This window comes from Bombina bombina, chromosome 6, assembly GCF_027579735.1.
Source record: "Bombina bombina isolate aBomBom1 chromosome 6, aBomBom1.pri, whole genome shotgun sequence".
Taxonomy (NCBI): domain Eukaryota; kingdom Metazoa; phylum Chordata; class Amphibia; order Anura; family Bombinatoridae; genus Bombina; species Bombina bombina.
In genome coordinates, this window is record NC_069504.1 from 592,234,393 (window position 1) to 592,306,481 (window position 72,089).

The window sequence follows — 72,089 nt, forward strand, 5'->3', positions numbered from 1 at the left end:
TAGCTTGATGAAATTGTACTAAGGCACTGAGAAACATGTTGCTTTAGCAACAATTGTTTCAATATAATGCTTTTATCTTCACCTCTGCTACCGTGTATCCACTGTGTTCTTGGAAGTGGCCTATTCGCCTACCAGTTGAACTTTTGGAGTTTGAGTCTGAGTTGAGAGTCGGCTTTTGCATCTTGTGACTTGGAGTGTTGGAGGAGGGTGTATCTCTCATCAACAGAGGAGAATCTCCCGGGTGATAAAGAGGATCCGGCTTGCCTGATATGCACATTATAGTGCTTCCTCAAATGTGAGTTTAATTACCATCTTTTTAGTACATTTTTCTAGCGGTGTTTGTCTACACTATGAGTTACCTGCTTTCATTCATTATACAAATAATTTATTTTCCTAATGTCTAGTCGCACTAGGCTAGATTTAGGTATGGTTGCAGGGTACCTGCTGTGTGTTGTTCTTCCCTCCTGAGAGCTTTTTTGAGTTGTTGTCAGCCCAAAAGCACACCTTTTTAGTTTTACTTTTTCCTGTGGCCACACAAACTATGGCAGACTTTGTTAGTTCTGTTTTTCCTGGGGGTGCAAAGCCTTTAAGCTACTAATTGACCATCCTTGAAAACATCCCGGACTCATTCTGGAATGATTGACAAGTCTTACTCGCAAATTGGATGCTGCACCACTGGCCATGAAAATTGGCAGAGGTTACCTGCTGTGAAATGGGGAACTAAGACTCTACCAAGTGTAAATTGCTAAATGATTTAAAAAAAAAATCATACGTTTTAGATTGACACCACACATAACAAAAAACATTCAATATTTGATGCTACTGTTGGGTGAGGCTGCAACAGGAGCCACCGGGGGAGTGAGACCCAGCACAGGAGAGTCTGCATTAATTAACCTTTTTGGGGCAGGGAGAGATTTTGGCCATAAGATACATCCCACAGAATAAACTGTGTCAATTTATTCAGTGCTTAGCCTCCCCAAGGTATAAGGGGTAAAAGGCATCAGAGAGTGATGGGTGGTCAGCCTGATATCTATCCTTGGCCTTTTCACTTTGAAGTGACAGAAGAAGCTAATTCTGCTTATGCAACACTTCAATCTCCCCTAAACCGAATAAATCCTGAAGTACAGGTCAAGCTAACCAGCAAAAGTAGGCTTGGCAACACCAGAGGCCACCTCATCATCCTTGTGACTTTTCTTAGAGAAGAAAGTTCACCACAACAGTCTGTTGTGGGCAGGTAAAAGCCACATAAGCAAAGTGTCTTTCCTTTTTTCTGTTTACCTGTACTCCTTACTAAAGCTGCATTGTTTTAAGTCCTTTTCTCTTACGAATGTTACTTTGCCTATTACTATATACGGGATATTATCTCAATTTAATAAGTAAAGATTTACCACTATGGAACAGAGGATCTCTGAGGTAGAGGACAATCAGTATGTCATTGGAGAAAAACAAGATGTTATAACACAAAATAAAGCTGTTAGTAATAGGATTGAAGGGCTAGAAAATCTCCAAGATATAGTAATTTGTGCTTAATTAGTCTTACTGAAAGAAAAATTAATATTTGTAAAAATAAAAAAAAAAACTTTATCCCAGCTTGTTTGCCTTCAGCCTAATATAAGATGTTATGAATTAGAATGTGCCAGATTGGTCCAGACAAATCAAAGGAGGATTCAGAGGTTAGACAGAATTCAAGAAAACTAATATAAAATATTTGAATTTCCAAGCCAAGATTGATATATTAAAGTGAAAGTAAATTTTCAGCATCTACATTAATGTCATCCGTTTATGTTTATGAGCTAACTATAGTCGCTAATTTTTTTTTAAAATATTATTATGTATGTTATTTCTAACCTAAACTGCATACCTGTTTCTGTTTTTACTCCGCCCACCCGATCACTTCCATATTTCTCTCCATTACACGTAAGACCGGTCCCACATGCTCTTACATGTACATTCATGCTCGTTCTCGTTCGTCTTCGTATATCGCACATGCACATAAAACCTTGCAGCTTGGATACATACACGCGCATATGATGTGGGCGCAAAATTCAGGAGACACGCATTCGTATTTCAACTAGTGGGCATTAATGTTGTCTGTTGGGATGCCAGTGGGGGACCAATAGAAACGGTCTAAAGGCTATTCATCATCCAAAAACAAAAAAACAAAAAAAATAGACAGGCAGAGTTCCGACTGTTGAGTCATAGGCACAGGGAAAAATATTGAATTTCTTATCATTATAGGCACAGGGAAAAATATTACTGATCTCAGCGGTGCCTCCAACATGTTATATATTTTAGAATACACTATTAATTATGACTATCTCCGCAGTAACCTCCAACATGTTATATATTTTATATAAGGTTACAGATATTATTAAAACTATCTCAGCGGTAACCTCCAAAATATTTGTATTAGTTTTAGTAGTTCTAATCATGCAATATCTTTTTAAACATGGCAAATTATTTTTGTGGAGTAAAGAGGATTCAGTTTGGAAAAATATATGCAGATTTATTAAACATTAAACAAGCTACTAACAAACAATATATCATTTAATTATACAAAAAACAAACTCTCTGATACAATATGAAATAAAATATGCTACTACACTTTGCTTTGATCCTATGGGTATAAATCTAACAGTGAAGTCTATAACAAGGTCAAATTAAATCAGCATGAACCAATTATGCAATATGTGTTTTAATGCAATTTAATACAATTTAATACAATCTTAGCCAATATTATCATTAAAATTATGTTTTGGTAACTTAATAATACAATGCAATCAGTCAGATTCAGAATGTATATCTACAGCCAAAGAAACGCATAAAAACCTCTCTAATGCCTCAAACGAGTCTCAACCTTAAAGAATACAATACCACTAAAATTAAATATATTAAATTATAATACCCAGAGATTTCCTTATCATAAGCTGAATTAAATGAACACTATCTATAACAAAATGTATTGTATTGTTAGGTGAATTAGATTCCTAGACAATATAAATTAGACTATAGGGATAAGTACATATAAAAATTGGGCCTATAATCATCTAATACAAATCTTAATAAGGATCTTAAATGCAACAACTGCTTTTATACTGTATAATTAAATACTTTTGATACTTCCCCAAATGAAGTAGTTATCACTAGTCAAGCTGTGTTTTTTTTCTCTGCATTTGGTCCCACAAAATCTCTTAATCCACAGGTAAAAAAAGGCAAAAAGTTCCAAGGATATAAAAAATATTAGATGGGTACAACAAGGATTCAAGATTCTATTGCAGGGGGAAATTTGGACAGCGTATCCACCCTTCTTTCATGCAACCCAGAGTGTCTGTGAATGTCCTGTGTCACAATTTATCCTGAACTATAACTCCGCCCTAGTCTCTAGCAGCCATTCACATATGTGTGAGGATCTGTAGTGCTGTGATTGGATGGATGCTAATTAACTTTTGGGAATAATTCACCCAATGTTAATTATAGCAGGTTGTACTTTTACTAATTCACCACAAGATGGCGATGGTGAGTTGTGCTATAAAAGTGAACTTGTGTAACTTTCTCATATTTATTCTTCTTAGGACTCATTTTTTCATATATCATACACAGACATATATATATATATATATATATATATATATATATATATATATATATATATATATATATATATATATATTCATATATACATATGCATAGTACATATACAATATATATATATATATATATATATATACATATGCACATATACATCCATGTCTACTTACAAGCATGCAAATATATTTCATTTAAAAAAAAAATGTTTGTTTAACAAACATGTACCAGTTTAAAATTAAATCCGTATGACTTAGATAGACACTTATTTATACCTCTTATTTATACATAAGGCATATACATAAATAGAATTTCCTTATGTGGGCATCTCATATATAAGTGTATGTTGCAGATGAGGCATAATTAATTATATAGTATTTTACAATAGTTTCTCACTATATGTATATCTTAATCTGTCATGACTCCTCAATGCATTGTGATACCTGGACGTTTAATCTGGTCAGGTAATCAGCTCCCGGAGTAGTGGCACAACCACCTAAGCCCAGAGACAGCCAAGACACTTTGGCCTACCAACCCACTCAGCCAAATCTAGAGCAGAAGACCCCGTCAAACCTAAGCACCCGATACTGGCTACAAGATCTCCATGCTATAAGAATGAGATATGCCGGACAGCTATTAGACAACATTCTACAGGAGTCATTGTTAAGCCACATATTCTCAATTGCACACATGACTGTGGTACACCTTATATGCAGCGTTATGAAATACATCTATCTCTTAGTCAGACAGCTGAACATCACAAAGGCTATAACTACCAACACCCTAGACATTATTACTCACTATAAGTCATACTGGTTGTTATGTTGAGATTTCCTGTTCGTTGTGTTTGTTTAACTATATTTACTCTTGGTTCATGAAAAATATGTATACCTATAGAATTAAGCATATCCTCTATATATGTTATAAATGTTACTGGCATTTATTTAAATCAAATTATATCAACCCTCTCTAACACGATCCATTTATAAGTGAGCTAGCCACTATGTGAGTATTTCTGTTATATGCTCCAATACACCCCTCCACAACAGCTCCCTTGATAACCTCACTGTTATGCAGCATTCATATAGACAGTTATAAAAGACCCCTTCAATTATCCAAATCTGAGTAACGTTTGGGCTCTGTTTACCTCACACTTCTCCCTGATATTATAATGTCCTTTATAAAAGATAATCCACAAATATTGCATAAATCTGAATTTTATGACTTGTGTAGGATATTTTCTTTTAAAAATGTATATCATTCACTATTAAACAATCTTTTAAATAAGGAGATGTTAAAAATATAGTAAAGTCTAAATTAGACTTTCATGATTTAGATAGGGCATGTAATTTTAAACAACTTTATAATTTACTTTTATCATCAAATTTGCTTTGTTTTCTTGGTATTCTTAGTTGAAAGCTAAACCTAGGTAGGCTCATATGCTAATTTCTAAACCCTTAAAGGTTGCCTCTTATCTGAATGCATTTGACAGTTTTTCACAGTTAGAGGGCGTTAGTTCATGTGTTTCATATAAATAACATTGCGCACACACACGTTGAGTTATTTAAGAGTCAGCACTAATTGCATGAAATGCAAGTCTGTCAAAAGCACTGAAGTAAGGGGGCAGTCTGCAGAAGCTTAGATACAAGGTAATTACAGAGGTAAAAATAATATTTCTATAACAGTGTTGGTTATGCAAAACTGAGGAATGATAAATAAAGGGATTATCTATCTTTTTAATGAGTAACATTTTTTTGGTGTTTACTATTTATTAATTTAAATTATTCCTTAAAGTGGACAAAGACTTTAAAAACAGAGGTACTTAAGGAAAAGATGATCTATAGCTTGAATGTGGGTACAAATAGTTTTGTTTCTAATTCCAGGGAATCACAGGCAAGAATTATAAATCAAGACTTCCTGATTCATAAAAGATTAATTAAATGGAAAGCAGAGATTGAAAATAATTGCCCAAAATGTTTCTTGGGGAATCAAGACTTCTCTCATTACTTGTGGGATTGCCCAAATATACAAATATATTGTTCTCTGACAACCTGAATTATGGGACATATAAAAAAAAGTTTATTATTACTGCAATATTATTAGCAAGGAAATGCATTTTTAGAATTTGGATTACAAAGAAAATTCCAACTATTAACATTTTAAAACAAGATCTCTTACACCAAAATATGACATGCAAGGGGGATATAGAAAATAGATGTTGCAAATTGTGGGGGGAAAATGGAAATATATATATTTGTTCTCCTATTTTTGTATTCCTATATTGTGTCAATGCTCACATAATATGTATTTGTACCTCTTTACACATTGTGATTAATTTGGCCAATATTATTAATGTTTCAATATATCATGGGCCAGACTACAAGTGGTTATATTTTTTTTTTTGCTTGCATGCAGACATAGATTAAAGTAAACTTTTAATGCGGGTGAGAGAGAGAGACATCCATCCAAAACGTGTACTCTCACTTTAAAATCCAACTCGGGGGTGCTTGAGAAATAAAAAGTATCCAATGATTGTGAACAAATAAAGTGAAGGTTGGAGTGAGTATTGAGCCTTCTTTAGTTATTATTATATATATATATATATATATATATATATATATATATATATATATATATATATATATATATATATAAAACACAGAAGCGGACTGCACTCTCATATCGGACCGGGTACACATCCCATGACCCTGCAACATGCTCAGCCCTGGGTGCTCACTGGCACTCACAGGAAGCTATGCTGTCCCCAGAGTCACAGGTAGTTAACCCCAGACAGGTCTGGGTGCAAGAACCATAGGGAAAATTACAAAACAAGCACCCAGTGCTGAGCATGTTGCAGGGTCATGGGATGTGAACCCGGTCCTATATGAGAGTGCAGTCCCCTTCCGTGTTTTGTATATGTCTGGGGTGATTGCATAAGTCTGTGCACCCTTTACTTGTTCCCAGTTTGTTGGATTGAGAGCTAGCATTGTGTGGCTGTTTTAGGGTCCTAGGTTTTTGGAAGGGACTTTGTCGTGGTACCTGGAATTTTCTCATTTGGCCAAATGCGGTAACTAACCCTTCCATTTTTGCTTTTAATCTTAGCTGAAAGCTTGTAATTGAGTGCTGGACTTTTTCTGTGTGGTATATATACATACACACACATTATAGGCATTTCCAGTCAATTACCTTGTCATATACCATATACCTTTTAACCCTTACAAAATATTTTTTCTCAATATTTATATGAATATTTCTTTATCTGCCACTTTATATATCAGGGTAACACTTCTTTTAAATGTATTTATATTGTGTGTTGTGCACATTTTCTTTTACCCCTTACACTTTACACTTGGGGGACGATTTATCAAATGTCTGTCCGACATGATCCGCTTAGAGGATCATGTCGGACAGTCATCTCTGAATGCCAACAGCATATGCTGTCTGCATTTAACATTGCACAATCAGTTCTGCCCACTGCAGATTTTCAGCCGCTAGTAGGGGGTGAAATCAGCCCGATCATGCATGATCGGGCGGATTGATGTCCGCAGCCTCAGAGGAGGCATATGAGTTAAGAGTCAGCGGTCTTAAGCGGTCTAACAGGGCAATTAGGGGCCATACGGCCTTTTTTAAATCAGCCCCTAGATCTTCAGTTGCGCTAACCAGACAAGTGCAAATTATGTTTGTGTTCAAGTGCATCCGTTTACTTTTAACTTGTAATACGTGCACAAGTTAGTGTGGTCGCAATATTGCATATCACGGCCCACGCTAACTTTAGTGTGCCACTTGTAATATAGCCCTATATCAATTTAATTTAGTTTATTCATTGCATAATCAATAAATAAAGGGAGTTTTTTTTATCCATCTACCATTCAAACACAAAAAATAAATAAATGAAACATAAGCTCATGTATAAACTCAATAGATGGATGTAGCATGGGGAGTTTGCTGCATCTAAACAGCCCCCCCCCCCCCATCTCTCAGGACTGATTTGTCCTGAATGAAAAGCTTGCTTTCTGTTTACGTGAGAGAAGGGAGAGAGGCTGCACAAGCAGAGGATGCCTCACATGCCCAAACCAGGGAATCTGTCTGCCCTGTTCTTGTTAAATGGGTTTAAAGGGACATTAAACACTTTGAGATGGTAATATAAAATGATAAATTGTATATATAAAACAGCTCTGCAATATACTTTTATTATTTATTTTGTCCCTTTTCCTGTAATTCCATTGTGAAATAGTGAGGTTTTCAGTTCCTATTAGAAATGGAAGTGCAGAACACTGTTATATTCCACATAGCCATTGGCTGCACACTCTAGTGACTTATTATAACTGTCTCTAATTGTCCCCAGTAGATAAGGTAACCTAAGTTACAACATGGTGCTCCTATTGATTTATAGGCCTCTAGCTATCAATGTCTATGGACCTGATCCGACAGTGCGGATCAGGTCTGACAGATATCGCTGAATACGGCGAGCAATACGCTCGCCGTATTCAGCATTACACCAGCAGCTCACAAGAGCTGCTGGTGCAACGCCGCCCCCTGCAGACTCACGGTCAATCGGCCGCCAGCAGGGGGTGTCAATCAACCCGATCGTACTCGATCGGGTTGAATTGTGGCGGTGTCTGTCCGCCTGCTCAGAGCAGGGGGACAGGTTATGGAGCCGCAGTCTTTTTGACCGCTGCTTCATAACTGCTGTTTCTGGCGAGCCTGCAGGATCGCCAGAAACACGGGGCATCAAGCTCCATTCGGAGCTTGATACATATGCCCCATAGACACTAAAACTTTACACTTATTTTATCAATATTTAAACAGCTAATGAAACTTTATATAATACACATACATGTTATTTTCAGACTAATATTTTTTTTAAATCCACCATTCTATCTAACATTTATTTAGTGTTTAATGTCCCTTTAAATATCTCTTCTTATACACGTTTCTGTAATTTGCCCTTTTAAAATGTAAACTAAAAGGATAGTCTAATACTACCTGAAAAAAACATTCTCTAGAATATTATTAAAAAAATAACAGATTATTTCTTGCATCTAACAATCTATTTATACAAATACGTCTTAGTACAGAAAAAGAAAATACCTGCTGAGTGCTAAGCATTTCAGCATTCAGTTCACTTGCTCAGGAAATTTAAAAAAATGAATATCTTCATTTAACTACACCTTATGTGAACTTCAAGAAATAAAAGCAGATTATGTCTTAAAGGGACAGTCTAGTAAAAATTAAACTTTCATGATTTAGCTAGGGCATGCAAATTTAAACAACTTTTGAATGTATTTTTTATCATCAAATTTTCCTTGTTCTCTTGGTAGTTTATGCTAATTTCTAAGAAGGCTTCTTTCTTGATGGCTGCCTCTTATGTAAATGCATTTTGACAGTTTTTCACAGATAGAGGGCGTTAGTTCATGCGTGCCATATAGATAACATTGTGCTCACGCACGCAGAGTTACCTATGAGTCAGCACTTATTGGCTACAATGCATGTCTGTCAAAAGAACTGAAATAAGGGGGCAGTCAGCAGAGGCTTAGAAACAAGGTAATCACAGAGGTAAAAAGTATATTAATATAGTCGTGTTAGTTATGAAAAACTAGGGAATGGTAATAAAGGGATTATCTATATTTTTTCTTTTTTTTTCTTTATTGAGGTGCTGAATAAGGCATACATGAAATATGATAAACAAAATGAAACAATAATAAGATACAGGTATTTTATAGCACATTTCTGCATAGAAACATAATGCGTATCTGAAAGGAAAATTCAAAGAAATGGTATGGAAGTGTAATGCCTAATATTCTGTATGCTCCCTAGATGGTAAAATAGGCCACTCTTGGACCTCAGCCATAGATACATAATCATATATAGGGGGCTATTTCAAATATAAAAGACCACTCTTGAGTCTTTGAATGAGAACCTCTTTTTTAGAAATTTAGTAAAATCTCGTATAATGCTATAATAAAGCCTTCTAATGATCGTGAGGGGTCACTATTGGGCCCTATCTAGGGTTGAATACCTGCAAAGAAGGCACATGAAATGAGAAAGAAGAGTGCATATATATTTGTATTTGTAGTAGAAAACCTTTGGAACTCCAAGACCAAAATGTACTAGGAAGAGATAAATGAACTGCACAACAATAAAGCTAAAACTAACCTACTCACATAAACAGGCCCAAACCTAAAATCAGGATACCATTGGAAGCTCAAATAAGTTACAAAATAAAGGAGGTTACCACTACTGTTCTCAAGCTTAATGCTATCATTCATAGAGGTAATCATAAAGGTATAGTTTCTTGAACAGGCTATGTTGGGGAGATATCCAGATAATTCTTGTCCTAAGCTTAAGGTGTAAAAGAATAACTTGATAATAAACAATTCCAACACTTGCATCATTATAGGTGCCTACTGCTATTAATCCCACCATGGCAACATTTCCAGATTTACTGTTTGAGCGTATATAGAATAAGCAATAATATGCAGATATAATTAATTTGCACAGCAATAAATTGAACACTTTCCTTAATAAAGGTCTATACTGGAAAAAAAAAAATGTTGTTAGAGGTTAACATGTAGCTTGCTCAATATTACCATGGAAAAGCCAACACACAGATTTCACACAATGTAAGTTGTCTATCCATGCTTGGGACATAGAAGGATGTGTTAGAACATTCTGAAAATATTCCAGTCAAAAGTAAGGTTTAGCCTCTCAAATAGGGGTGGAGACATGGGTATCGAAGGGGTCAAGGAGGTTTGTGTGGCATAGAAATATCTCTCTTACTAGTTAGGGCATGAGCATAAAGCCATACAATAGATGTACACAAAGCATAAGGAGTCAACAATAGACATTCAATGGCAATAGTATATGTATGAGTCATTACTGAAAGTGGAATACAACCTATCTTAACAAATATGAACACCCTAGATTAATACATAAAACTATTAAACCTGTATGCTAGTGAGGGTTTAAAGTAATGCAAGATCTTGAGATCATGGGATTAACTAGTGAGGTGCCAGCTAAGACTTCCGCCTCGGCCGCTGGCAGAAACAAAGCAACAACTCACATGCAATAGTAACATGATCTCAGATGTGTGCGGAGTACATGTGATTATCTATCAGTAGTTGGACTTAATGGTAATAACTCCTTAAACCATTTCAACCATCTGGAAATATATACATTTAGCCATATTCTCTCACTAACATTGGCAACAAGTATGGTATAACCTAGGTTAGGAGAAAATATAATTCAAGCTAATCCTAAACACCAAGGGAATTCCAACAAACAGTATTATTAATTTAAACTCATAAAAATATTATGAACTGGCTATGGGGATAATATATACCAACAAAACTCAGGGTAACATTTGTTAATATCAACATGTCCACAGCATTGGTCAGACTGGATATGCAATATCAGTTCGTGGAGGAAGCATTGTTTACCCCACTCCAGACTTCACCTCAGCGATGTAACACTTAGTGTAATTGCAACCGGCCAGGGCCTTACAAGCTGAACTCACTGCACGCCTCCACCGCGTCGTGCCAGCAATCAGTGCCGGGATCAAGAGTGTGACCACCGCAAAGTGGCATCCAGACTGTGGGGGGTCAAATCTCAGCGAGGCAGTTAGTTGCGATGATGTGCCGCAAAAGTTCTCAAAGGAGGCTCCGGCAAGGGTGTCTGCGGCTTTAGACAGCGTGAGGTCTTTAGACAGTGTGGTAAGGAAACGATCCGCATCTGCATTATTTCTTGCGCCTGTTAAGGGCACACAAAGTCCTGTACCAGTTATCACCTCTTCAATCGCTACTCCGCCATAGCCTATCATCGAGTCCTCTGAGCCAACACCATAAGCTATCAAGGGTTTGCTGCAGGCTTATGATGGGCGCTCGGGCCCCGAAGCGCCCCCACCTCGTTCGTGATATTTGGGTAACTTTGTTGTAGTAGGTGGTTCTGCAGCACGGTCCCCTTTACTAATAAAGTCTCTATGTAGTGTTGTGTCCAAAGTGATTAGGTATCCCTCTAGCAGGATCTGTAGGTCTTCCAGAATGGCCTTAGCGGCCTCCATAGTGAGCATTTACAAGCCACGATAAGGCAGCAGTGTTGTGCAGTCCGAGGTATCAAGAGGTCTTGGAGTGCATCAGATCTCAAATGTATTTAGTTGCATATACTCACTTTGCTTACTAACGACAGGAGCTGAATAGCCTCCTGCCGGGGGTATTTCTCGCGGTTGATGGTATTGGCCACCTCTTCAAAGTAGCTCCGGGCTCCGAAGCCAGCAGCAATCCTGACAAAAAAGGACTTGTTGGATAAGGGTTTGTTAGTAGGTTAAAGATATATCCATCTTAACTCTGGATGCTTCATTTAGAAAAAGATATCTGCTAAATAGTGCTGGAAAGCTGGAGCAGCTTGCAGAGGTGCGACCAGTCATGGCCGCCGCCCGGAAGTTCCCCCGGATTATCTATATTTTTAAACAATAACAATTCTGGAGTAGACTGCCCCTTTAATATTAAGTTAAAGGGACAGTCTAGTCAAAATTAAACTTTCATTATTCAGATAGGACTTGTAATTTTAATCAACTTTCCAATTTACTTTTAGCATCAAATTTACTTTTTTCTCTTGGTATTTTTAGTTGAAACTAAACCTAGACAGACTCATATGCTAATTTCTAAGCCATTGAGGGCTGCCTCTTATCACATGCTTTTTAAATTGCTTTTTAACACAAAGAGACAGAAAGTACACGTGGGCCATATAGATAACACTGTGTTCAGGCACAGGGTGTTATTAAAAATTTAGCACAAAAAAAGCTAAATGCAAGTCAATCCTATATAATAAAAGGCCAAGCGTGTTTGTCCGAAGCTGTCATGCGCAGTAGAGACTGCGCGCAAAGACAAACACACCTGGCCTTCCAACGGACTTCTTCCTGGCATCTGGCGTTGCGTGTGGTGGAGTGGACATGGCTGACTGGGTGCGGCATGGTAATGGCCGGTCACATCATGGGTGTGGTCGGGTGTGGCATGGGCGGGGCCTGATGTGACACTGGCGTGGCCGGGCGGGGCCAGATGAGGCCAGATGCAGACTGCAGTCAGTGAATGAGACTGAGAGCTCTTAAAAGGGGGGATAGAGAGAGCAGCAGAAGGGGGATAACGAGAGGGAGAGAGACAGCAAAAGTGAGGGGGAGAGAGCCAAAAAGAGAGGGGGGAGAGAGCACAAAAGAGAGGGGGAGAGAGCACAAAAGAGAGGGGGAGAGAGCACAAAAGAGAGGGGGGAGAGAGCACAAAAGAGAGGGGGAGAGAGCACAAAAGAGAGGGGGAGAGAGCACAAAAGAGAGGGGGAGAGAGCACAAAAGAGAGGGGGGAGAGAGCACAAAAGAGAGGGGGGAGAGCACAAAAGAGAGGGGGGAGAGACCACAAAAGAGAGGGGGGAGAGAGAACAAAAGAGAGGGGGAGAGAGCACAAAAGAGAGGGGGAGAGAGCACAAAAGAGAGGGGGGACAGCACAAAAGAGAGGGGGGAGAGAGCACAAAAGAGAGGGGGAGAGAGCACAAAAGAGAGGGGGAGAGAGCACAAAAGAGAGGGGGAGAGAGCACAAAAGAGAGGGGAGAGAGCACAAAAGAGAGGGAGAGAGAGCACAAAAGAGAGGGGGAGAGAGCACAAAAGAGAGGGGGAGAGAGCACAAAAGAGAGGGGGAGAGAGCACAAAAGAGAGGGGGAGAGAGCACAAAAGAGAGGGGGGAGAGAGCACAAAAGAGAGGGGGGAGAGAGCACAAAAGAGAGGGGGGAAAGAGCACAAAAGAGAGGGGGAGAGAGCACAAAATGAGGGGGAGAGAGCACAAAAGAGAGGGGGAGAGCACAAACAAGAGGGAGGGGGAGAGAGAACAAAAGAGAGGGGGAGAGAGCACAAAAGAGAGGAAAGAGAGCACAAAAGAGTGGGGGAGAGAGCACAAAAGAGGGGGGGAGAGAGCACAAAAGAGAGGGGGGAGAGCACAAAAGAGAGGGGGGAGAGAGCACAAAAGAGAAGGGGGAGAGAGCACAAAAGAGATGGGGAGAGAGCACAAAAGAGAGGGGGAGAGAGCACAAAAGAGAGGGGGAGAGAGCACAAAAGAGAGGGGGGAGAGAGCACAAAAGAGAGGGGGAGAGAGCACACGAGAGAGGTAGGAGAGAGCACAAGAGAGAGGGGGAAGAGAGCACAAAAGAGAGGGGGAGAGTGCGCAAAAGAGAGGGAGAGAGACAGCAAATGAGAGGAGAGAGAGAGCAAACAAGAGGAGAGAGCAAACAAGAGGAGAGAGAGAGGAAACAAGAGGAGAGAGGGAGCAATCAAGAGGAGAGAGAGAGAGAGAGCAAACAAGAGGAGAGAGAGAGCAAACGAGAGGAGAGAGAGCAAAAGAGGGAGAGAGAGAGCAAAAGAGAGGGGGCAGAGAGAGAGCAAAAGAGAGGGGAGAGAGAGAGAGCAAAAGAGAGGGGAGAAAGAGAGAGCAAAAGAGAGGGGAGAAAGAGAGAGAAAAAGAGAGGGGGGATAGAGAGAGAGCAAGGGGTGGGACCGCTGTACTGCAAAAAATGGCCCGTGTACACAGGCTTTAACTAGTAGATAATAAACAGTCACAGTCATGTGATCAGGGGACTGGAAGAAGTTTCTTAGATACAAGGTAATCACAGAGGTAAAACGCATATTAATATAACAGTGTTGTTTATGCAAAACTGGGGAATGGGTAATAAAGGGATTATCTATCTTTGAAAAAAAATAAAAATTCTATTGTAGACTGTCCCTTTAATTCAAAAACAGATCTTCACCTTCATCCTTTCACAACAACATTCTAAATACAAGGAACATGTCTTTTCAGATTTTACTAGTAAAACTGCAAAACCGAGGATATTTTAACGCTCATATATTTAACTTTTATTGTCAAATAATTATGAACTGATATTATCTTCATTCCAAGGTGAAAAAATAGTCCTCCTGTCTTCAGCTAATAGAAAAAAATAGCTATTGGTAAATATCATTACAGAGCAGGCTGCAGAGTGATAAATCTTAATCTAGCAGCTAAATGGAAAAGGGGGAAAAGAAGATGATGTTAAGAGTAAAGGCTGGAGTCAAACGTGCAGCTCAGGCTGCTGTCTGATGTGACTGCTAAAGTGAGATGTTGTCAAGAGGAGAGAAGATAGAAATATCAGGGGAAATCATCTAGACTCATGGTTTATAGCTCCACAGTTTAGGGATTCCCTCAAGACACTTTATACACAAAATACAACTATTCATAATCAACTGTACCCCCCTGTGATATGAAATTAGCCTTTCTCAGATATATCAAATGCTATCATTCTTAATGGGAACACCAGGAACATAGAAATAAAATGTGTATTTCCTACCTTTTGCTGATAGCAATTTAAATGCATTGTCAGACAACTGCAGACAAAATGATTATGACTGTGAGTTTTGTTTTGTTTTGTTTCCTAGGAAGGTCAGATGTCTCTTCAGAAGCATTATCACAAACAAAAATGTGCAGTGATTCAAATAATGAAATGCATATATAACATGTCATTGTGTCACTGGTGAACAAAAATTACAGTTGCAGTATTGGGTAGAAACAATATATGGCTGTACATCTGCACAGTCATAGCCTAATAGGGAAATTCTACAAATGAATACAATGCTTATTTGATGTGCACATTATTTCATGTTTTACAATATTACTGAAATAGTTACAGTTTAAATATAAATAAAACATCAATATATGCTTTAAACAAGATTTGTATGAAACAGTATTTTATATACAACAGGAAAATCTGTTTTTTGTTCTTTTTGCTTGTTTGTTTGTTTTTTTTTATTATACACTTAAATTAAATAAATATGTAAACTAAAAATGACATAGAAAATAGAGAAAATACTTATTCTATTCAGTATTTATGATGAATGTCTAATGTTTCTGAATGCAGGTATTTTCACCTATTTCATAATATATGTGCAATTCAAAATTTCATATAATTAACAGATAAAGGCTATGGGCTTTATGTATAAAGCACCACGGGTGTTAGGGCTTTTTTGCATTTGGGAATGTGCAGCTATTACAAGTTACAAAATAACTAACTTTAAGTTTGCGCCTGTGTTAAGCTGCATAATGATACCAACAGAAATGCGTGCACGTTCATATTACCCATAGAAGTCAATGGAGAAGACAAAAAAAACTCCTAATATGTTGCACAAAGCCCATGATGTATTCTCCTCAAAAACTGTACATGCTTTTCAAAAAGTCCACAGCACCAGGTAAATTAAAAAGCCATTAAACCTTTATTTTCACATTAAAGGGACATGAAACCCACATTTTTTTCTTTCATGATTTAGAAAGAGCATGCAATTTTGAACAACTTTCTAATTTACTTCTATTATCTAATTTGCTTCATTCTCTTGATATACTTTGCTGAAAAGCATATCTAGATAGGATCGGTAGCTGCTGATTGGTTGCTGCACATAGATTCCTTGTGTGATTGGCTCACCCCTGTGCATTGCTATTTCTTCAACAAAGGATATCTAAAGAATGAAGCAAATTAGATAATATAAGTAAATTGGAATGTTGTTTAAAATGGTATTCTCTTGTTGAATCATGAAAGAGATTTTTTTGGTTTAGTGTCCCTTTAAAACATGATGATTTTTGGACTGCTAAATCTAATTATTGCAAGATATGTATATGAATATATATATATATATATATATATATATACAGTACACTCACTGGCCACTTTATTAGGTACACCTGTTCAATTGCTTGGTAACACAAATTGCTAACCAGCCAATCACATGGCAAAAACCCAATGCATTTAGGCATCTAGACGTGGTGAGGACGACTTGCTGAAGTTCAAACCGTGCATCAGAATGGGGAAGAGAAGGGATTTAAGTGACTTTGAACGTGGCATGGTTGTTGGTGCTAGACGGGCTGCGTATTTAAAAAACTGCTGATCTCCTGGGATTTTCACGCACAACCATCTCTAGGGTTTACAGAGATGGTCAGAAAAAGAGAAAATATCCAGTGAGCGGCAGTTGTGTGGATGAAAATGCTTTGCTGAGGTCAGAGGAGAATAGGCAGACAGGTTCGAGATGATAGAAAGGCCTAAAGTCATAAAGGGATGGACATGGTCAGTAACAATACTCAGGTAGGCCGTGGCATTTAAATGATGCTCAATTGGTACTAAGCTGCCCAAAGTGTGCCAAGAAAATATCCCCCACACCATTACAACACCACCACCAACCTGAACTGTTGATACAAGGCAGGATGGATCCATGCTTTAATGTTGTTTAGTCCAAATTCTGACCCTACCATCTGAATTTCGCAGTTGAAATCGAGACTCATCAGACCAGGCAACATTTTTCCAATCTTCTATTGTCCAAGTTTGGTGAGCCTGTGGGAATTGTAGCCTCAGTTTCCTGTACTTAGCTGACAGGAGTGGCACCCAGTGTGGTCTCAGCTGCTGTAGCCCATCTGCTTCAAGGTTCGATGTATTGTGCATTCAGAGATGGTATTCTGCATACCTTGGTTGTAATGAATGGTTATTTGAGTTAATGTTGCCTTTCTATCATCTCAAACCAGTCTGCCCATGCTCCTCTGACCTCTGGTATAAACAAGGGATTTTGTTCCACACAACTGCCGCTCACTGGATATTTTCTCTTTTTCAGACCATTCTCTGTAAACTCTAGAGATAGTTGTGCGTGAAAATCCCAGTAGATCAGCAGTTTTTGAAATACTCAGACCAGTCTGTCAGCAACAACAACCATGCCACGTTCAAAGTCACTTAAATCCCCTTTCTTCCCCATTTTGATGCTCGGTTTGAACTTCAGCCAGTCATCTTTAGGACATCTAGATGCCTAAATGCATTTAGTTGCTGCCATGTGATTGGCTGATTAGCTATTTGTGTTACCAAGCAATTTAACAGGTGTATCTAATAAAGTGGCCGGTTAGTGTATATGTCTAGATATCTCAAGATCTATATACGAATATCTCTTTGAAAATGCATCTGAAATATTGTTTAATGTGCATAAGATTGTAATGTAAAATCTTTTCTTTATCTCCATAGTTAAACATATCTCTATACATATAAATCTATTTTTCTCTATGTATGTGTTTGTATGTCTATGTATAGCGTTAAAGGTGAACAATCGTGCAATCGCTATTTTTTAAGACTTGTTATACTTGCGCAATGGAAACATTTTTGCAAAAAGACCACATCCCATGCGGAAAACTCATAACGTGCTACATGAAATGTTGCCCAGAGTGTGAGAAAAGCTAGGGTTAGAGAACTGTATGATTCGTGTACCATAGATTTTTCCTTCTTGTAATATATTTTATGGTATTAATTTAGTTAGGGATCTGTATGTTTTTTAGACTTTTTTTTTAACCAATAAGTCTTTAATATTATTTGTGCAGTGTTTTTCTATGTCATCTAATATAACTAATATCCATTTTTTCCCCTAAATTGGATCTATGAATATTGCATACTCTATATTTTAATGTCTATCAGTACAATTTTAAATGTCCCACTCTTCTGTGGATATTTCCTACATTCCACTTTATTTATTTTATATTTAACTTAGAATGATCATCTAGGTAGGAAATTAAATCATACATCTACGTCCTACTGGTTTTTAATTGTTAATTGTTGACTTTGAATTTCATTTATATTATATTAATTGCTCTCCTGTGTATCTTCATGCTTATTTGGTTAGTTCAGCATATTTTAGTTTATTCTATTTGTCTTCTTGCAGTTGCTCAGAAAGCAGAGACTTTGCATGCAAAGCTTGATAAATCTTCATACACTGTTGAGATTATACTGCAACATAAATTTAGTTAGAGACAAATAAAGTCAAATATTACTGAACAAACTTTGTAGAGTAGAATTACTGTTTGCTCAGCTAAACAGTGAATATAACTGGTATTTTATCATAATTATTTATGCCTGTCTTTTACCATTCTAATATTGACCTAGTGCAAGTTTGCAGAATTATGTTGTTAAAAGGAACTTTTTCAGTAATATTAACTGTAAGTTGAAGTCAATATTCATTAATGACTTTTTGCAGTGTAAAGCATATTGTGTGTCCTTAGCCAATATAAAGATTTTATTATGTGCAAGAGAAGCAACATTTCTAGTTCATATAATTAATTAATTAATTAATTAATAATGATGGTGAAGGCCATTAGCTATGAAATTATACTTACGGAGAAGATAGAGAACGGCTTACTTTACTGTTCTTTTCTAATCATGAAAGTTAACACTGATACTAGAAAAAAGTATAAATACTTTTGGAAAAAATAACAAGCAATGGCTACCTAAGAGGGAAAATGTTTGCAAGCATACTGGATACTAAGATCCCTTCATCAGTCAGTCAGATTTAGTAATAAATCTCAGTTTTATCTATATATCCATTTCACAGTAATGCCTGAAGAGGCTAGTAGCACCCAGATACTCATAGGAGAATTCAGCTGTTCATTAATTTAGAATCTAAGTGGACTCATGTCCTTCATGTAAAAATGTTGTGCCATTGGAGAAATAATATTTCTCTTGTTAATATTAGACTTATGATCTCTAATCCTTGCACATACATTATGGGCAGTCAGTCTCAACTACATAAATGTGGTGACATACGCAGTTCAACAGAGATGTCACAATTTCCCTATATTCTTTACTTTTTAAGTAGTCTAAGAATGAACAAAATGTGGATTTTTCTATTATTATGATGGGAACAACCAAACAAGTATAACATTCAGAATTACCTTCATGAAGTGATGGCTAATGCTGTTACTGTGGCCAATATCTGCTTAAAGAGGGAATCTTTAAGATTGTGTGCTCTCTTTTAAACAGGATTTGAACATAATTGGATCTCAGGTGTCTGAGGATTACATACCTTTAAAATATTCCAATGTTTCCACAAAATTCTCTGGATCATTATGCTTATGCTAAGTGTCTAACATCTTTCCCTCCTTGTTGTTCAGTAGCAGCGGAATTTCAAGGAATTAAAAAACAGAAATCTCCTGTTTATCCAGATTAACCCCCTAACCATAATCCCCCACTACCACAGTTTACTTGAAATCCCCATAGATTACATTTAATAGCAATGTTCATAGTTTCTATTGGTTAAGTTGTAAGAAATCAAGTAATACAATTAAATAGGACTAGAAAACCTCATGTACATACTTTAAACCAGCTAAAAAGAGCAATAATGAAGTTAGGGATCAGAGGGACAAGCCCTGTTCAATATCTGTGGATGACAATAGTGGTGGTTCTGGTTGAAGATGGAAGATTTAAATGTTGTTTTAATCTAATTGTAGGAGTCCCCTATTTGAGGAGACACTTAGGTGGTGGGATCCTTTATTAAGTGTCCTTTGGTGAGGGGGTACGTTAGAGTGAAGTCCCTTGATAGGTGGGTCCTTCAGATAGATTAATGCCTTAGTGTGGGGGTCTCTAAGGAGGAGGATCCCTTAGTGTGTGGCCCTTATTTTGTGTTGAGGGGTCTTTTAGTTATGGGATTAGGTACATTGGTAGACACATGGTTGGGGTTGTTCATTTCTGTTTGGATTTCAACAGTTAGAGGGTTATGTGTAGTGGAGGATGTCATAGTAAGGGGGTTAGATGGGTGGTGGTTTTGGCAGTTTATGGGTTAATAGCTGTGTTATTTATAGATATATTGGGCAAGATTATGAGTGGTGCGCTAACAGTTACGCACAAGTGATATCGTTTTATTACAGCTGTTTGCGTGCCCCAGATGTAGCATTCATAGTACAAGTTTAAAGTAAACATGATCACTTAAGCGCAATTAGACTTAATTTGTGTTGGGATAGCATGTCCCCAGAGCTCGGGTTAACTGATTCGTAAAACTAAAAAAGTATCACAAAACACACTTAAAAGTATAGTTAAAGTTATAATAACACTATCTAATAAAAAATATTTTTTTAAAAATTGCACAAAAAGTTATAAGGGCTTAAATAAATGAGGTCTCAGGTGTCAGAAAAAAAGGCAGCAAAGTGCTTTAACATTGTGTGTGTGTTTATATGTGTGTACATATGTATTTATGTATATTTATATATGGGTATTTATCTATTTTCAGACATATATATATACACATATAAACACATAAATTCATATTATATACTGTATATATATATATATATATATATATATATATATATATATATATATATATATATATATAGTGCATCATTGGAGCCCTTTGCAATTTAGTAGATAAAAACATAAAAAAAATATTTATGCAATATTCATATATAATAAAGTTTTATACTGTGTATTTACTGTTAATATTTCACAATCCAATATTTTGCACAGCAGACTATGTTATATATATATATATATATATATATATATATATATATATATATATATATATATATAAAATTCCTATATATATATATGTATATATCTATAACTATATATAAATTATGTATATATATATATATAAATATATATATATATACAGATATACGAAGAAAAAATTATTTATGAATAAATAGAACATGTTCTGCTATGTGAAGAACATTGGAATGTGAAATATACATATTTTCATGTTGGGTTATCGCACTTGAGAACATAGGATTGGATTTGCCCATAAGTAGGGTGTTAGTTTTTTTCCACTTTTTGCCCTTTATTGAAGTCTATGGGATGATACATTAATGCATTTCGTATTCAAAGTTCGGCTTTTTGTGCACGCAGTGTTAGCCCACGAGCTAAAACCTTTTACTATTTTTAATACTAGCGCTACCTGACGTGCATAAAACTTTCTTCTAGTAGAGTTAATGCATGAGTGGGAGCGATAAATAGCACACCACACATAATCTAGCCATTTACACATGTAACCACTTTACTTTACGGGGGAAAGTAGTTCCAAAGGACCTAGAGAACAGCCTACATACTCCCACAATACTACTGAAATAGAAAAGGGGATTACCCTGTTGCAAATTATACATTTCAAGTAACTATATGTATCAGGTGATTAACATATCATTCTGGCACCCTAGCACCCAAAACTAAGCACTAAACGTGACAACAAAAAGCATCCTCTTTCAAAGGAGGGATTCATGCTGATCACCATAGCAACAGTTATTATGTGATAAACACATAGGCATATAGAAAAAAATGGGAGATCCATATTCCAGGCAATAACAATTGGAAGGCAGATTTTCTAAATCTCCATTCCCTTTACCCAGGGAAATGTACTCTGAATTAGAAGGTTTGTGAGATGTTGGAGTCTGCAGTAGATAGGTCTCACTTGAATCACAAACTGTGTCATTATTGTGCTACATCTACGGACTCTGAGTCTGATAGATGGCCTAGTGGTTCTCTGGTCCTTCAACCTGATTTACATCTTTTTTCTGTTTGTACTGCTATCCAGGGTGATAGCCAAAGTCAAGCAGGAACACGCCTTAGAAAATATGATTGCTTTGGCATAGCCTCACAGGATTTGGTTTACAGATTGAGTTATAATGTTTTCGTGCCTGCAATGGAGGCTTCCTCTCAGAAGGAATCTTCTTTCTCAAGATTCTTTGTTTTATCAGGATCTAAAAACTCTTATTTTAACAGCCTGGTGATTGAATGCTTAGTGCTGCCTCAGAGTAGTTTTTCTAATAAGGTTATTGACACCTTATTCAGCTAGGAAACCTATCTACAGGTATATTTATAATAAGGTTTGAAAACCCTTTTTTAGCTTGGTGTGCTTGCAAAGGATAGTGTTGGATTTTTTTTAGAATTACTAGAGTTCTTAAATTTCAGCAGGAAGGTTTGAAAAAAAAGTTATTCAGCTTGTTCTCTTATGGGTCTGATTTTCCCTTATTCGACTTTGTTCCATAAGACGATTGTTAATGTTTCAGATTTTAAGACCTTTGATCAGGGTCAAGTCAGAATTAAACCAGTTGTTTGCCTTGTTTCTTATAATTGGAATCTTAAACTGGCATTGAGGGTTCTTCAGGCCCCTCCTTTTAAACCCATTCATCATTTAGATCTTCAGATTTTATTCCTTCTTCTGGCAATTTCTTCTGCCAGAAGAGTTTCTGAGCTTTCAGCTTTGTTTTGCAAACCCTCTTTCTTTACTTTTCATCACAATAAGGATGATATTCACACTATTTATTCCTTTCTTCCTAAGATGATATCTACAGATATTATCTACCAGGAAATTGTGGTTCCTATTTTTTGTCCTGCTCCTACAAATTCTAAGGACTTGGATATTGTGAGAGCTCTCAAATATTATGTGAAAAGGATTTCAGACTTTCTTCTACTCTTTTTGTTTATTTTTTTCTGGGCCTTGCAAAGATCAGAAAACTACAGCTGTAGCTTTAGCTTCTTGTCTAAAGACCTGTGCGAATTATTCCTCTTTATAATAAAGCAGTTTATACTCTTGGGCATTTTGTAATGATGCTTCTATGATCAGATTTGCAAGGCAGCTACTTTGTCCTCACTACATACATGTTTAAACTTTTATAACTTAAATTTGTTTGCTTCTTCTGAGGCTTCTTTTAGCAGAAAAGTTATGTGGGCCATTGTGCCAGATCAGTAACTCTCTGTTTGTCCCCCCCTATTTCATGGTGATTTTTTTGGGCTTCAATGATTGAGTATTATTCCCACACTTGATGACTCCTGGACTCTAAACATTTAATGAAAAAAAAAATATTTGATGTTACCAGATAAAGTAATCTCGTTCATGATGATTAGAGTCCTCTATCCCCTCTCTTTCTTTTTGTTCAGGTGAAGGCAGTACTTGCAAATCTTTTGCCCCACTTTATCTGTCCTGTTTTTTTGTTTCCTCTTTGTACTTGACTACATGTATGACAAAGGATGTAGGGTAGATGGAAGGATTTAAAGATCCGATATGTTGGGGGTGTTTGCCTCCTCCTGGTGGTCAGGAGGGTAATTCCCACATGTGATGACTTGTGGACTCACATCATTAAGAAGGAAATTAATTAAATTTTGATTTTATGGTTTTTTTTTATATATATATTTTGCTATGCTGAGCAAGTTTAGACAGGGGCAGTAGCATGTAAACATTGGAAAATCTTTTGTGTCTGCAAAAATAATTATAAGGTGTGCACTTCTTAGAGGCCCAACGTTGTGGTGGATAGAGCCATGATGGAAGGGGCAGAGTCAGGTAGTCCATAGGTGGAGCCAGGATCATCCATTGATTGGGGTGGGCTATGTCATGTGCAGGGCTGGCACAGAGATAAAGGAGCCTGGCCAGAGTGGAGTGGTAGGGCCAATCACAGTTAGGGGGCAGTCATTTATAATTTTTACTGAAGAATATAGGTATAATAACTAATGTTATTTTCTAAAAATGTTTGGCCTGCTAAAAAAAAATAAGCATGAGTTTGTGTGTGTGTATGTGTGTGTGTGTTTGTGTGTACATGCAATATGTGGCAAACAGCAACTAAGGAGTTAAGGGTTTCTGGAGATTTTTAAGATTCCTTTATTACACCCTCTGTGCTATTATGTGTCCTAAGTGGTGCTATGTTTGCCAGACTGTCTACCTTATAGCTCTATCCACTATTGTCACAGCCCCTTATATTAATGTGTTAGTTCTGAGTGTGCTTTCTAGTTGGAAAAATACTTTTCTCTCGCTTTCATCATATAAACCCACTGCACTGCTGCTGATGTCTAGCCTGCATACATGGACTCATAATGCTGATGTATCCTGGTCCTTTCATTAGTTATGGTATCTTAAATTGTGGGTTATTTATCTACAACATATGGGCACATGTGATATTTTGTTGTGTGTGTGTATGTATGTATATATATATATATAATCTCAACTTCTATTATCTGTTACCCTAATATATTTTTTGCAAATGTAGATTAGCCCTTCAGTGGTTTTACTATATGGTATACATTGAGCTGCCTGTAATGCTTTCGTTTCAAACAATATTTAGTGAAAAAATAGCATTAATATTTTTGTAGCCACAAAGGTTAGACGAATCAATGACAATTGATTTATTATGACAATTAAATAGTATATTGATTTACTATTAGAATATTGCAGGATATATCTTATGGTGTTTTTTTTCTTTCGTGATTCAGATAGAGCATGGAATTTTAAGCAACTTTCTAATTTACTCCTATTATCATTTTTTCTTCGTTCTCTTGCTACCATTATTTGAAAAAGAAGGCATCTAAGCTTTTTTTTGGTTCAGACTCTGGACAGTACTTTTTTATTGGTGGATGAATTTATCCACCAATCAGCAAGGACAACCCAGGTTGTTCACCAAAAATGGGCCGGCACCTAAACTTACATTCTTGCATTTCAAATAAAGATAAATAAAGTTTCTATAGAAAATGCAGGATTTCAGAAACCAGGTGTTTTTACTTTTTCTGAAGAAGTTAGCATTTAATTGGCGCACATGGGTGTTGGTACATTTAACTAAGGGCTAGTTCAATTGTTAAACAAATTACTATTTGCTAGCTTAGGGGAAACAATTAAAGGGACACTGAACCCAATTTATTTATTTTGTGATTCAGATAGAGCATGCAATTTTAAGCAACTCTAATGACAGCACTTTTTTATTGGTGGATGAATTTATCCACCAATCAGCAAGGACAACCCAGGTTGTTGACTAAAAATAGGCCGGCATTTAAACTTACATTCTTGCATTTCAAATAAAGATACCAAGAGAATGAAGAAAATTTGATATTAGGAGTAAATTAGAAAGTTGCTTAAAATGTCATGCTCTAGCTGAATCACGAAAGAAATAATTTGGGTTCAGTGTCCCTTTAATAAATGTTTTTGCTTGTTACTGCAGAGCCTAATATTTACAGGTATATTGCAGTAAAACTATTGGTTGGCTAAACAGAAAACTGTTCTGTTTAATTTTTGTCTTTGAAAAAGTAACAATTTAAAGGGAGAGTAAAGTAAAAATTTAACTTTTAATTAAACAGATAGAGCATGGAAATTTAAACAACTTTCCAAATTATTTTACCTGATTTGCTTTGTTCTTGTAGTATTCTTTGTTAAAATGCATACCTAGGTAGGCTCAAGAATACTACTGTAAGTTGGCTACTGATTTGTAGCTGCACATATATGCCTCTTGTCATTGGCTCACCTAGTGTGTTCAACTCGCTCCCAGTAGTGCATTGCTACTCTTTCAACAAAGGATACCAAGATAATGAAACAAAATTGATAACAGTAAACTGGACAATTGTTTAAAATGTCCCTTTAAATAAAGCACATCATGGTGATCAATGCAGGCCTGGGTCATGAAGGAATTTGAGGCCTTATTTCTGCTATATATTTTCTTTGTTATGAGTAGCAATTTAAAAAACGAATGGCTTACAAACGAATGGCTTACATATAATGCTGGTTGTTGCTGCTTGGATTCATACATTTTTGTTTTAATAATGATTTTTAAGCTGGAGGAAGTTTAGTTTTGACCTGAATGTTCAGACTTTTTACTATTGGGATGGATAGATTTGATTGTTCTCTTACTTCAAGCTTAAATCGTTAGAGAAAAAAGTTTGTTATATTTGTTTAATTACTGCATGCTTCATAAATTTTATTTTTATTTTTTGTTATTTTTGTTTTTTTCACAGAAAAATATTTTTACAGTTTAACTGCTGCTATACATTTTGAGCTCTCTTAAAGAAACATTGGTGTCTTTTTTTCCAAATGCAAAGGCCTTAGATTGTGTTTTTTTTGTGTGGTTTTTTTAAAACCTAGGTTTAGCTTGTGACATACCTATGCTTATGTGAATACTGTGTGCAAAGTATGCTGTGTGGGAATGACACGGTTTGAGGTCTGTTCTCCAGATCACATTAGAGTAAGAATTGGATTAGAGTAAGAATTATTACATTTTTTAAAACAAAATATTTCTTAGCATGTAAAGTTATTTATATTTAAAATGGATCACCTGATGAGCAGTGGTTAGGAAATTATATTTAATGAAAAAGAAAATACTCTCAAATGGATAAAAAAAAAAATAATAATAAAAAAAATATATATATATTTATTTATTATTGGTAATTTTAGAATGTGTGTGTTGTGCACTATTTAAAATGGAAACTATTTTTTTAAACTGTTCAAAACCTTGCAACTAAATTACCACCTGCTGGAAGGCTACTTGCTAATAAACAATATATTAAAGCTGCAAGATTTATGTTGTGAATCTGTCTGTGTATAACAATTTGCATTTTAACTTAGCATTGTGTACCCTGTGCTGCAGACGTTTTAAACAACTAGACTTTCGTTTTTGTTTAATAATTAAACTTGATGACTTTATAATTTTGTTACCAAAAATTAATTTTTATTTAATTTAGGTTTTAGTCTGGTATTTAATTAAATAATTAAACTTCATTACTTCTTTCACTATGAGGTTGAGCTTTGTTGCATGTGAAAATCAAATTAAAGGGACAGTTTATTCAAAACTTTCATGATTCAGATAGGGCATGTAACTTTAACATGTAACAAAGGCTTAGATACAAGGTTATCACAGCGGTAAAAAGTATATTAAAGGGACACTGAACCCACATTTTTTCTTTTGTGATTCAGATAGAGCATGCAATTTTAAGCAACTTTCTAATTTACTCCTATTATCAAACTTTCTTCATTCTCTTGCTATTTTTATTTAAAAAGCAAGAATGTAAGTTTAGATGCCGGCCCATTTTTTATGAACAATCTGGGTTGTTCTTGCTGATTGGTGGATAAATTCATCCACCAATAAACAAGTGCTGCCCAGGGTTCTGACTTTCTTTTTCAAATAAACATAGCAAGAGAACGAAGAAAATTGATAATAGGAGTAAATTAGAAAGTTGCTTAAAATTGCATGCTGTATCTGAATCACAAAAGAAAAAAATTGGGTTCAGTATCCCTTTAATATAATCATGTTGGTTATGCAAAACTGGGAGATTTGTAAAAAAGGGATTATCTATCTTTTTAAAGAATAAAAATTCTGGTGTAGACTTTTAACAAGTGACTTACCATTGAAGAGACTCATACTGTACACTTCATACATATAAAACTTTATTTTTATTTTTATTAATTACTACGTGATAAAATGTTTAGTAAAAATATATTTTACAACAGGTGTTTGTGACAAATATGTTCATAAATATAATGACCCATTCCTGGTCCCAGAATCTAAGATCCAAACTATGAAAGTATTTACTTGTAAAAATATAATTAATAAGAAAATTAATTGTATGATCACACAGACCAGTATTTTAACCATGAGGAGGCTATACACTGAATATATGAAGCTCAATAAAGACTGGATGTTAGGTTGAACACAAACTGATAGAGAATGTATTACAATACTTGTTTTAACTAACAACATACAGATAAGACAGCTAGAAAGTCTCAGAAAATGTTATAAAATATTTAAAATGCCATATATACATGATGTATTCTGTGCATAAATCATGCTTGAGAAATATTTTAGTAATGTTTAAAAAACAACAACTTTAGAAATCCTGTTCAGTTGTCTCCATCAGCCACTCTCAGCTCCTGATTGTGATTTTTTTTTATATATACATATAGCCAGTTACATAGCTTCCAATATTGTTGCTGCAATCACTACACACTCTCCTTCTACTGTGTCTACCCAGGTTAATCCAGCAGATAAGAGTCACATGCCCAGTGGATGCAATACAAGTAGTAGATGCAATTAAAGAGTACACATACAACAATGTGGGATGTGATTAACTGTTTACAAATAGCTTCCAATGTACTTTTTAAATTGTGTGAGAGCCATATCAGGAGCTTGCTACACGTGACCCAAAGGTTTAAGAATATTCACCCACCTCTCTGTATTATGAGGCTTGTGGGAGAGCAGGAAGACACCCAAGTTAAAATGTGGATAGTGGTTGGTGACAGAGAAGCCAATGTGCTGAAGGATTTAAAAAAACAACAACGTTACTTCTACTACATACACCACCATGGCTATATCTCTTATGCAGCCCTCTTGCCCGCTTTTGATGCTAAAAACTATGCATTATTTGTTGTGTACATTTCCATTTCTCATGGCTCCTGTGCTTACCTGGGTGCCCAGACTGCTTGCCTAGCTTCCTGCCCACTTGTCCATGTGCCACAGCTCCTGAGCTGCCTTGGGGAGAGGACTCCCTACCTGTCCACTTGTGCTGCTGCTGTTCCTGTTCCAAGTGATAGAATCATACACCAACTACATCTAATACCATATTCCATAGTTCCTGAGCTGCCCAGGTGCCCGGATTGTCTGTCTGCCTTTATGCCCATTGTGCTGCTGCTATTGCAAGTTGTACAATGTTACTCCATATACCACTATGTGCCATGGCTCTGGTGCTGCAGTGCCCAACTGCCCATTTGTACTACAGCTCCAAATTTTGAAAATTGACACTATAAAATATCTCTGTGTACCAGTCTCTGGTTGTCTGGCTGTCAATTTGCACCCCTGCTTATCATACAATATGTTACTTTTTCATATAGATGTCTGACACACTCTTGACAATGGTTAGTCCATGTGACTTACATGACGTATTCCACTATGCTCAGCAGCTCTTTGCTGTCCTACAGATTTTCTATTCCTCTGGGTTCCTATATGCATTTGTGCATTATTTTTTTTCAACAAATGATTTGTCCGATATGAAATTGTTTCCCCCCAAGCACATATCTGCTGCTTACCATGTATGGAATAGAAAATTTATACAAATACTAACTTTATTATAGAAAAATTCTATTTTTATATGTTGGATATTTTTCATATTATATAACTAGAGTATGCAAACTACATTTATTTTCAAAAATTGGTCTGCTAAAAACATGGTATAATAAATAAATACTGACATTATAAATACAAATTTAAACCCGACACACGCAGACACCCGCAATAAACCCTTATCTCTCACGTGTAACTATTAGCGCTCCACTCTTAATCTAACCCAAAATTTCTTGAAAAAAAACATTATTTTGCAAATGAAAGATTGGAGAGAAAATTGTGTATGACGATGTTAGATAAATTTTTCTTTCTTGCAATTTTTTCTCACTTTAATAAAAATTTACGCTCATGAAACATCCAATTTCATCCATATTTAAAGAGAATTATGAATGCAATGAATTCAAATTATATTAAAAATTTATATTTTTATTTTGAAAATAGTTTTATAATTTTCATGCAAAAAAGTCTGTGCAGATACATTGTAATTGACACATTGAAATGATAATCAAACCATCAAACAATTAGTATTTATGTTTCATATTTTTAAGATAACAGAAAAATTTATGGAGAACATAAACTGAAATGAAATTGCAATAGAAAATATGAATTCAAAATGGGCAAACTCAATTTTCAAAACTATTTTTAGCCAGTCTACAGCATACAGGGGACTTGATTCAAATACTGTAGGTGATATCTAGGGATGTGCATTTGCCTCATTTATTAACACACAAATGTCGAATATGACCACCTCTAATTGCATTCGGCTATTTTCAGAGCCAGATTTCTTATTGTGAAAGTTCAAGACACAAAGACCTGTGTAAACCCAGATCTTAGTGTGTAGCACTATCACAAGAAGAAATCCAGCTCTGAAAATAGCTGAATGCCACTGCTGGCTGCCATATTCGGCATCCATGTGCTAATGAATGAGACATATGCTTATCCCTAGTGATATCTTATTACTAGTAGAGTTGGTCAACACAGAATTAGTGACAGACTTAGATATAATCTTTTTTAAAAAAAATGTTTTTATATGCTATATCAATTTTGTCAAAATAGTTGTTTCAATAAATAAAAATGTTAAAAAACATTTTTGGTTTTATTCAATTTAGAAAAGCCAAATAATTTAAAGACATTAAAAAATATATTCTTTTCATATGAAAAAAATATTTAAACCTTTGTTTATTTTTGAATTTATATACACATACTTTTTATTTAGGTTATTGGGGATGTAGAAAATACAGTGGTAATATCAGTTTGTAAAATTGCTTAGTCCCTTATTAAAACACTGAAAAAATTGCTATTTTCACATTCATCCAACACAAACTTAAGTTATGTCTGTCTTTTAATAAAATTTAATAATATTTATTGAAGGAAGTATAATTATATATGAACTATATTTATTAATATGTGTATTGATACAGAAAATAACTAACAGTGAGCAGTGACGGCTTGTGGGTTATTCAAATGGGGGTTCACGGACCAGTTGTGTAATATATATATACAGTATATATATATATATATATATATATATATGTAAAAGAAGTATACTGGTAGGGATACTGCGCTAGTTGATGTGCTAAAAAAGGGGGGGATGTGCCCCTTCAACAATATAACAGTAAACACAATCAGTGATTGGATAATAATAATAATACAAACGACAATAATAGCAATGTTCACAGTAAAAGCACCTTTCTGGGATCTCTAGTTTAAAGAGATAAACAGATAAACACGGTCTTGGATTTTCAGTGTCCCAGTAATATAAGGCTGCTGAATGGTGCGGTATACGTTAAAGAGTCTGTTTGACACAATTCAGAGTAAACCAGTGGTATTAGGCTACTAAATGATATGATATACGTATAAAAAGTCTCTATATCTAGAGATCCCAGAAAGGTGCTTTTACTGTGAACATTGCTATTATTGTCGTTTGTATTATTATTATTATCCAATCACTGATTGTGTTTACTGTTATATTGTTGAAGGGGCACATCAACTAGCGCAGTATCCCTACCAGTATACTTCTTTTACATTTTTTCTTTTAAGGAATTTCCTAGAAAGGGTTATTCCATCCACTGGTAATTCTTTTACAAGCAGCCAGCTGATTGTTCTTCCCATCAACATCTATGCATTTCCAGTATAATTAATCAATTAATTAATTAATTAATTTCTGCATACTGTGTAAACACACTATTGTACACATACATATATATATATATAGATATATATGTATATACAACCATCTCTTTAAAGATCAACAATCAACCTATAACCAATAATAACACATTGTGTATTAAATCAGACTTATTAAGACCTTAATTATACTGAAGTTTTTGCGCACTCCTAACCAGGGAGCTTGCTTTTGTACTAGTTACATTTGCATTCTACTTCTAAATATATATATATATATATATATATATATATATATATATATATATATATATATATATATATATATATTGTATATTACACACACACTGTATATTAAAAAATAATATATATATTACATATATATATATATATATATATATATATATATATATTACATATATATATATATGTGTATATATATACATATATATATATATATATATATATATATATATATATATATATATATATATATATATATATATATATATATTACAAGATGTATCACACCAAAGATTTATTAAATACCTTTGTGGTAAAATATCATATATATCATAATATATATTACCCTCACACACAATCATATTATAGTGCTTGCTATATTACTTGCCGCCATCAGGTTGCAGTGGTGCATAACATTTAAGAATTACAGCAGTGAAGATTTCTAAGATGGAAAACGTTTTTACTACATTTGTTATGTATATTCTTTACTGATGCATAACGATTTGTTTTTTATCAGTAAAGAATATACATAACACAAATGTAGTAAAAGCATTTTTCATCTTAGAAATCTTCACTGCTGTATTTCTCCCTGATCGGCTACACTGAACAGCTCTACTTCCTGCTGTTGCAGTCTACACTTTATCTTTATGCTGTAATAAGATCTGGAGTCAGTTTTTGCCTAAGTAGATATCATGATAAAGTAGGATAGAGACATACCTTGATTAGCAGTGCCAGTGTTTGTTCCACATGCGTGCAAGTCTGCAGCCCCTCCTTCCCTGACCACCAGACCGCTCTCTCATTGGCTAAGTAATGGCTATGCATTATGGGACTTGTAGTTAGTTCCTAGCCTTGGGAACTCCCCCTGCTGCCCGCCCATAGAAATGGCCCAACCGCACACTGAAAATTGTGCTATTAGCTAAGGTATAGGCTCTGTTATGGGTGGAGCAGCAGGCACATAGAAAAAATGGGCAAAGGGCTATAGCAGGCTATACCTCTCTAACGCACATGTGGTAGAGAGGTATAGAGGTATATAAAAGGATTTTTTTTAATTAAACTGGACAGTAGACTGGAACTTATTTTGGCAGAATAAATATAATTTTTTCAATATTGGATAAATTATATTTATTCAGCCAAAAAATGTATTTTCTTTCTTTTTTCTTTTTTTTCCCAGGAGGCTCATGTGCGGTTGTGATGATATGTTGGAGTCTCCAATGACAGTGAGTAAAGCTTTTTATCTATGAGCTAATTGATTGTAATTATTTACATCCATCTTAATATGCATTTCACTTACATTACTATTCGTTGATCCTAATTTAAGATTAATTCAAAACAATTTAGCATTAATAAAATGGATTGCATTATTATTTTAGACTCCTCTACGTTGTCCTTATTTTTAACCTTTATTAGAAATTATTATTTTCTGATGTGCTTAAATCAAGTACACTACTTCAAATATTAATTTTATTACATTAGTATTGCCATACTTAATTCTAGAGGTTGATCTTAATTCTTAACCAGTGTTTTCATGAGCATCTTCATTAATGAGCAATGATGATATCCTTTCATTATCATTTATTTCATGGGCACGTTAGTACTTGTTTATAGGTAAAAAATATTTTAAATATGTGTTTTATAATATCTATCTAACTTTCTATCTATATTTCTGTCTGTCTGTCTATGTAATTGGGCCCTAAATATGATTGGCTTTACAAAGCATCACATTACATACATCTCAAGAAAAAAAAAAAACTTTTCTTAACTGACCTCTTTGATGCACATGATGAATGTGTGGAAAGGATCACCTATGGTCACACCCATGACATAGTTGGTGGTATTCCCAAAGCTTCAGTGGGAGTGCTGGGGATATAGCCACAAACACAATAATGTTTGGTGACATTAAAAGTGGATGGAACTAGAAAAGTCAAGGGAGGTAACTGCTCTTTTAAATGATAAACAAATAAAAAACATTTAAAAATACTCAACACATGATTTTACTTTGAGGGGATCTTTAGAGGCACATTAAAAAACCTCTGAAATATTAATAGGTCCCAAGTAAAGTTGTCTTCACTTCACAGAGGTGATCAATGCCTGTCTGTTGTTGCTATAAAGGGGCCATCTGTGCCAGATAAGTGTGTGCAAACATGGGGTAGTTCTATTCTTAAGAATGTGTATGTAGTTTCTCAATATTCTAACTGCCTCTTACGTGTCATATATAGTTGTTAAGTCATGAAGAACAGTAAGTATGGCAATTTGTGGGCAAAACCATAAACATGAGTTAAATTGATAAAATAAGTGGGTGTTGATATCTTTAGCTTAAATAAAATATGAAATTATACTTGCAGTATGGGCTGGCATAAAGAGATAGGTGATATGTGTTTGTGGCTGAAGCAGTTACAGCTACATCATGGACTGGTATACAGAGTAAGATGACAACCAATTATAACTGTAACCTATGCTGCCACTGAAAGACTATTTTCTCTCACAAGTCGCATATAGACCAATGATTGGTTTGGGCACTCTGGAGATAATCTGAGTGACTAATATTAACTTGTGGTGTTTTTTTTTTTTTTTTTTTTAAGATACTTCTGATGAAAGGAAAATTCACAGCTATGAAAAATACTGCTTCCTTATTTTAAAGTATGGATATCAGTTTTAGCTTAGACAAAGTTTTTACTATTGACTTTCATTGTAGGTAAACTATTTTCACCTTCCTGTATATAGTAACAAATGTTAACAGTTTTTTTAACACCTCCTCAACATTTATAAGGTGTCCCAAATTTGGGTCTGGGAAATCTTGGTCACTTTAAATTTATAGATATTAGAGAGATATTTACCTAACAAAAATCTTTTTATTTTATCATAGACAAAAATTAAATGGTGTGAATTAACTATTGCTTGCAAAGTACTATAATTATTTTTGCTTTATAAATACACAGATTGTTATAAAATGTGTGACTATAATGTACCCTCCATGGTCCTGGTACCCCATCCTATCAAATAATGTTCCCTTGGTGAATTGATCAAAGAGATTTTTACTTATACAGCAATAACACATATACCCCTGTCAAAAAAGAAAAAAAGAAAAATGTAAGACACCTGGATTAAACACATAAATCATGAAATTACTTATCCAATAAGTTTTCAGGTAATTCCCTCACCTCAAGCCTATCAAAGAGGGGAAAGTAGAAAAGAATATTTGATTTCAGAGTAATTCCCTGTAATGATGGATAAACATGTATAATGCACATAGTTTTGTAGCAAAATATTTGCACGCTCTAACACTAGGTGCTAAGTAAAGCAGCCGACAGCTTTACCTAGCGCAGGAGTGCGCTCAGTTGGTAAATGGCCTGACTACAAAAAAAAGCCTGTTTAAAAGATCCAAGGTCACAGGTTCAAATCACAGTATTAAATTGGGTAATAATAGCAGCTATTATTATTCAGCTGCCGATTTGGTTAATTCCGAGAGAAAGATGCTATATATAAATACTGGTTATTATTACTTGAATGATGTAATCAGGCATGCTGTGATATGAAAGAAAGCCCTTGTCATTTCAAAAACATTTGCTGCGCCGAATACGTCTGCATTTGCAAGTTAAGTATATTTTTAGCTCACTATTTCTATGTCTTCAAATATTTTTTAAAAGACTATCGTTATTTTACATTATTCTGCACATAGTGCAGAATTATGTTGCATTTTAAACAATGTTGACTGTCCCTTTAAACATTAAAAAAAATATGGGTTATGTAAAGCTCTGTAGGATGAACTGACCAGAAGCAGGTTTTTAATTATTTTGCGTGCAAAGTCAGCTGTTAAAAAGGAAACTAATCGCATTATGCCACTTCCCTATACAATAAAACATTTAATAGACTATTTAAATTAAATAAAGCCTGTAGTCTTTTGTAAGTGATAAAAACAAACAGTAATTGGTAGCAGGGTCAGTAATTTTTTTTTATAGCAAAGAAAAATAAAAAGAAAAGCCTTTTTTACAAGCCTAAGTCCCACCTCTGTTCTTCACATTACTGTATTTGTCCTACAATACACAAGCACCTTCACACATAGAAAACGAGAGTGACAAGAGCTTCTAGTGAAATCAGAAGCATAAACTCATCAGAAGATACTCCCACCCCTTTTGTCTGCAACTCCCTAAGACTGTAAGTTCTATTGGAAGATGGGTTCTGTAATCCTTTTATCCCTGACTCACCGCTATTTACTGCACTCACTGTATAGCACAGCAGTAACTGTTGGTGCATTACTTAAAAGGTGATAAACTTAATAATAATGGAAACATGCAACATTAGTGACATAAAATATAATAAAATGTATTAATATTTTGGGAAATAATATTCCACCTTAATGGTGATATATTTTGACAAGGAGCCCTTGTGGCTAGGTTCACACATGCAAGACTGCTTCCTGCAATGAAAAAAGAAGGGTCATTTGACCACTGCTTCTTACATCCTTCGACACCTCTGTAAACTCACTTGGGGTGATTGTCAGTCCCTTCTCTTACGTGATTGGTCGGGACAGGCTTTACATGCTCACTTGAGCTTGTAATGATGCATACAAGCAGCGAATCATGTTTGTCCACTGCCCGTATGCCGTGAAGGTGAGCTGACACCATCTCAAGTTGAAAAGCTGGTCCGCTCGCCTTTTAATACATGGAGCCCTAAGTATTAGCAGCTAAAACCTAAACTAGCTGATGAATATGATGGTTATAAACAACTTGAATCATTAATATATATGTATAATATATTACCCCCTTAATTACAGAGGTTTTTTCCAGTTTCTGTTCTTAAAGGGCATGCAATTTTAAGCAACTTTCTAATTTACACATATTATCAATTTTTCTTTGTTCTCTTGCTTTCTTTATTTGAAAAAGAAGGCATTTAAGCTATTTTTTGTGTTCAGAACCATGGAAAGCACTTGTTTATTGGTGGGTGAATTTATCCACCAATCAGCAAGAACAACCCAGTTTGTTCACCAAAAATGGGCCAATATCTAAACTTATATTCTTGCATTTAAAATAAAGATACCAAGAGAATGAAGACAATTTGATAATAGGAGTCAAGTAGAAAGCTGCTTAAAATTGCATGCTCTATCTGAATCACAAAAGAAAAAATTTGGGTTCAGTGTCCCTTTAAATGACACATTCATTTTTTGCTTACTAATGGATTCACCTTAATTATCCCAATACATATTATTCAACATTTTTTTTTAAACAGACAAACAGGGCTTTCTTGTGATACATAAAATAACAATAAATGGAATTTAATACGGAAAAATGGGGACAAATTAAAAAAAAACTATCTTTTTTTTTTTGCTTTTACTTTATAACAATTTCTACAAAACTAGCATAGCTAAAAAAAAACACACCTCTCAATAGATTAAAATGCTTTCCTGATTACAAATAGAAAATAAAACATAGGGATAAAAAATCCTTATTACTAAAACATTATACAACTTTATTAAAATAATTTTAAGAAATACACTTTTATTTACTGTACATACATGCTCACAGGGAGAGAAGGGGAGGGGTCAAGACAAGACATTGTTAAGAAACATTTTTGATGTGATCACCATGACTGTAACAGTAATATCTGTCAGATACTGAATAGCCTCACATGCAGACATCTAGCAGCAACATGAGATACACATGCAGTGTATTGCATCGTATGTCCTTGTGATCACTAGCCATAGGTGTCCTCCATTATGCTAATTCTGTAATGCTTCACTCATGAGGCATGAAGAAATAGCGCAGTCATAATAAAAATAATGATACATTATATACATATATATATATATATATATATACACACAGTGTATATATATATATATATATATATATATATATATATATATATATATATTATGTGGGGTGTATAGTTGTATATAACAGGGTTCTTCAAATCATGGGTCGGGACCCATTACTGGGTCGCAGCACCATGTTTACTGGGTCGCGACTTGTGTGTGTATTGTAGGAGAGAGTGTGCTGTGTGTGTATTGTAGGAGAGAGTGTGCTGTGTGCGTGTGTTTTATATGAGTTTGTGTGGTGTGTATGCATGTGTTTTATATGAGTTTGTGTGGTGTGTGTGTGTTGTATGAGAGTGTGTGTGTGTGTGTGTGGTGTATGAGAGAGTGTGTGTGTGTTGCATGAAAGTGTGTGTTGCATGAGAGTGTGTGTGTGTTGTATGAGAGTGTGTGTGTTGTATGAGAGTGTGTGTGTTTGGTATGAGAGTGTGTGTGTTGTAGGAGATTGTGTGTGTGTGTGTGTATGTGTTGTATGAGAGTATGTGTGTGTGGTGTGTTGTATGAGCGATTGTGTGTGTTGTATGAGAGTGTGTGTGGTGTGTGTGTTGTATGAGAGTGTGTGGTGTGTTGTGTGTGTATTGTAGGAAAGGGTGTGCTGTGTGTGTGTGTGTGTTTTATATGAGTTTGTGTGGTGTGTGTGTGTGTGTTTTATATGAGTTTGTGTGGTGTGTGTGTTGTATGAGTGTGTGTATGTGTGTGGTGTGTGTGTTGTATGAGAGTGTGTGTGTGTGGTGTCTGTGTGTTGTATGAGAGTGTGTGTGTGTGTGTTGTATGAGAGTGTGTGTGTGTTGTATGAGAGTGTGTGTGTGTGTGTGGTGTGTGTGCTGTATAAGAGTGTGTGTGTGTGGTGTGTGTTTTATATGAGTTTGTGTGGTGTGTGTGCGTGTGTTTTATATGAGTTTGTGTGGTGTGTGTGTTGTATGAGTGTTTGTATGTGTGCGGTGTGGTGTGTGTGTTGTATGAGAGTGCGTGTGTGTGGTGTGTGTGTGTGTGTGTGTTGTATGAGAGTGTGTGTGTGTGTTGTATGAAAATGTGTGTGTGTTATATGAAAGTGTGTGTGTGTTGTATGAGAGTGTGTGTTGTATGAGAGTGTGTGTTGTATGAGAGTGTGTGTGTGTGTTGTATGAGAGTGTGTGTGTGTGTGTGTGGTGTGTGCTGTATGAGAGTATGTGTGTGCATTGTATGAGAGTGTGTGGGGTGTGTAGGTGTTGTATGAGTGTGTGTGTGTGTGTGTGTGTGGTATGTATGTATTGTATGAGTGTGTGTGTGTGTTGTGTGTGTGTGGTGTGTGTCTTGTATGAGAGGATGTGTGTGTGTGTGTTGTATGAGTGTGTGTGTCTGTGTGGTATTGTATATTACTAGTTTATTAATAAATCTTCAGACCAAGTATAAAATAGGGTCGCAAATGTATGTGGTATAATAGCACTTGGTCTTGGGGAAAAAAGTTTGATGAACCTTGGTATATATTATTGAAATTCAGTTATTCAAGTCTCCCATTTTTTTAGATCTATATGGCAAAAGAAAAAAAACAGCATGAGAGAAAACATAGTAAAGAAAGGAGAACATAAGGAAATACTTGATGGAGCGCCAAATGGTGCAGAAATCTTTAAAAACCGGTCTTTTGAAGGTGATAGATTTCATCACCTGTCCCACATTTTTAGGTTCCAGTGAAAGAAATATTGCAAGCTAAAGATCTTGCTAAGTATATGAAATAAGAACTAAATTGTCATATCCTAGAAGCAGCTTTAAAACAATCCTTACTAGAAATGTTCTACTGTTTTCCAACCACAATGTTAAAGGGACATTCCAGTCGAAAATTTAAATGCACATAGATGAATTACATATTGAATACAAACATATTTTTAGTATACTGTACATGTATTTGCAAAAATCTTTTTAGTAAAAGTTATCACTGTTTTAGTGTTAACATTTTTTACCTGCACGTGCATTTGAAGCATAGCTAGATATTCTCAGTGCACCAGCATTTTAAATACTGTAGCTGCTCAGAGCACCCGTGCAACTTGTATAAGGTCAGCAAATAACAAACTGACAGCTAGATTACGAGTTTGGCGTTATGAGTGAAAATGCATCGTTATGGCCCATAACGATGCTTTTTCCCTAATGCCGCTATTACAAGTCTTGTCAGAATAGCTGTAGGGCTATTAGAATAGGAGTAATTCTTTTTTATTTTTGATCATTTAGTTTTTTATTTTGTGTAATTTAGTGTTTATTTTTTTTTGTAATTTAGATAAATGTATTGTATTAATTAATTTATTTTATTTTATTGTAATGTTAGGTTTTATTGTAAGGCAGGTTAGGTTTTATTTTACAGGTAAGTTTGTATTTATTTTAACTAGGTAGTTATTAAATAGTTAATAACTATTTACTAACTAGTCTACCTAGTTAAAATAAATACAAGCTTACCTGTAAAATAAAAATAAAACCTAAGCTAGCTACAACATAACTATTAGTTATATTGTAGCTAGCTTAGGTTTTATTTTACAGGTAAGTATTTAGTTTTAAATAGGAATTATTTAGGTTATAATTGTAAGTTTTATTTAGATTTATTTTAATTATATTTAAGTTAGGGGGGTTAGGGTTACGTTAGGGTTAGGTCTAGGGGTTAATAGGTTTATTATAGCGGCGGTGTGGGCGGACGGCAGATTAGGGGTTAATAATCTTTAAATAGTGTTTGCGATGTGGGCGGTTTAGGGGTTAATAACTGTAATGTAAGTGGCGGCGATGTTAGGGGCAGCAGATTAGGGGTTAATAGTTTTATTTATGAGGCGGCGATGTTAAGGGCGGCAGATTAGTGGTTAATAGTTTTATGTAGGTGGCATTTTTGCTAATACATTTATATTACAAAAATGCTTCAATTCAAAACTGAAATGCATCCATGTAGATTCCGATTTTGACTGGAATGTCCCTTTAATGATAACATTTTGTTAACATTTCTATTTTAATATATAGTAGGAATTAGCTTATAGCGAAAGTCATATTGCACTTACTAGATGCCAATATAAAAGACCATTTTTCTGTTTTATGTCTCATTTTAATTAGATGTTTTTATCCATAAATGTATGTACAGTAGTTTCTGTTACACATTTTATGTTGGAAAAGCAGTTTGGCATTCAGCAAAGACAGGATGATTTCTTCTCTGGTTACTTTTGATTGAATCCCTAATAAATAAAAAATCTTCTTATAGCCCTTTACTGACAAACATTTGCTGAGAGAAATAGAAAATCGATTATAAATCTTTTCCAGTATCTTCACACTACAAACATATAAAACTTCTGTTTCAGTTTTTTATGCCTAAAGCATAATTGAAGTATATACTCTTATGTATTTTTTAAAGGGACAGGAAACTCCAAATTTTTCTTTCATGATTTAGGTAGAACATACAATTTTAAACAACTTTCCAGTTTACTTCTATTAACAAATTTGCTTCATTCTCTTGGTATCATTTGTTGAAGGAGTAGCAATGCATTACTTGTTTCTAACTGAATACATGAGTGAGCCAATGACTATCGGTATTTATATGCAGCCACCAATCAGCAGCTAGAACCTAGGTTATTTGCTGCTCCTGAGCTTACCTAGATAAACCTTTCAGCAAAGGATAACAAGAGAAGGAAGCGAATTAACCCTTTGAGTGCTAATGACGGCTCTGAGCCCTCACAGAGTTTCCCACTCTGGTGCTAATGACGGCTCAGAGCCGTCACTAGCACTCTCCCACCTTGAGGGAGATATGGGGGCTCCTATCCCGGCAATTGTGCCTGTAGAGTGACAGGCATCGCCGGGGCTTTCCGTTTTGCGTGGTGACACGCAATAATGTGATGACATCACCGCACAACTTTATTTATACTTAACAATGTTAAGTATAGCAGCAGGGGGCATGCTGCTTAGAAGCCTGTATCTCAAGTCTTGGAAGTCTGGAAAAAAAGTTAAAAATTTTTTGTTAAAAAAAATTAAATAAAACTTAAAAAATCTTAGCACCCAGGTGGGGGGAAAGTGCTTAGCACTCAAAGGGTTAAAAATAGAAGTAAATTGGAAAGCTGTTTAAAATTGTATGCTCTGTCTAAATAATGAATATCTAATTATGACTTCACTGTACCTTTAATGTTACTCTGTAAAAAAAACAGACAGATTTTAGAACCGAATGACCAGATTGCCATGAGTCATGGCCTACTTTGTGAGTGTGTTAATTTCACTTTAATCTCTCTTATGTCATCAGTTTTTCTATAACTCATTCAATTTCACTCATCCTTCCACACTTAATTAGCTTACTTGAAAGCTTAAAGTGATATGAAACCCAACATTTTTCTTTTATGATTCAGACAGAGCAAACAATGTTAAACAGCTTCCTAATTTACTTCTATGATCAAATATGCTTCATTCTCTTTGTATCCTTTGTTGAAGTAGCATCAATGCACTACTGTGAACTAGCTGAACACATCAGGCAATCCAATGAGAAGAGACAAATATGCGCAGCCACCAATCATCAGCTAGCTCCCAGTAGTGCATAGCTGCTACTGAATCTACCTAGGTATGCTTTTCAACAAAGGATACCAATTAGATAATAGAAGTTTGTTTAAGATTGTATGCTCTGTCTAAATCATGGAATACAAATTTGTGGTTTCATGTCCCTTTAAGTTCCATAATGCTAGATAGGTTAGAGAGATCTATTTATGAACTTTAACAAGTAGGATATTGGTGCAAACAATGTATAGAATTTTATAGCGTGCTTGTTTCAAATAAGGAACCACTCATGAAATATTTGCTGCTGTAACTGTGGTGCAAAATATTTAAAACATTTTGCATGGAGAAAATTGTGCAATATGTTGACATAGCAGTCAGCACATACATTTTGATGAAAATGTAGTTTTTTGATGATATTATACATCAATGAGAACACCACCATTATTGCATATGACATCATAAATTATAAAATCAATGACATAACATTACATTACAACAAAATTCTACTACCAACATTAAATATAATTCATAAACATATACAGTATATTGCATACTTAAGCTTCATCATGAGCCAAAATGTGATACAATATTGCTTTACTTACTGATATTGTTATTGAAAACAAATTTTAAGATGATATATTGTATTATGCTTGGGATCGGCAAGCAAAAGCAATACATTCTCAAATACATTTAAGCTCAGATGAAGAGATATATCACAAATAAGCTTTGTTTTTACTATTTCTACCTATATTACTCCTCCTGAAATAGCAGCAAAATTATGCCAACAATGTGTAACCCTGCACAAATGCAGATATATTGCATACAGTCTGACAGTACTTACCCATTAATTCAAAAAGGTCTGATTGTAAAAGTTGTAGTCAATACTAGTAACATGCCATCAAATTATTGATGTAATGTTATTGCATATATATTGCTGTATGTAATATCATCAGTTTTGTCATTGCTTAGGTTACATATGATGTCTTAAAGAAATAAGAAGGAAGAACATCATTTTATCTCTGAGTATCCTGTTTTGTTTTTTTGGACAACTGTAAGGAAAAAAAAAAAAAGCACATAAGCCAAGGAACTGAAACGTATGCTTTGTGGTCAAATGAAAGACAGTGGGAGTGGACTAAACAAGGTAACCTCAGAGACGCAGACCTCAAGGCACTGAATAGGAAGCTTAAAAGATAGGTAAGGAGTAGATATGAATGGTTAAAAACAGAAAAGTGGCCATTTAACAATAAGTAGATTTATTTATTATCATAGCAACAAAACTTCAAATTGATCCCCAGACAAAACTAAAATTGTAAAATGTTAATTTCAATAAAATTAATTGCATCAAAATAATTTTTGAATAGCACAAAGTATGCTGTCCAGTGTGAGGGTATAAACAAGGTGTTAATAGAAACTATTTGGAACAACATGTATGAGCCAGTATGACCGGTATAACAGCTCAATGGAAATGTAAGTAAAAAACACAACTCACCCACTGCAATGTGTCTCACTTGTAGATGTAACAAGACACTGCTTTGTAGTAATGAAGAAAATATATCTCTTACCTAATGAATGTCCAATCCTCTCCTGAATCAGCAGCAATTATCCAGCCCCTCTCCCATTGTGTGCATTCACTTTACCAGAAAAGATCAATTTCTGTCCAGTGTAACTGTGCTCCGCTCCAATCAAAGCCCTCGAAAAACAGAACAAACTACTTCAGAAAACCTTAGGAGGAGAAGTCTTCAGGCGTTAGAAAAAGTAACTTTTATTGTATCAATACAAAAAATATATAGGGGGCGCCCTAGATCAATGTAACAAATGTATGAATGTACAGATTTACATATAAGAATATAATAGAAAATTCAGCAACACTATGCAAATATAACAATGCAAATGTTATAATAAAACAGAAAATATATACAAAGTCCAGTATATCAGTGAAGGGTATGTTCCGAAAACAACCAAATCAGTTTGTACAGTCCAGGTCCAGACTGCTATCTGTGGGGGAATCGAGGGTCAAGATCCCAAAATCAGTCATCTGTAGAAGATGAGAATAAACAGAAGCGCCACATGGCTGAAATGCTATTACACCATTCAAAATGTTGGTGGTAGGTAAATGATCGTTTGGCAGCAAGTGGTATGTGATTATATGTCATTTTAATTGATGGTGTTTTTAACATTTGTTATAACATATGTATACATTGTTGGTGTTGGTTGCCTTGACACTGTGATTGGTCCACACCCACTTACAGGTGCTGTTCATTGAAGTGATTATGTGTTTGGTATATATAGCAAGTGAATTGTTATTATTGTATTAAGCCTGATGAAACAGCTATGTATTAGCTGAGAAAAGCATTGCTGTTTTTATATATTGTTTTTATTAAAGTAAGCTTTGATATTACCACTTGCTGCCAAACGATCATTTACCTACCACCACCATTTTGAATGGTGTAATAGCATTTTGGGACACGGTTATCCTGATCCACATTACTGCTGTTGGAGCTTTGCCGGGGGCCTGTCTGCTGGATGACTGTCTGATTCTAGTCTGCGATACTTGCACCAAGAGGGGAGCTTTCTCACATGTGAGTGAAATATTTTATGCACACCTTCAAAAAAGTATATACAATACTAGGCCATGTGGTGCTTCTGTTTCCTCTCATCCTCTTTTTTATTGTATCAAGTATGAACAAAAGTAAAAAAAGTAACATATCATTTAAAATTAAACAAGGAACCACAATCTCCAAAATCTCCAAAAGGATAGTTTATGTCTAGAGTTCTGTGGTTCCTTGTTTGCTTTTAAATGATATGTTACTTTTTGTACTTTTGCTCGCACTTGAAGACTTTACCTCCAAAGACTTTATTTATAATGATCATTATTATCATACACCTAGATTACAAGTTTTGCGCTATAAAGGGTGCAAAACAAACGCAACAAAAGTTGTGTTATTTTACCCTCCCTAGCGCTGCCATTAAAAGTTTTTGAATAGCCGCCTTGTACGTGCGATGTTGTGGAGATGAGCTTCATGCCGCACAAAATCCAAGCTCTGCTTTGACCTGTTCGTACACGTTTTCCCCATAGACATCAATGGGGAGAGAGTTTTTTTTTCTAACACTAACACCTGCGATCGCGGAATAAAAGCTCCGTAACGCAACCCCATTGATGTCTATAGGGAAAAAAAAGTTACGTTTAAACCTAACTCCCTAACATAAACCCCAAGTCTAAACACACCTAATCTGCCACCACCGACATCGCCAACACCTAAATAAAGTTAGTAACCCCTAATCTGCCGCTCCTGACATCGTCCCCACTAATAAAATGTATTACCCCAATTCTGCCGCTCCCCGACATCGCTGCCACTATAATAAAGTTATTAACCACTATTCCCTCATAACCCAACATCACCCACACTATAATAAAGCTATTAACCCCTATTCTATGGCTACCCAACATCGCTACCACTAAATAAAGTTATTAACCCCTAAATCTCTGGCCATCCACATCACTGCCACTAAATAAACCTATAAACCCCTAAACCGACAGACCCCCACATCGCAAGAAACTAAATTAAACTATTAACCCCTAAGCCTAACAACCCCCTAACTTTAAATTAAAATTACCTTTCTTAAAATCAATAAAAACTTACCTGGGAAATTAAAAAACCTAAGTTTAAACTATAAATTAAACTAACATTACTATTATACTAAAATTAAAATAAATTAAATTACACATTAAAAAAAACTAACACTACTAAAAAAAAAATCTACAATTACAAAAACAAAAAATAATAAATACTTATTATACTAAATAATACTAAATTACAAAAATAACAAACACTAAGTTGCAAAAAATAACAAAATTATGCAAAATAAAAACAATTACACCTAATCTGTTAGCCCTATAAAGAAAGCCCCCCCAAAATTTTAAAAAACCCTATCGTACAATAAACTACCAATAGCCCTTAAAAAGGCCTTTTGTAGGGCATTGCCCTAAAAAAATCAGCTCTTTTACCTGAAAAAAAATACAAATACCCCCCAACAGTAAAACCCACCACCCAACCAACCCCCTAAAAATAAAAACCTAACTCTAACAAAAACCTAAGCTACCCATTGCCCTGAAAAGGGCATTTGTATGGGCATTGCCCTTAAAAGGGCATTCAGCTCTTTATCTTGCCCTGAAAAGGGCATTTAGCTCTTTAAAGAATGCCCAAACCCTAATTTAAAAAAAACCCCACCCAAATAAATTTTAAAAAAACCTAACACTAACCCCCGACGATCCACTTACAGTTTCTGAAGTTTGGACATTCAGCCGGCGAAGTCTTCATCCAGGCGGTGAGGTCTTCATCCATCCATCCAGCCGGCATCTTCAATCTTCATCCAGACGGCATCTTCTATCTTCATCCTGGCGGCGTGGAGCGGGTCCATCCTGAAGACATCTGGCGTGGAGCATCCTCTTCATACAGTCACCACCATATACTGAAACTTCAATGCAAGGGAGCCTTTTCAAAAAGGCGTCCCTTGCATTCCTATTGGCTGATTTGATTTTTGAAATTCAAATTAGCCAAAAAGATGAGAACTACTGAAATTCTATTGGCTGTTTAAATCAGCCAATAGGATGAGAGCTACTGAAATTCTATTGGCTGATTTGAATAGCCAATAGAATTTCAGTAGCTTTCATCCTATTGGCTGATTTAAACAGCCAATAGGATTTCAGTAGCTCTCATCCTATTGGCTGATTTGAATTTCAAAACTCGTCCCCACTAATAAAATGTTACAAAAGCTGTCTGATCTCAGTCTTAATGAGTCCTAGGATAAAAAGTTATTGGCTTCCGTTCGGTATAAAGGTTAATAAGAGGGGAGTATTTGTAGCAAACAGGTCTTTACCAATACCACCTTAGAGCAGTGAGATTTAGTTAACAGGTTTTGCTACACCGTTAAAAAATAGTGACAGTCTTACCTCCGTGGCTAGACGGCCATGCCATTGGTGGAAAATCTCTGTATATACAGCGATACTAAAAGCAAAGCTGGTGCTGCACCCTGAGAGATAGCAACAGTCATACCTCCGTATTTCTTCATCTACAGTGGCTAGTAGGCAGTGCCGTTTGTAGATAATGTCTGTGTAACTTGCGCAAGTAACGGTAGTGGGGTTTGTGTGTGATGTCAATCTGAGGGCAGTCTGCCATACCTCCACTGCTAAACACTCCTGTGTTTGTCAGTACTTGACCCTCTCCTCTGTTAACTGAATCCTAAATCCTTGAAGAACGATACTTTAAGCTTACTTTGAAGCAAATTACTCAGTCAGCAATCCAGCTGACACCGCCTTCAACGCGTTTCACCCTTGTGGGCTTTTTCATCTGCCTTCGTTAGCTGCTGAATGCGGAAGTAGGCAGCCCCTTTTTGACTTTGGCTCTTTTTGGAGATTTATGCTTGTGAATGATCAACACACTAGATCTATGCAAATCCAGATCTTAGTGTGGTGATGTTTCACAATCATAAATCCAACTCCGAATGAGCAAAAGTAAACAAGGAGATGCCTACTTCCATATTCAGCAGCTAACTTAGCGAGTGCCCATGTCTACTTAAAGGGACAGGAAACCCCAAACATTTATTTTATGATTTGGATAGAACATGCTATTTTAAACAACTTTTTAATTTACATATAACATTTAATTTGCTTAATTTTCTTGTTATCTTGTTATCCTTTGCTGAAGAAACATAGGCAGCTACCTGAACAAATCCAGTTAGTCAATCACAAGAGACAAATATGTGCAGGCATCAATCAGCAGCTAGTTCCCACTTGTATAGGATATGTGCATATTCTTTTTCAACATGGGATACTAAGAGAACAAAGCACATTTGAAAATAGATGTGAATTTAAAAGTGTTGAAAAATTACATGAATCCTGCAAGTTTAAATTTGACTTTCCTATATCTTTAATATTTATCCTATCATCTATCTATCATCTATCTATCTCTCTTTACATCTATATAAATATCTATCTAGATATATTAAATATAAATATGTATTGTATTGTATTGTATTGTGAGTCTTGATAAAGGTCAATGTATGACCGAAACGCGTCGACTGCTGAGTGACACTCTGGTAATATTATTCTTTTAAAACCATCTACACTATTATTGATTTTCTTTTTGGCAGAAGGAATTATATCTGCAGCAAGCTGAATTTACCGTTTGGGTTACTGCTTAGAAGACACATTGCACCCTAACATTGGGAGAAAACCACTACACATATATATATCTCAACCTGACATTACTAATGGCTGTGTGATTTTTCACACTTATTCAGAACTAAGTTTTTTTCTTCTTTTTTTCTTTTTCACTTGGAAGTTTTTTTCTTTTATCACTATGGACTATATCTTTTTTATTTGAACATTGGACTGTATTTACACTATTGTGAAGATTGCATTTTAACTGTTTATTGTTCATTAAGACAGATTGTATTTACAATCTGCACTAATTCAAGATTTTTTGTGATCACACTGTTCTTTGCTTATCGTTTTCAAGTGTTGTTTTTTCACCGTTTCCATTTTTTTATTTTTGACAAACTAAAGATTTTTTGATACACAAGTAATATTTGACACATAAGTTTATTTCCATTGAATCATCTGCATTTCATCTCACAGGCCATCCCTGTTGTAAATCTTTGATAATTTATTATGAGAAGACACAACAATTAACCACTTAGATATAAGGTTCGATTAACAACAATATACATTAATCAGTAAGACCACCATCTTATCACGACCAAAGGTCCACATTTATACCAAGTTTTTTACTGACCACACAGCAAGACATCCAACTTACCAGTTTAAATCTTGTCACATGTGAACAATACTGTTGATTCCCAAGAATTTGGGCTTTTAAACTTTTTGTAAAATCTTGGATCCTTGATTATTTGTTTTAATTGTTTTAATTGTTTATCTGTTACTTTTTATAATGCATCTGTTTGAATAAAATTGATTGCATATTTGACATTCTTTAGACCCTACCAATGTTATTTGGTGCTTTGATATTTTTATTTCTGATTTTCCACTTGTATTTGACCGCTAGGGGTCAATCTATTAGAGCAAAGGTCTCCCTAGTAGTAGGCGCTCAGTGTAACATCACATAACATTTAATTTGCTTAATTTTCTTGTTATCTTGTTATCCTTTGCTGAAGAAACATAGGCAGCTACCTGAACAAATCCAGTTAGTCAATAACAAGAGACAGATATGTGCAGGCATCAATCAGCAGCTAGTTCCCACTTGTATAGGATATGTGCATATTCTTTTTCAACATGGGATACTAAGAGAACAAAGCACATTTGAAAATAGATGTGAATTTAAAAGTGTTGAAAAATTACATGAATCCTGCAAGTTTAAATTTGACTTTCCTATATCTTTAATATTTATCCTATCATCTATCTATCTCTCTTTACATCTATATAAATATCTATCTAGATAACTATCTATCTTAACATCTATCTATTAAATATAAATATGTATATATATATATATATATATATATATATACTCCACAACAATTGCAGCGTCGCGATCTATCACCTCCTCCTTACACGCTGCACGCTCTCTCACGGCACTTCTCGGAGCTCCAATGGGGGGGGAGAAATGACGTCACCAAATCTGCTGGATATGCTGCCGAGTAGTTACTGCTTGTCCCACAGTACAGGTATGTAAAAAGATACAGAAGTAACTCAGGCACCTCCAGTAGAATGAGATAAAACGAAAGCTTTATTGAAATCCAAGTGGTAAAAACAGACTTAAAGCTTAGTCTATACTGACACAGCCTTAACTTTTAACATACAGTGAATAAGGACTGCTGGGTTCCTGCTGCAGACATGTTTCGTGCTAGGATAGCACTTGTTCACTGCTTACAGGATACCCAGACTCCTCTATGTTTAAATAGGGAATTTCTTAAAGGGACATATGCAATAATTCAATCATCCTTATTGTTCATTACATCCTGATTGATTTTTACAATTCTATGTGAACTTGGATACCAGATTTTGATACACTATCTCTAGTTACTACTATTCAATTTTAACTTTTAAATTGTCAAATTTTGTTAAGATTTAGTAAACACAGTATTATCAAAGAGAATTATTTTTGTGTATTTAGCAATTTTGTTTAATATAAACTGTTATTCAACATATTGATTCCAAAAAATATTGCTAATTCTCTCAGCAATGGTACCATAAATGATTTAAAGCCCTATTTATATAATTATTCACCTCTATAATGTGCACTTGTCTATATAAAATATATGTAACCTATAGACATACCTACTTTATTTAGAGACACCTAAATTAATAAATTGGGGATTCATTAAGAGGAATTTTGAAAATTAAAATTAAAATTAAAGATAATTTAGGAAGATTTAGGAAGAATTAAAGGGGTATATATTTAGTTAGACACATAGATCAATGTCTCTTCTAAAATTCAACCCATTGGGGATAGAGGTACTGGCTGTAAAAATCCAGAAGACCTCTCTTAGGTCCAGTTTCTCCTCCCTACTACCCCCTCTCCTCCATTGTGGAACATGGTCTATTGCTTGAACTGATAATAATTTTATATCTGAATTATGGTTATCTCTAAAGTGCCGTGCAATTGGGGTGTCAGATTCGGGATCTTCAATAGATCTTAGATGTGCCAAAAATCTATCCTTTAAGGATCTTTTAGTTTTTCCAACATATTGTTTTTGGCACCCCCTACAGGTCAACATGTAAACTACATGAGTTGTAGTACAATTGAGATAAAAATTTATCTTATGTGTTTTATTTGTGGTAGTTGAAATAAATGTGTCACCCTCCGTTACATAGTCACAGGTCTTACATATTTTCTTTCTGCATTTAAAAAAACCTTTTCGTTGTTGTAACCAACATGTATTGCCTGATTTCCTTGTACAATCAGATGGTGACACATAATTTCCAATCGTTTTCCCCTTTCTTGAGACACAATCACATCCCTCTCTGACAATGTCTTTTAGTCCTGGATCCGTTTGTAGTATTGAAATATTGCGTCTAATAATTTTACATATTTCAGGATATTCCATACTATATGTTGTAATAAATTTTGGCTTACATTTTTTATTATCAGTGTTGCTAAGTTTGGCTTTGTACACTAATAACATATCTCTGGACATCAGATCAACCTCATTACGGGCTTTTTTCAATATACTACTATCATAGCCCCTGGCCATTAGTCTTTCGGTTATGATGTCTGCCTGTTTGTTATAGTCTTCAAGACTAGAGCAATTACGCTTAGCTCGAATGTACTGCCCTTTTGGTATACCATGTATTGTATGTCGTGGATGACAAGAGTTGAATTCTAAGGTAGTGTTACCTGATGTTTGTTTCCTGAATAATCTAGTTTCTAGAGAGCCTAACCTCACAAAGATGTCTATATCTAAAAAACTTATTTGTGTTGTGTTTTGTTCCCCTACAAATTTTATATCACATTGATTCATATTTAGATAATCACAGAAATTCTCAACTCCTTTTTCATCGCTGTCAATGATAAAAATCAGGTCATCTATATACCTGGCATATAGTATGACATTTTGTTTGAGGGGGTTACCATCTCCACGTCTTTGGAGATGGTAACCCCCTCAAACAAAATGTCATACTATATGCCAGGTATATAGATGACCTGATTTTTATCATTGACAGCGATGAAAAAGGAGTTGAGAATTTCTGTGATTATCTAAATATGAATCAATGTGATATAAAATTTGTAGGGGAACAAAACACAACACAAATAAGTTTTTTAGATATAGACATCTTTGAATTTCTGTGATTATCTAAATATGAATCAATGTGATATAAAATTTGTAGGGGAACAAAACACAACACAAATAAGTTTTTTAGATATAGACATCTTTGTGAGGTTAGGCTCTCTAGAAACTAGATTATTCAGGAAACAAACATCAGGTAACACTACCTTAGAATTCAACTCTTGTCATCCACGACATACAATACATGGTATACCAAAAGGGCAGTACATTCGAGCTAAGCGTAATTGCTCTAGTCTTGAAGACTATAACAAACAGGCAGACATCATAACCGAAAGACTAATGGCCAGGGGCTATGATAGTAGTATATTGAAAAAAGCCCGTAATGAGGTTGATCTGATGTCCAGAGATATGTTATTAGTGTACAAAGCCAAACTTAGCAACACTGATAATAAAAAATGTAAGCCAAAATGTATTACAACATATAGTATGGAATATCCTGAAATATGTAAAATTATTAGACGCAATATTTCAATACTACAAACGGATCCAGGACTAAAAGACATTGTCAGAGAGGGATGTGATTGTGTCTCAAGAAAGGGGAAAACGATTGGAAATTATGTGTCACCATCTGATTGTACAAGGAAATCAGGCAATACATGTTGGTTACAACAACGAAAAGGTTTTTTTAAATGCAGAAAGAAAATATGTAAGACCTGTGACTATGTAACGGAGGGTGACACATTTATTTTAACTACCACAAATAAAACACATAAGATAAATTTTTATCTCAATTGTACTACAACTCATGTAGTTTACATGTTGACCTGTAGGGGGTGCCAAAAACAATATATTGGAAAAACTAAAAGATCCTTAAAGGATAGATTTTTGGCACATCTAAGATCTATTGAAGATCCCAAATCTGACACCCCAATTGCACGGCACTTTAGAGATAACCATAATTCAGATATAAAATTATTATCAGTTCAAGCAATAGACCATGTTCCACAATGGAGGAGAGGGGGTAGTAGGGAGGAGAAACTGGACCTAAGAGAGGTCTTCTGGATTTTTACAGCCAGTACCTCTATCCCCAATGGGTTGAATTTTAGAAGAGACATTGATCTATGTGTCTAACTAAATATATACCCCTTTAATTCTTCCTAAATCTTCCTAAATTATCTTTAATTTTAATTTTAATTTTCAAAATTCCTCTTAATGAATCCCCAATTTATTAATTTAGGTGTCTCTAAATAAAGTAGGTATGTCTATAGGTTACATATATTTTATATAGACAAGTGCACATTATAGAGGTGAATAATTATATAAATAGGGCTTTAAATCATTTATGGTACCATTGCTGAGAGAATTAGCAATATTTTTTGGAATCAATATGTTGAATAACAGTTTATATTAAACAAAATTGCTAAATACACAAAAATAATTCTCTTTGATAATACTGTGTTTACTAAATCTTAACAAAATTTGACAATTTAAAAGTTAAAATTGAATAGTAGTAACTAGAGATAGTGTATCAAAATCTGGTATCCAAGTTCACATAGAATTGTAAAAATCAATAAGGATGTAATGAACAATAAGGATGATTGAATTATTGCATATGTCCCTTTAAGAAATTCCCTATTTAAACATAGAGGAGTCTGGGTATCCTGTAAGCAGTGAACAAGTGCTATCCTAGCACGAAACATGTCTGCAGCAGGAACCCAGCAGTCCTTATTCACTGTATGTTAAAAGTTAAGGCTGTGTCAGTATAGACTAAGCTTTAAGTCTGTTTTTACCACTTGGATTTCAATAAAACTTTCGTTTTATCTCATTCTACTGGAGGTGCCTGAGTTACTTCTGTATCTTTTTTATATATATATATATATATATATATATATATATATATATATATATATATATATATATATATATATACTAGATTATCGTTACAGCACTAGACCAAAGTCTCTTATACTTTTCTCCAGGTGCTCACTTGCTCCACGGGTCCTACAACTCCTTCCCAATATAACCCCAAAAACAGAATGGCTACAGCACAGTTTCTTCAAATTAAAGTGTGTCTTTATTCAAGTGACATAAGAGAGTACAAAAAGCAGCTACGTTTTGGGACCAACTAACCCTTAGTCATGCTACAGAGTATTGGTATTTTTCCACAATATATAGCACCTGTGTGCTCAATTGTTAACTCTTTCATACACATCACATTTCTTATATGTTACTGTCATTTAGTGGACATCAATAGTATTACACCAATAATTAAAAAAAAAAACAATAGGATTATAATATAAAAACCACATTTAATAAAAACAAAATAATTAGGAAAATTATAAAAACAAATTAAGATCATAATCCCTATTTAAACCCATAGGATGCAGAGTACCCAAAGGATATAACTGCTCATTTTGTTACATCAGGACATACTGTGAGTCAACTAAGATTCCAGATCATAGATTATGGGCCCGATCCGATATGCAGCGTCGCCCGCAAAAGCCGGCGACACCAAATATTGTGCTGGTTTGGTATCACATATACGGCGTAACCTAGAAGTTACGCTCGTATATTTCACCCTTCGGCGGTAGTTTTTTGGCCCATAGAGTGATATTCCAAACCCGCGCAGTTTGGTATCCAATATACAGCGTAAGGACTTACGTGGCGAAAATGCAGAAATCTTACTCCATTTTCACCTCGCCACAAAATGCAGGCGTAGTAAGCCTTACGCTGAGTAAGGATCACTTGGGGGTTAGACTTAGGTTTTTTTATGGGGGGATCGAGTGGGTTTTAGAGTAGGGGTGTGTAGGTGGTGGGTTGTAATGGGGGGGGTTGTTCTTTTTTACAGGTAAAAGAGCTGATTACTTTGGGGCAATGCCCCGCAAAAGGCCCTTTTAAGGGCTGGTAATAGAGCTGATTACTTTTTTAATTTAGTTTAGGGTAGGGAAATTTTATTATTTTGGGGGGCTTTTTATTTTATTAGGGGGCTTAGATTAGGTGTAATTAGCTTAAAATTCTTGTAATCTTTTTTTATTTTTTGTAATTTAGTGTTTGTTTGTTTTTGTAATATAGTTTAGTGTATATAATTGTATTTTAGTTGAGATAATTGTAGTTTATTTAATTAATTTATTGATAGGGTAGTGTTAGGTGTAATGGTAACTTAGGTTAGGATTTATTTTACAGGTAATTTGGTAATTATTTTAACTAGGTGGCTATTAATTAGTTATTAACTATTTAATAGCTATTGTACCTATTTAAAATAAATACAAAGTTACCTGTAAAATAAATATAAACCCAAAAATAGCTACAATGTAATTATTAATTATATTGTAGCTATTTTAGGGTTTATTTTATAGGTAAGTATTTAGTTTTAAATAGGAATAATTTAGTTAATAATATTAATATTATTTACATTTATTTCAATAATAATTAAGTTAGGGGGTGTTAGGGTTAGACTTAGGTTTAGTGGTAAATATATTTAATATAGGTGGCGGCGGTGTAGGGGGATTAGATTAGGGGTTAATAAATTTAATATAGGTGGCGGCGGTGTAGGGGATCATATTAGGGGTTAATATATTTAAAATAGGTGGCGGCGGGGTAGGGGGCTCAGATTAGGGGTTAATATAGTTAAAATAGGTGGCGGTGGGGTAGGGGGCTCAGATTAGGGGTTAATATAGTTAAAATAGGTGGCGGTGTAAGGGGGCTCACATTAGGGGGTAATACATATAATATAGGTTGCGGCGGTGTAGGGGGATCATATTAGGGGGTAATAAATTTAATATAGGTGGCGGCGGTGTAGGGGGATCAGATTAGGGGGTAATACATTTAATATAGCTGGCGGCGGTGTAGGGGGATCAGATTAGGGGGTAATATAGTTAATGTAGGTAGCAGCGGGGTCCGGGAGCAGCGGTTTAGGGGTTAATATATTTATTATTAGGAGTGAGAGGGGGGATTGCGGATAGAGGGGTATACGTGTTGGGATAATGTTTGGGAGGCGTGTTAGACAGTTACGGGATATTTTATACTTTAGTTAGTTTTTTTATGCGGCGGCAGTTTCTAAAGTGCCGTAAGTCACTGGCGACTCCAGAAATTTGTACTTACACTTATTTCTGGACATCGCTAGTTTGTCCGACTTACGGCACTTTAGCAACTGTCGGCGCCGTATATGTGATAGGTCGAGGTGCGAGGTGAAACTACGGGCAGCGCAGGTTTCCACACTCGCGCAGAAACCTGCGCCGTATATCGGATCGCGCCCCAAGTTCCTAAATTGAGAAGGGGTGGAAATAGGGAATTAATTAAAAGGGAGGTCTTGTGGATTCAGCATTTGTCTATAAATGTGTACATATGTATTTATATGTGCATATATGTATTTACAGATATATATATATATATATATATATATATATATATATATATATATATCCATATAAACACATAAATACAAATGTATGCATATATAGACATATAAATAAGTGCATTGGAGCCCTTTGCCATTAAGTAGAGGAAAACATGTACATAGAAGAATTGATCAAGACAAGTGTATCCTCTATATTAATTATCTTATCCACCTTTATTATTGTGCCCTGGTAAAGCACAGTTGATCTAGCACAGTGTTGGGTTAGCATCCAAGCAATAACTAATAAACAGCTAGATTACGAGTTATGCTTTTTCCCTAGCGCCGCTAGTACAAGTCTTGTAGGTATAGGTGTACCGCACACCTTTTAGGCCGTAACGCAACGTCAGTACCGCACTTTTAAAAAAAGTCCTTTTTCAATGGGACTCCCTTAGTGCCAGTAATACAAGTTTGCCTGGGAGGCCAAAAAGTGAGCGGTACACCGTATACTGACAAGATCCGTACCGCCATCTAAAGTCAGTAGTTATAAGTTTTACGTTACAAAGCTGTACCATAAAACTCATAACTAAAGTGTTACAAGTACACTAACACCCATAAACTGCCTATTAACCCCTAAACCGAGGCCCTCCCGCATTGCAAAAACTATAATAAATGTATTAACCCCTAATCTGCCACTCCCGACATCGCCGCCACTATAATAAACCTATTAACCCCTAAACCGCCGCCCTCCCGCATCGCAAACACTATTTAAAGATTATTAAACCCTAATCTGCCGCTATAATAAACCTATTAACCACTAAACTGCAAGCCCCCCACAACGAAATATACTAAAATAAATTATTAACCCCTAAACCTCTGACCTCTCATATCGCTAACTCTACATAAATATATTAACCCCTAATCCTAACCCTAATGTAACCCTAACCCTAAGTCTAACCCTAACATAACCCTAAGCATAACACCCCTTAACTTAAATATAATTAAAATAAATCTAAATAAACCTTACTATTATTAACTAAATAATACATATTTAAAACTAAATACAAACTTACCTGTAAAAAAATCCTAAGCTAGCTACAAAATAACTACCTAGTTAAAATAAATACAAAGTTACCTGTAAAATAAAACCTAACCTGCCTTACACTAAAAACTAACATTACAATAAAATAAATTAAATTAATAAAATAAAATTTACTAAATTATAAAAAAATAAACACTAAATTACAAAAAATAAAAAACGAAATTATCAAAATTAAAAACGAATTACTCCTAATCTAATAGCCCTATCAAAATAAAAAAGCCCCCTAAAATGAAAAAAACCCTAGCCTACACTAAACTGCCAATGGGCCTTAAAAGGGCCTTTTGTGTGGCATTGCCACAAAGAAATCGGCTCTTTTACCTGTAAAAAAAAAATACAAACACCCTCCAACAGTAAAAGGGCATTTAGCTCTTTTACATTGCCCAAAACCCTATCCTATTGGAACAGCCAATAGACTGAGAGCTAAATCCTATTGGCATATTGATTCAGCCAATAGGATGAAAGCTCAATCCTATTGGCTGATGGCAACAGCCAATAGGATTTTTTCCCCTTTAATTCCTATTGGCTGATAGAAATCTTTCAGCCAATAGGAATGTAAGGGATGCCATCTTGGATGACATTACTTAAAGGAAACCTTCCTTTTCCAGCAATGACCATATGAAGAGGATGCTCCGCGCCGGATGTCTTGAAGATGGACCTGCTACGCACCGGATTGATGAAGATAGAAGATGCCGTCTGGATGAAGACTTCTTTTCACTTGGATGAGGACTTTGCCGGCTGGATGAGGATGGATGTCCGGACTTCAAATACTGTCGGGGGTTAGGGTTTTTTGGATCATCTGGGTTTTTTGGGTGGGTTTTTTTTTAGGTTAGGGGTTTGGGCAATGTAAAAGAGCTAAATGCCCTTTTAAGGGCAATGCCCATGCAAATGTCCTTTTCAGGGCAATGTTTAGCTTAGGTTTATTTGGGGGGTTTGGTTGGGGGGTTTGGTTTGGTGGGTGGTGGGTTTTACTGTTGGGGAGTGTTTGTATATTTTTTTACAGGTAAAAGAGCTCATTTCTTTGAGGCAATGCCCCGCAAAAGGCCCTTTTAAGGGCCATTAGCAGTTTAGTGTAGGCTAGGGTCTTTTTATTTTGGGGGGCTTTTTTATTTTGATAGGGCTATTAGATTAGGAGTAATTCATTTTTATTTTTGATAATTTCGTTTTTTTATTTTTTGTAATTTAGTGTTTATTTTTATTTTTGTAAGTTAGAAAATTGTATTTTAATAATTTAATTTATTTTATTTTATTGTAATGTTAGTTTTTAGTTTGGTTAGGTTTTATTTCACAGGTAAGTTTTTATTTATTTTAACTAGGTAGCTAGTAAATAGTTAATAGCTATTTACTAACTAGTCTACCTAGTTAAAATAAATACAAACTTGGCTGTGAAATAAAAATAAAACCTAAGATAGCTACAATATAACTATTAGTTATATTGTAGTTAGCTTAGGGTTTTTTTTACAGGTAAGTTTGTATTTAGTTTAAAATAGGAATCATTTAGTTAATAATTATAAGATTTATTTAGATTTTATTTTAATTATATTTAAGTTAGGGGGTGTTAGGGTTAGTGTTAGACTTAGGGTTACGTTAGGGTTAGGGTTATGCTTAGGGTTTAGGTTATGTTAGGGTTAGGTTTAGGGGTTAATATATTTATTTAGTGTTAGTGAGGTTGGAGGCCAGAGGTTAAGGGGTTAATAACGTTAGTATAGTGGAGGTGACATTGGGGGCGGCAGATTAGAGGTTGATAACTGTAATGTAGTTGGTGGCGATGTTAAGGGGCGGCAGATTAGGGGTTAATCAGTGTATTTAGGTGGCAGCTATGTTAAGGGAAGCAGATTAGGGGTTAATAAGTGTATTTAGGTCACTGTGGCGGCGATGTTAGGGGCAGCAGATTAGGGGTTAATAACATTATGTAGGTTGCGGTGATGTCGGGGGCGGCAGATTAGGGGTGTTTAGACGTGGTTTTTATGTTAGGGTGTTAGGTTTAAGCATAGCTTTTTTTTCCCCATAGATATCAATGGGGCTGCGTTACGGAGCTTTTGTTTCCGCGATCGCAGGTGTTAGGCTTTTTTTTTTGCCGGCTCTCCCCATTGATGTCTATGGGGAAATCGTGCACTAGCACGTCAAAGCAGCGCTTGTATTTGGGTGCGGTATGGCGTTCAACCCAACCATATCGCCCGTACAAGCCTGCTTTTTGTAAACTTGTAATTGCAGTGCTATAGGGAGGTGAAATAATGTCGCTTTTGTGGCGGTTGTTAATTTCCCTATAGCGCTGAAAACTTGTAATCTAGCTGAAAGTTTTTTGTAGAGTACCCCATAGAAATTTAGCCTGGTCACGATATCCAAAATCCTGAAGTTAGTGAGCCTGAGTCTTTCACTCGCACGCTATCTTTTCACTTTTATCTTGTAATAACAGCGCTAATCCAGCTATTTTTGTACTTAGCATTTGAGCGGGAAAAACAAATGAATGTGTGCAATATTTATATTTAGTAAAGTATTTAACTATGTATTTACCGTAAATATTTAACATTGCCTTGTTGTGCACATAGCAGAATACATTATATTAATTTCTAAATAGATATTCCTATATATATATATCTGTATATATCTATACCTATATATATTCATTTACAGTATATATATATATATAGATAGATAGATAGATAGATAGATAGATAGATAGATAGATAGATAGATAGATAGATAGATAGATATTGTACCAAAACACAATCAGATATATGTAGAAATCTGTAATCTGGCCCTATATAAATATTTTTTATATAAAGTATAATTATTTTCAATTTCTATTAAAATATCGTTTTATGTGTTCCAGATCACAAGAAAGAGTGGATACTGGGTCTTAGGCCACCATGCTATCTTAGGCCTATAGTAAATATTACCGCAAGGAGTGACTGCACTTTCCCACCTATACAAGGCCAAAAGCTCATAATGGCAGTCAGGAGACATTGCTGATAAGAGCCCAGAGATTAGCCCTGCAGCAGCCATGACACAGTCATTACAACTCACACACAACATTCCAGCTCTGTAACATCCCCTTACACTATTTGGACACCCCCATGCAGCAATATTCAGACGCTGAGTCCCCCTGGTTGTTCCTACTGCGCCAGAGCAGGATGCTTTGGGGTCACCTGCCTCGACAACCCTACAGCATCACACAGGTAGGCAACATGGACATCTTTTTGTTATCATCAATGTTTTACATAGTGAATGTAACCATATCACTTTTTATTAGTGTTTTGTAGGTGAACCCTCAAAAAAACATAGAAGCATCCGCAAAATTTTAAAAGAAATTAAATGTTTAAAAAAATGTTCTATGTATTAAAAGTAGTTTGGATAGAATTTAAACAATTGTTAAGATCTTATTGGTAGCGGCAAGAGTAGTTTTATATTTTTATTAATGGTTTCTATATGTGCGGTATGCATCTTAATTCTATGGCATTATGATGTGAGTTTTTAAAATGTTCATCATTGGTTAAAAGGACAAACTAATCCAGAATTTTTATTGTTTAAAAAGATAGATAATCCCTTTATTACCCATTCCCCAGTTTTGCATAACCAACACAGTTATATTAATATAATTTTTACCTCTGTGATTACCTTGCATCTAAGACTCTGCAGACTGCCCCCTTATTTAAGTTTTTTTGACAGACTTGCAATTTAGCCAATCAGTGCTGACTCATAAGTAACTCCATGGGAGTGAGCACCATGTTATCTATGTGGCACATGTGAACTTGCACTGTCTAGCTGCGATAAACTGTCAAAATGCACGCAGAGTAAGAGGCGGCCTTCAAGAGTTTAGAAATTAGCATATGCGTCTACCTAGACTTAGCTTTCAACAAAGAATACCAAGAGAAAAAAGCAAATTTGATGATAAAAGTAAATTTGAAAGTTGTTTAAAAATGCATGCCCTATCTAAATAATGAAAGTTTAATTCTGACTAGACTGTCCCTTTTAATAAAAATAATTTTCAAATTGAAAAAACATTTGTGGAAAAAAAGAATTGTTTTTGATAAAAAATGTGCAAAAGATGGACTTCTGGTGGGCGGGCTAACATGCAGCAGCAATCTGAGTGAGCTCCGCTCTCCAGATCTTTAAAAAGCACCTGCCTACAATCGTATATTCCTTTACACAGACGGTGTTTGACTTTGATTCACGCAGGAGAAGAACTATCTCTCCCTCACCGGAATAGTTAGAAAAGTTTTAGCGCTATCCTAGGTTACTGAATTAAGACTGCTATGATTGCAGACTCATGGTGGCAAACGGATCTTCTTAATAAGCCTTGTGATCTAAGGTGTAACAAAGGAATAGTTCTACCCTAACTTTGCCCGGCACATTTAGGGGTGTTGGAGACCCTTACGAGCACAGCAGAATTGCCCACTACCTGAAATCTCTTAGGCCTTCTGACCAAGTTGGAGGGATAAAGAACTTACAGCTGACATCTACATAGTTATCACTGAAGGGTGGTAGGAACACTAGTCCTGTGTATGCATTTTGAAGGTTCCAGAGTGTACTTCTATATAAGTTTACTTCAGATATCATAAAATAGAATCTAACTCTTATGTAATTTTTACTAAGTTGACATACATATACTTTTGAATAGTTGTAGTGTTTAACTGTGAAACTGCATCAGGCATCTTTCTATAACATGGGTATACTCACTTTCCACTTTCATTTTGACTAACAAAGATTTTGTTTTATTGTTGTTGATCATTTGATAAAGTAATGTTGTGGGGGTAAAATACAGTATATGGATAAGTATTTGGAGTACGCCAAGATGGTCTCTAAAAACAGGTCAGGGGATAAAAAAATCAAAACAACGTGATGATATTTAACCCCACACTCAACCTACACCTCCAGATCTGAATACTACTTCTAGTGAGACACATGTAATAGTACAACAGATCACCTCACTGTTCTTGCCAAAAAATAGATAGTCTCCGAAAAGGCCTAGATAATATCTCAGGGGAATTTAAACAATTCTCAGTCAGATTTACAGAGGTGTCACATGTTCCAAAAAAGTGTATGACCTAGAACAACAAAATCTTCTGCTACACCAACCCCTGGATGATCTGGAAAACAGATCCAGATGCAACAATTTGCATCTGGTTGGTGTACCTGAATCTTCTAGGCTTAGATGCCACATTTTTTAGGGGTAGCATTGAGTGAGCCCATAGCTTTGGCCTGGAAAGTTTCTCAAATAAATCCTCAGCCCCTCGCCAAGTCATGGTCAAATTTTTGCTTTTCCAAATGAAAATATCTATTCTTAGGGCCTATCGCTCCATTCCTGCCTTAATGTATAACGACACTTAAATTACCATGTTTCAAGATTACTCTGCAGAGCTAAGGAAACAACAAAGATAATTTTCTCCTATCTGCACTGCCCTAAACAAAGAGGGGCTTAAAGGGACAGTCAAGTCCAAAAAAAAACTTTCATGTTTTAAATAGGGCATGCAATTTTAAACAACTTCCCAATTTAGTTTTATCACTAATGTTGCTTTGTTATCTTGGTATTCCTAGTTGAAAGCTAAACCAAGGGATTCATATGCTAATTTCTTAGACCTTGAAGACTGCCTCTAATCTGAATACATTTTGACCACTAGAGTGCATTAGTTCACATGTTTCATATAGATAACATTGAGCTCATGCACGTAAAGTGACCTAGGAGTGAGCACTGATTGGCTAAATTGCATGTCTGTCAAAATAACTGAAATAAGGGGGCAGTCAGCAGAAGCTTAGATACAAGATAATTACAGAGGTAAAATGTGTATTATTATAACTGTGTTGTTTATGCAAAACTGGGGAATGGGTAATAAAGGGATTATCTTTCTTTTTAAACAACAAAAATTCTGGTGTTGACTGTCCCTTTAAGGCAGTGGAGGCTCCTCCATATGAGCACAGGCGCACGTGAACCCACTGTGAGAAAAAAAAACAACTAAGAAGAAAAAAAACCTTTTTGGCTGAATAAATATATTTTTTCAATAGCCTCCCTATTGCTGAAATTATATTTATTCAGCAAAAAAGGTTCCAGTCCAGTTTTGTAATAAAAAATTTTTTTTAAAAAAATTACATTTTTATTCTTCTATCTATCACACCGCACGTGCGATAGATAGAAGTATAGGCTTCAAGCCCTCTGCACTTATTTCTAAGTGCCTGCAGCGCCGCCCCCAATCCAGACCTATACCTTCTTAATCACACAGCTTTTGATGTGCGAGTGAGAAGAACCAGCCTTCACGTCGCTCTTGGGAGGCTCCTCCTCCCACATGTGCATGATGATGCATACCCCTATCTGATGGTTTTCAGTTTGAGGGCTGATATTAAATATGGCGGACTTAAATTTAGAGGGCCCTGCTCTACTGAAGACAGATGCAGCACTAAGGTAAGAAACTTTTTTTTAATATATAAAATGTATTTTATCATGTTAACTTTCAGGGAGGGGGGGAGGGCTGGGGGTGTAACCTCAGTCATGGCTCAGTGATTTAAGTGAAGTGTGGACAAGGCTGCACAGTGCACACAAGTAGTTAAAACCTGCTCACACAGGATTCCGTAGAGGATGGAGGGCTATAGTTGTCAGAGCTGGCTACTCTGATTTCAAGCTGGGGCCCGCCTGTTTGTTAAGCAAGCCAGCTGTGTTGTGACACAATCAACAGTATGCACCGACCTAACATTACTTCAAAAGCAGAGGAGCAAGGTAGGGCAGCATTTTAGTTTAAAGTGATTTATTACTAGGAACAAAGCTGTTTGCCAGGAATATTTACACATGCTGATGCTGAATAAGACCGCAGTAAAGACGGACTTGTTTGGTTAAATTAAACAGATTAACTAAACGATGTTGTATCTCCTCTCAGTTTAACACAGCTGCTATCTGACCCAAACAAACCTATGAACTCTGCTCTTCTTTGAATAATTTGTTTTTGACATGTTAACCCTTCCACTGCCATAATGCTAATTCCACAAAGCTTCAGGAATGAATACCAACAAAATAGCAGTATTATATGTAGTGTCTCAGTGATATTACACATGCATACCTTTTTGTATCAGAAAGACTAAACCCTCTCTAATTTTACCCCATAATCCTATAGTCAATCAATATATTTACTATTAATGTATATATATATATATATATATATATATATATATATATATATATATATATATATATATAGATAGATAAATAGATAGATAGATAGATAGATAGATATAAAGATATATATATAGATAAAGATATATATATATATATATATATGTAGATAGATAGATATAGATAGATTGATAGAGATATAGCGCGAGAGAGACGGGGCGAAACGGAGTCGGAGCAAGTGAGAGGAGAGGCAGTATTGTGGACCCCATTTAAATAACCCATGAGCCGCCACTGGCGTAAGGTGTACTTGCTCTACCCAGCAAAATTGAAACTACTGACTCCCTCATGCCCAAGATTTTTTGACTCCCCTAAGGAGGTCAGGTAATTTCTTCAATCTTCTAATATTTTCCCTGTGCGGTCCCCAAATCCTGCATCACACTCTGACCCAGGTTGAAACACTGTGTTTGGATGACTAAGCTTAGTCCACATAATGTCCTAACCTCATGGGTTATATTTTGCAGTTTAAAATGGCTCTTAATTTTAGGGATCATCACTGTTATTTTCTGAATCGTCAGTATTTTGGGGTCCTTTTATGGAAACTTATGTTTGTTCATTAATGGTTAATTTTCTTGAATTGTTGTATAAGATATTGTTTTGACATGTTCCATCCTGGGTAAATTTCAGAAACAGTTTTTTTCTCAACTGACTTTGGAGTTAATGGTGGGTGACATTTGATAATATAAGATAATAATTTAATTTTGATTTCGTTTTTGGGCTAAGTGAAAATTCAATAAACATTTTTGAGCAGCCTATATACAGTTGTATATTCTAATACAATTATCTTGTTAGGGTGACATTTGGAGACTGAGACACCCCACAGATTATGACTACACATGCATTTCTAAAGACAAAGCGTCTTGTTCGCATATAGATCTTTTCTAAATCTCTGAAGCTCTTATTCCTAGAATTCAAACAGATAGAATTCATGACATTCTCTTATCCTACCATGCTTCTGTGGAAATCGTAATTGTGGCCACTTCCCAACCTTCAAATAGAAACACATTACATTTCCCTTCCTATCTCTATAAATCGGAAAAAAAATTGTAATTCTTAACTCATGCGTGGAATGATTTCTGCACTGACATTAAAGATCATATGTCAAACCTAGAGCTGTTTGGGAAATAGATAAAACGGTCTTATCAGGTAATATAATATCATACATGGGTCACCAACTTTGAGAAATTTAGAGGAGATTTGTTTCTCTCAGCCAAGATGTAACTAATGCTTATCAAGTCTATAGAGAGACTAAATCTAAAATTCAGTTGGACACATATATAGCAGTCAAGTCAACTCTGGATATTTTTCTTGAAAGTCAAGTGGCTTACAAGCTCCTTAAGAGAAACACTGCATATCTACACTTCGGTAATGAATCCAGTAAACTACTGGCCTCTTTGGTTAGCAACAGCTAAACTAAGAAGAATATTGTGTCGCTTTCATATGGGGAAAAAAAATTATACCAAAACTAGTGACATAGCTAAAAGTTTTGCACTTTTTTACTTGTCCCTATACTCTAAACAACCTGAATCTGACCCCCTTGTATATTTGTCATTTTGGGAAACAATCCAACTACCTCCGCTCTCACAAGAACAATTGGATAATTTAAATTCTGCCATAACCTCAGCGGAACTGCAAAACACAATAGCCTCTATTGCTATCAGTAAAGTAGCAGGCTTGGATGGCCTTCTAATAGAATTTTATAGGATCCTAACACCTCAAGTAACCCCAACTTTAGCAAAATTGTTCAATAATTATTTTCAAAATGGATTTAAACCTTCCATAGCCTTCTTCTTAGCGCCTGATCTCACTACTCAATTTGGACAATAAAATATGTATGAAAACCCTAGCCAATCGCCTACAGTCCTTATTACTGATTCTACTACATCCTGATCAAACGGGCTTCATCACTAGATGCTCTTCAGTGGTAAATTTGCACAGAGTACGGCATATTATTAATCACTATTGGCATGAGGACTCTGAGATATCTGTGGATTCAGGATCGGAGACCTTCCTGCTATTTTTGGATGCAGAGAAGGCCTTTGATCGAGTTGAATGGAAACATCTTCTGAACTCAATAAAACACTTTAATATGTGTGGTCCTTTCCTTAAACATAAACTGAAAAAGAAAACTTGAGCAAGTCCTTAGTATAAAACGTAACATTTATTTCACCCTTGTGGGTAATTAAAAGCACTCCATAAACTCCACCACATAGAAACAGTTCAATACATTAAGTAGAATACAGCTGTGTTAAGCATACGCGTTTCAGCAGAAGCCGTAGTCATAGCCTAACTAAACTTAAAGAGGGCAGGATTTAAATACCCCCAAAAAACACAGCCATAGGTTAAAACAAATAAAATTCAGCTGTATTACCTAAGTGTCAATTGTCTTAATTATGCTGGTTAACCCCTTACTCTAAAATAGAAAAGGACCCACACATGTGAAATAATATACATCAAAGAAACCTGTAAATTAAAGCAATGTTATATTGAAGGAAACAGTGCATACGGCTTAAACTCATTCACTCCAAACGCACTAAATGTTATAATTAAAAGATTAGAGTGACCACAAAACTTGATGTAAATAATAAAATAGGATAAACCTGAAAACCCATGTCTTCCATATATAATTACCATTCATCTACAAAGCACCTCGGTTCTAGATAATTATTGCGAGTAAAATTAAAAACTATTTTATGGGACTCGAACTCACTACCTACTGGTCTATGTACAGTAACTGTAACCACTAGGCTATCCACAGGCTGTTTAAAGAGCTATGTTTGCTCTGTGACTTAAGATGAGTGCTGATACCCTAGGGATTTTGCACTGCTATATGCTTGAGATAAGACCAAAAATATATGATTAGATAAACAAACAACACCTACTAGGTGAAATCTAAGGTAATCTAGCATGTATAAAAGAATATAATATATATACATACAGAAATGTATCTGTATTATCACCTATAGTAATATGGGATGTCCCATCAAGGACATTCACTCCAAGTGCACCAAATGTAAATAAAAAAGTTGCAGTGACCGCAAAACCTAATGTAGATAATAAAATAAAATAGAATAAATTAAACCTGCAAAGCCATTTCTTCTATATGTAGAATTGTCTTAAGTCTATAAAACACCCAAATTCTAAAAGGTTATTACGAATAAAGATACAAAATATTGTGGGACTAGAACTCACTACCTTCTGGTCTATGGACAGAAACTGTAACCACTGGGCTATCCACAGACTATATAAAGAGCTGTGTTAGCTTAATGTCTCAATATTAATGCTGGTAACCAAGGGATATTGCAATGTTATGTACATGAGATAGAAGCAGAGATATATGGTAAAATGACCAAACGACACCTACTAGGTGGAATATAAAGTAATCTGACATATATAAAAATATAATATATATGCATATTGAAATTTATCTAAATTACCACCTACAGTAATATAAGATGTCCCATCTAAAGACAGACCCCACAATTCATGTTATAATAATATTGAACAGGGAGAGTCCATTAACTGGGCAAAAGACCTAAACTGGCTCTCTATCTAACTTATACCCAATATCTCAAATTACAAAAAGGTATGATATAAAATATGACACAATCAGTGTCCGGATTAGAACTCACTACCCCTTGATCTAAAGGCAAAATCTTTACCCACTAGGCTATCCAGCCATGTATTGGACAGCAAATGGTGATAAAGACAGTAGACAAGGAGTATAGATAATGTATACCAGATGCAAAGATTGAGAATTAGGTATACAATGGGCAACCTGCAAATGCTAAACAAAAGATAGGATATATCTTAACTATACAATTATTCTATATGTGACATGGAAACACCAAAAAAAAAATAAAAAAAAAAAAAAAAAAAAATTGAATGCTATGATGGTTGTTGATACCTTAGTTAGATAGTGTAGATCATAAAATGAGAGGCAGCCTAATAGATGGAATGGTGTGAAGGGCTGCTCTAGACTATAGGAACCTGTACAAGATGATAATATAACAGGTAATTCAATATTTAACTGAACAATAAGAGGCTAGGCTTGCCAATGATTTATTAAGTCATATTCAGAATTAAAGCCCTTCGGCACCCTGGTCTCAAGTCTGAAAATCCAATACATCTCAATTTTGCTGAGAATTTTATTTTTATCCCCTCCTCTCTTCGGTAGGATAGCCTTGTCAATTATCTGCCATCTAAAAGTGTCAATACTTTTGTCATGGCAGACGGCAAAGTGCTGGACCAAGGGAGTAGAAGATTTCCCTATTGTGATCGTGGAGAAATGCTCTCTTATACGCGACCCAACATCTCTGGTAGTTTGTCCAACATATTGCCGTCTGCACATGACGCAAGTGACAAGATAGACAACATGGGTAGAGTTACAATTTAGACAAAACTTAATGTCAAAATTTTCTTGGGTAATTTCAGATTTGAAGGTTTTTGAGAGTGTAGCATATTCACACGGTTTACACTTGTTCCTGCCACACTTGTACATTCCCAAATGGGTTAACCACGAACTTTGTGTAGCTGACAATGAAGGCAGATCTGATGGGGAAATAATGTTCCCTATACTCATGCCCCGTCTGAATGAACACCTCACACCCTGATCTACAGTAGAAACAAGTTTATCATCTGCATTCAATAGCTTAAAGTGCTTCTTGATGATACCACAAATCTGTTTATACTGACCACTATGTCCAGTAATGAACGTAACCCCACCAAATTTACTCCTGTCTTTGTTTTTATCACTGTTCTCATTCAACAGGAGATCACGGTTGATAGCAGCCACTTCAATATTGGCTCTCTCGATGACTCGATCGGGGTAACCCCTTTGTCTGAGTCGCACATCCAATTCTTTGGCCCTATCAAAATATTGACTAGGTTTACTACAGTTTCTTTTTAAGCGGATGTGTTGTCCCTTTGCCACCGCATATGGGACAAATTCAGGATGACATGATCTTGCATGCAGGAGAGAGTTTCCTGCAATAGGTTTCCTGTATACATCCGTCTGTACTCTGCCCGAGGGATCAGCCTTAAGAGTAACATCCAAATAGTTGATGTACTCTTTATGGAATTCAAAGGTGAAAGCCAGGTTCAGATCATTGACATTAAGCCAATCTACAAAACTTTTCGCCTCATGTTGATCACCTCTAAAAATGAATATAAGGTCATCAATGTACCTCTTATAAAAAGAGATACAATGACGATAGGGGTTATCATCTCCATATATGTGGGACAGCTCCCACCAACCTAAAAACAGGTTGGCATAGGAGGGGGCAAACTTTGCCCCCATAGCTGTCCCACATATCTGGAGATAATATACCCCTTGAAACCTGAAAAAATTGTGGGACAAAAGGAATTGGGTCACCTCCAAAATAAACTCCTGAAAATCAGGGGTGTATTCGGTATATACTCTCAAAAAAAACCGGATAGCTTCTATTCCTCTTTGGTGGGGTATTGAGGAGTACAAAGCTGCTACGTCCACAGTAAGCCAAGAGTCAGTCTCCTTATTCCATCTGACTTCACTGACCATTTTCAGAATGTGTTTGGTATCTCTTAAATAGCTCTTCAGAGACACCACTAGGGGTCTCAGAATTGCATCAAGCCATTGTGATAAATGTTCCAATAGTGAGCCAATACCGCTCACTATTGGACGGCCTCTCACCTCCTCTAAGGATTTATGAACCTTAGGGAGGTGGTGGAATATTGGAACAACAGGATTGGATACATATAAAAAATCTGCTGTCTCTTTGTCAATAAACCCCTTATCAAGGGCCTCATCTATCAGATGAGACAGTTTTTTCTGAAACAGCTTAGTGGGGTCTGAAGGCAATATCCTATAGTTTTGTGTGTTTTGCAATTGGCGCAGAGCTTCTTGTATATAGCTTTCTCTGTCTAAAACCACCACTGAACCACCCTTATCAGAGGATTTAATCACTATATCTTTACACTTTTTCAGTTGGTCTAGAGCTTGCCTCTCCTGAAAGGATAGATTAGAGATCCTAGCTGTACTTGAAACTTGAGTATGTAACAATTTTAAATCTCACTCCACCCTCTGATAAAAGGTTTCAATCACTGTGCCCCTACTCTGTATGGGGTAAAAAGAAGAAGGGTTTTTAAACCCACAAAAACTGTTTATAGTACCCGTATCCGTATCGGCTACAGAGTGGTCCCATGAGATACTGTCAAGTAGAGTAGCATCTACTGCTTGTTCAAAGGTGCAATCCAAACTATTTGCACTGGGACCCATCTGAGCCGAGAGGGATTGTGTATCAGCAGAGAAAAAATGTTTACGTAAAGTAACATTTCTAACCAGCCTGTTCACATCAATGATGGTTTCAAACAAATTGAAGTTATTGGTTGGCACAAAATTAAGTCCATAGCCCAAAACCTTCAATTGTACAGGAGAGAGATGAAGTTTAGATAAATTAATTACATTGTAGATTTGTACTTCATCTGAGGTCTGTTGCCTCTCAATTGATACCTGTTTTGGAGGTTCTGTGTAGGACCCCCCCCTGTTGGTTGAAGTTGGGCCAATGGAAAAACCTGTTCGATCTGTCTACTCTCTTCTAATGAGGGAGCAGATAGCGTACTTGGTAAAGACTGTTGAAAATGTGCTTGTGAGTTCTGATAGATATTCAATGAATTTCTGTCTACTGGTTCCTGATAACGTGACTGATAATGAGTATTAGGTGCTCCTGTATTCATGTATGGGAGGAATTGATTTCCTATATTAGTGTAAGAATGTTGAGGATTTGTTATAATTTGATCATGGGTACCTATGTAGGTGGTATTACTTTTGAGTATACCTGGTCTCCCTTGTTGGGCCTCATCTTTCCCTGAACTGTCATCACCAGAAGACATATCACTATCTGAAAAATGCACTTGCTTATTTTGACTATTCTGTCTAGATCCCCTTCTACGTCTATTTCTGCCCCTGGCATTACCTCTATTGTTAAATCCTCCATATTGCTGGTCCCTTCTAGAGTTAAATCTTTGTCTGCGATTCCATACATATACCGTATTAGAATTGTAGTCAGTAACATCTCTAAGGTATTTAGTATTCTTTCTGTTAACAATGTCATTCTTAACACCAATTAAAACAGATTTTAGAACAGTATCAAATTGTAAATAATTGGGATCTGTCTGGCGTGCCAGCAATTCATTTTGAATCTCATGTATGTTTTTCCTTAAATCATCAAGTTGTCTCATTTTAAAAGTAACTAATAATAACATCAATCTTACTGAACATTCACTCAAAATGTCATTCCAAGAGTTAATAAATTCAATATCTGTTGTCTCAAAAGTTGGAAATTTGTTAAGGCGTAATCCCCTTGGTATAATTTTGAGCTTGAGATAACGCTCTAATGTCCAGATATCCCACTGCAACTTTGTTTCCTTAATTAAAAGTCTCTCTATTTCAATGAACAAATTACTCAATGAAAAGTCAGTTTTTTCGGTTGAAAAAATCTTGTCAAGTTCAAACATGGAGGGATCCCTTTCAGAGAAGGGTAAAAGTGAGTAATACTGTTGCGGTGGTGGTGGAGTGTCAGTTGATGTAGCCCCTTGCAAACTTTCCATGTCTCCTAGTGGTGCTGCCAGCTTGCACCAAATTATAACAAACAGTACAAGAAAAAGGAAACAGGAAAAAGTCACAAGCCGTTAAGTTAGGCTAATGTGACTAAGTGTGACAAATGTTCAGGAGGAGCCTTCAGCCTAAATTCTAGTAAAACTGTACATGTAATATATGCAGTCAAGAAAATCACAGTAATTCATAGGGCTTACCCTGTAGCTGATCAACGCTTGCTGCTGTTTGCTTCCCAAGCATAGACGTTAGAGCAATGTGCTGCCTCCAAGCAGTTATG